The sequence below is a fragment of the Eretmochelys imbricata genome, chromosome 7, assembly GCF_965152235.1.
Source record: "Eretmochelys imbricata isolate rEreImb1 chromosome 7, rEreImb1.hap1, whole genome shotgun sequence".
NCBI lineage: Eukaryota > Metazoa > Chordata > Testudines > Cheloniidae > Eretmochelys > Eretmochelys imbricata.
The window spans coordinates 112,850,589-112,922,677 of record NC_135578.1 but is presented as its reverse complement, the minus strand read 5'-3'; the positions used below and the strand labels follow the sequence as shown (position 1 = coordinate 112,922,677).

General features: G+C 42.1%; 1 protein-coding gene across 1 annotated transcript; it reads left to right on the top strand.

The window, feature by feature from the left end:
• Positions 1 to 28,389: 28,389 nt before the first annotated feature.
• TRUB1 (TruB pseudouridine synthase family member 1) lies at positions 28,390 to 70,707 on the top strand. The gene is made up of 8 exons (XM_077821685.1): positions 28,390 to 28,751; positions 32,309 to 32,404; positions 38,661 to 38,716; positions 55,881 to 55,962; positions 64,911 to 64,983; positions 67,601 to 67,740; positions 68,833 to 68,889; positions 69,849 to 70,707. The coding sequence occupies exons 1-8, from the start codon at positions 28,598 to 28,600 to the stop codon at positions 70,061 to 70,063; spliced, it is 873 nt and encodes a 290-aa protein (XP_077677811.1). The 5' UTR covers positions 28,390 to 28,597; the 3' UTR covers positions 70,064 to 70,707.
• Positions 70,708 to 72,089: the final 1,382 nt, after the last annotated feature.

Here is a 72,089-nt window from a genome sequence, read left to right as displayed (position 1 = left end):
GCACAAATCCAGGTTTTCTCACCCTCCACCCCCCACACAAATTCACTCTCCTGCTGGTGATAGCCCATCCAAAGTGACAACTCTTTACACAATGTGCATGATAATGAAGTTAGGCCATTTCCTGCACAAATCCAGGTTCTCTCACTCCCTCACCCCCCTCCAAAAACCCACCCCCATACACACACAGACTCACTCTCCTGCTGGTAATAGCTCATCCAAACTGACCACTCTCCAAGTTTAAAACCAAGTTAAACCAGAACATCTGGGGGGGGGGGGTAGGAAAAAACAAGAGGAAATAGGCTACCTTGCATAATGACTTAGCCACTCCCAGTCTCTATTTAAGCCTAAATTAATAGTATCCAATTTGCAAATGAATTCCAATTCAGCAGTTTCTCGCTGGAGTCTGGATTTGAAGTTTCTTTGTTTTAAGATAGCGACCTTCATGTCTGTGATTGCGTGACCAGAGAGATTGAAGTGTTCTCCGACTGGTTTATGAATGTTATAATTCTTGACATCTGATTTGTGTCCATTTATTCTTTTACGTAGAGACTGTCCAGTTTGACCAATGTACATGGCAGAGGGGCATTGCTGGCACATGATGGCATAAATCACATTGGTGGATGTGCAGGTGAACGAGCCTCTGATAGTGTGGCTGATGTTATTAGGCCCTGTGATGGTGTCCCCTGAATAGATATGTGGGCACAATTGGCAACGGGCTTTGTTGCAAGGATAAGTTCCTGGGTTAGTGGTTCTGTTGTGTGGTATGTGGTTGTTGGTGAGTATTTGCTTCAGGTTGCGGGGCTGTCTGTAGGCAAGGACTGGCCTGTCTCCCAAGATTTCTGAGAGTGTTGGGTCATCCTTTAGGATAGGTTGTAGATCCTTAATAATGCGTTGGAGGGGTTTTAGTTGGGGGCTGAAGGTGACGGCTAGTGGAGTTCTGTTATTTTCTTTGTTAGGCCTGTCCTGTAGTAGGTAACTTCTGGGAACTCTTCTGGCTCTATCAATCTGTTTCTTTACTTCCGCAGGTGGGTATTGTAGTTGTAAGAAAGCTTGACAGAGATCTTGTAGGTGTTTGTCTCTGTCTGAGGGGTTGGAGCAAATGCGGTTGTATCGCAGAGCTTGGCTGTAGACGATGGATCGTGTGGTGTGGTCAGGGTGAAAGCTGGAGGCATGCAGGTAGGAATAGCAGTCAGTAGGTTTCCGGTATAGGGTGGTGTTTATGTGACCATTGTTTATTAGCACTGTAGTGTCCAGGAAGTGGATCTCTTGTGTGGACTGGACCAGGCTGAGGTTGGTGGTGGGATGGAAATTATTGAAATCATGGTGGAATTCTTCAAGGGCTTCTTTTCCATGGGTCCAGATGATGAAGATGTCATCAATGTAGCGCAAATAGAGTAGGGGCTTTAGGGGACGAGAGCTGAGGAAGCGTTGTTCTAAATCAGCCATAAAAATGTTGGCATACTGTGGGGCCATGCGGGTACCCATAGCAGTGCCGCTGATCTGAAGGTATACATTGTCCCCAAATGTGAAATAGTTATGGGTAAGGACAAAGTCACAAAGTTCAGCCACCAGGTTAGCCGTGACATTATCGGGGATAGTGTTCCTGACGGCTTGTAGTCCATCTTTGTGATGGAAAAGAAGCCCTTGAAGAATTCCACCATGATTTCAACAATTTCCATCCCACCACCAACCTCAGCCTGGTCCAGTCCACACAAGAGATCCACTTCCTGGACAATTTGTGTGGGGGGTGGAGGGTGAGAAAACCTGGATTTGTGCTGGAAATGGCCTAACCTGTTGCTCACTTTAGATAAGCTATTACCAGCAGGACAGTGGGGTGGGAGGAGGTATTGTTTCATATTCTCTGTGTATATATAAAGTCTGCTGCAGTTTCCACGGTATGCATCTGATGAAGTGAGCTGTAGCTCACGAAAGCTCATGCTCAAATAAATTGGTTAGTCTCTAAGGTGCCACAAGGACTCCTTTTCTTATTAGGGGACAGTATTTTTACTGCCCCCTGAGCAATCTTAAGTGGGAGGGGGAAAGAGTGTAATTGTACAGCCAGCCAGCTAGGAGACCCAGAGACTTGCAGCTGCACCCCATTGTTCTGGGCAATAGAACAAGCATGGGGTGGGTTCCACTGTAACTGCAGCAGGCTTTAGCCCTGTTTATTTTTAGATAGGAGACTTTTTTTTAAAAAAAAAAGCAGTCCCTGATGTCAAATTCTCTGGTTGGTCATTTTCACAAAAGCTACATGAGATTCTCTCTCCTCTTGCCTGCTTTCAATGAGGACAGCAGGCAGTCGCTCTGTTGGCAACCGCAGCAGAATCGAATCGTACTGCAGCAACAGAACAAAAGGCGCAGGACTCGGTGCAAGAAGCAGAAAGTAGGTTAACAATGAAAGGTATGAATGGGAGCAATTATTTCTTCCCATCATGGAAATGGGGTGTTACAGCATCTTTCTTTGGGAACATGTACATTCACTTCTTGTTTCTCTTAATATATCATAGAACACAATGCTTCTTTGCCTCATTTTACTGAATACTTTGACTTTTTAAAACACTTCCCTTTGGTGGCTCAGTTGGTAGCATACTAAGATTTCCAAAGTCACCGGAATTCAGAACTGACCTTGGGATTTGTCCCCTCCCACTCTGGCAGAGGCTAAGGACACAGGCAGGTGTTTGCAGCTGCTGGGTAGTGAGGGAGAAGATGAGATTTCAAAGAAAGTGGATATTTTCAGTGAAGTAAGATGGGGTTTGGAGGCTAAAATGAGCCCTCCCTTGCTTAAAATAAGGTAGGAAGAGAGGACAAAAGACCAGCAAAGTTAGGCATGGAAAATGCCAGTAAAGATCATAAGATCCATGTACCTACCAGTCACTGCCGGAGGGCTGAGTCCCTCAGTAGTTGAACTGATAATACAGGAAACATGACCGTAAACAAAATTTCCAAGAAAAGGGGTGGGGGGTTTTTTTGGTTATTTTATTTAACTAGGCCCAAAACCTGACTGCACCGAAGACAGAGCTTTGCCATTGACTTTAGTGCTACCAGGACTTGAGCTTTAAATACTTTTAATTCAAAACCAAAATAAAAATAAAAACACAATACCTTGCACTATGTTGACTCTAAATTTGGGCTCTGGCAGGTTGCGGGTATTTTTCCTTTTGGAATCTATCCTAACAGCTGGATAGCTCCTCTTCTTGAGTGAAAGGAGAATCTCAGTACCAGTATTCTATTCCAGGCCCCCACTCCTACAAGGTCTGTGTATTGCAGATATACACATGACACAAGGCTCATTTTGGTTAGCACTGGTTTTCTTCATTCTTTGTATGCACTGACTTCAGGACAAATTGTCATCAGACACCTCAGGTGCATCTCTTGTTGCCTCATTAAAATAAGCTACCATACTGAACCTATGGAAGCATGCATAAAAGCCAGTGATACTCGGTAAGAAAGCAACATCAAAACTGTCAACCATGAATCATCAATCTGTAACCTATAATAAAAAAAAAAAAAAGCTTTTCCTATTTCTTACTTTCCTTCCACTATAATTTTCAGCTGTAGCACTATCCATTAATAGCAGTTACATTGCTACACAGTTGTGACATTTCAGCAGCGCCCTCATCCATTTCCGTCATTGATCCACATGGAGGGAGAAAAAAAAAAAGAGAAAGGTCGAGCTCATTCTTTTTCTCTGTCCCCACTTCTTACCAGATGGCAGCTGCTCACTCCAAGCTGTAAATCCCTATCAGGTTTCAGAAGCTTGGTGTTAATTGCCATGGTACAAAATTTGACCCTGGAGAGCACAACACAAATTAAAGCTGCGGGACCACAAAGTGGGTGAAACGCTAGAGATGGTAATGGAGCTGGAGCTGCTTACCTCAGCAATGATTCTGCCCCACAGCCTTCAGACAACAGTGGGAACTATAAATTAGCACCTGACCTCTAAAATACATGCCACTTCTGACCCCGCTGTAATTCTTATTGGAACATAAGACTGGGGAAGAGGGAGAATCTAAAGCAATGTACAGAATATGGATCAGAAAGAGACCAACACAGAAGCCAGACACCATAGGGATGGGTTCTTAAATAATAAATGCAGATTTGAACATGGTGAAAAAAACTGGCCTTATTTTGCACACTGGCAGTTAATCCATATTGGAATCTTGTGCTTAAGTAATTTGCTGAGTTACAGAATTGTTGAACTAAAAGAAACATGTCTATAACTTGATTTTTTTTTTTTTTAAATCTGTCCAAGTAACTTGTGGACACATGCTCTCTCTCTCTCTTCTTTTGTTCTGTTCTTCCTGATCTCTACCTTCATTTTGGAGCAGAAAAAAATAATCAAAGGATAAAATAAAAATCCTGTTTGTTTTCAAAGGTCCACACAGCAGTAGCTAATTGGTTTCCAGTCAGCTCTAGATTGTCTTTGATCTCTGAAGCTCTTGCAAAGGAGTACTTTGCTAAATCTCATGCATATGCATGCCGTTGGACTTACAGGAGATGTCATTTGGAAAGTCTGTAATTACCTGTGCAGTGGCACTTATAATGAGAGACTGGTAACACTGTGTTTGTACCCCCTCTTCTATCTGAGGAAATGCAAAGCATTCTACAAACATTAATACATTAAGACTAAAACTACACCCATGTGAAGTAGATGAAGTAAATCATATTACCCCTATTTTACAGATGGGGAAATAGAGGCAAGGGTCACACAGCAAGTGTGAACCCAGATTCTTTTCATTTCAAGACAACTCTGATTTAACCACAATCATTCTTCCTATCGATCCACCTTTGCAAGCAGATCTTCCACTCAGATTCTTCTTTTATTCCTTAATGCCCCTTTTCCCCCTCTTAAAGAAACTTTTTAAATGATTTTAAACAAAGTGCTGTATGCATTCCAGGAAAGCAAGTATCTGAGATAACCAAGGTGCAATAAATATTCTCAGTTTTGTAGGAAACTCACTTACTTCCTGCAATAAAGCCAATAGTTTGGTCACAAGATAACAATTTTGTTTTTTCTTTCCTAAGGCACAGCAACTTGGGATTATCTATATATACACATTCAGAGTCTGTATCTGAAACAGTTTCTTTAAATAAATTGTATACTGTACACTCATTTTGCTTAAAATTGGTCTCCTGTCAAGCTTGTACCCTAGGGGAACCACCAGCTTCACTGTCAGAATCACTTTCTGTGGCTCTGACCAGGTTCATTAATGAAAGAGCAGCATCAGCTGTGTGGAACATTTTGTCCCTGAAGGAAATGGTGCCACAAGCAGCCCTAACATGATTTCTGGCTCAGTCATGTTTACACAGGGTAGCAAAGATAAAGGTATTAAACATGGCTTTCAGGTCTCCTACACAACACTTGAGAATTCTGATCAGTGATCCAAGAAACAGAAAAATGCCAGGCTGATAATTAGAGCCCTATCAAATTCACGGTCCCTTTTGGTTAATTTCACAGTCATAGGATTTTAAAAATCATAAATTTCATGATTTCAGCTATTTAAATCTGAAATTTCTCAGTGTTGTAATTGAGGGTCCTGACCCAAAAAGGAGGTGGGGGGGGGGGTGGTCACAAGGTTATTGTAGCGGGGGGGGGGGGGGGGGGGGTTGTGGTACTGCTACCCTTACTTCTGTGCTGCTGCTGGCAGGGAGCTGCTTTCAGAGCCGAGTGGCCGGAGAGCGGTGGCTGTTGGCCAGGCACCCAGCTCTGAAGGCAGCCCCCTGCCAGCAGCAGTGCAGAAGTGAGGGTGGCAGTACCATACCATGCCAGCCTTCCTTCTGCACTGCCTTCAGAGCTGGGTGGATGGAGAGCAGCGGTTGCCGACACACAACCCAGCTCTCCAGGCACATGCACAGAAGTAAGGGTGGCAATACCATAACCCCCCTCCTTAAAATAACCCTGTGGCCCCCTGCCACTCCCTTTTGCAACTCAGGGTCCCCAATCTGAGACATGCTGGTCTACCCCGTGAAATCTGTATAGCAGAGGGTAAAATCACACAAAAGATCAGATTTCATGGTCCCTAACTTGTTTTTCATGGCTGTGAATTTGGTAGGGACCTACTTATAACTGTAGCAATTACTCCTGTTAATCATCTCTGAAGAGAAATGAAGTTCTGTTTGGGCAGCCCATCTGTGCTGAGGATAACAGTGTAGTTAGGGACCTGTGCAGCCTGGAGATTCCCCTGTCAGAAGGGGAAAGAATGTGGGTCTCCACCCAAAAAGGCAAATTTGGGAAGCCTGAAAGTGAGTGCCCTTGCTGGACCACTGAGAGGAAATACATGTGCAGTTGCCCCAGGCTGTGATACAGTTTTCTAACCAACTACCTCATTTAAAAAGTTTCACAGCAACTAGCATTTATAGAGCCAGAAATACCCATAAAAATGGACTAGAGCATTCTATGCTAACAATCCGAAGAGCACGACTTACTCTAGTATAGCAAACCAGTCTGAGATTTTTCAAAGCTGCCAAGGAGACTTGCATAACTAAATTCCCGTTAATTTAAAAGGAAATGGGTGTCTAAGTCCATTAGGTAGGCTTGTAAAGCTCAGTTATGTGGTGGTAATATTGTAGAATATTATATTTTACAAAGGTTGGTGTACTACTACAATCTGGATAGTACATGCTCGTTGCTTGAAAAGTAGACCATTAATCCGTATGGAACTACGGGCATGCCGGCCCGGCAATAAAGCACTTGTGGCTAGCCTGTGTCAGGCTCGTGGGGCTGCAAAATTGCAGTATAGCCATTCAGGCTGGGATGGGAGGTCCTGGAGCCTAGGCTCCCACCCGAGCCTGAACATCTACACTGTGATGTTGTAGCTCGGCAGCCCAAGCCCCCAAGTCAGCGGACACAAGACAGCTGCAGTTGTTTTATTCCACTGTCCCCGTTCCCAGGGCCAGCTCAAGGCACCAGCAAAACAAGCAGGTGCTTGGGGCGGCATTCCGGCACCGGCGACGCTGCCCCTAGAAATGTGCCCCCGCCGCCCCAGCTCGCCTCCGCCTGCTCCCCTGAGCGCGCGCCACCGCTGCTTCTCCCCCCTCCCTCCCTCCCTCGCCGCGCACCAAACAGCCGCTTGGCAGGGCCAGCCTGGGAGGGAGGGAGGAGAAGCCGAGTGGCAGCACGCTCAGGGGAGGCAGGGGTTGTGGGCGGGGGGAGCCCAGGAAGCAATGGTGGGGGGATGCAGCACGCCCGGGGAAGAGGTGGGGCCGGGGATTTGGGGAAGGGGTTGGGAAGGGGCGGAGTTGGGGCACAGTCGGGGGTACGGGGGACACGAAAAAAAAAGCGAGGGCGGCCAAAATTTTTTTGCCAAAAGTGAGGTGGCAAAAATCCTAGAGCTGGCCCTCGACGTACCCTATATATTCTGTTAAAGATATAGTAGGCCAGATTCTCATTTACACAAAGAGTTCTTTATACCACTCTAATAGTGTAAAGGGGCCATACAGCGAGTGAACATTGCATTTACACTTACTTCAAGACCTCTTTGTGCTGCCAGAGAAGTGTAAAGGGACCATCACATATATGAGAATCTGGCTCATTGTCTAGACATTTAAAATTGAGTTGCCCAAGATACAAGTCGGAGGACGGCCTTGTGGTAAAGGAACTGGACTGGGATCTAGGAGATCTGGTTTCAGTTGTTGGCTTTGCGACAGGCTTCCCGTGTGGCCTCGATCAAGTCAGTTAATCTCTCTGTGCCTCAGTCCATCCATTAAATGAGGACACCAGAGCGGGGGGCCTTGTGGTGACCAGTGTCTCCAAACTGAGACTGATATTGGGTGTCCTGCCTCAGCAACCTTATATAACCACTGAATACCAGAGAAAGATCATTAGCCTGTGTTGCCCCTTGCTAAATTCTTCCTCTGATTATAGAGAATGTCTCTAAAGAGGACGTTACAAAGTCAACCAAGCAGTGTGTAATAGAAGATACCATAACGGGCTGTTAGAGGAATTCCTCTTTCTTCCTTTCTGGGGCAGTCCACCTGTGTACATATATATTCAAGATTTATAATCAAGCATAGCTCTAAACTCCTTTGTGAGTGTTAGATTCTGTATTGGTGTGTCTGGGGAGAAGATAGCAAAAATGTTTGTTTTGGGGTTTTTTTGTCAGTCTATTATTGCAGGTATTCATCTGTTTTATATATTTCATTAAACGCAGTTAGATTGACTGGAATATTTAATTAAAATTGCAATAAAGCTGAAGCGCCACATACAATAGCAGGACACAAAAAAACTTGGAGGAAGTTTATATCCTGGACTTTATGGCCCAGGCCCATGTTGAGGACAAATATTTCTACTCTTTTAGGTGGCAAAGGACGTCAGTTTCTCTGCATTCTTACAGTCTTAAAACACCCTATCTTCTTGACTCTTGGTCTGAACTCCTAGCTTCATGGAAGGCCTGCATGAAGCCCACCAGCTAAGATACAGACCTGTTGGCTGGATGACAGAAGAGGGTGACAGAAACAGAAACCCAGAGTGCAAATATGGTCAAACTTCAGCTGTCTGGAGAAATCTGGTGCTCAAGTTGAATGGACTTTTATCTATCTTTGGAGGTCAGCAATATTTCAGTGGGGGGTGAAAAATTAATACACATATTGACTGTAGTAAATGAAGGCTTGTCTGTTAGATGGCTGAATGTCAGACTCTGATGTAGGGAATTGATTTGTTTATCACTTTACTTATAAAATCCCACAATGATAAGATATTTGTGGTAAACGCCCTATCCTGTCCCAGGAACTATACTGCAGAAATCAAGCAATTTATTTGAAGGGAAAAACCTCTCTCTCTCTCTTTACCTACCCAATCCTGCAGAGTTTACGGAAGAAAATTTCTTATTGACGTCAATGTAGATACTTCCCAAACTATTGCATCTCCAGTATATTTTCTTCTAAACTGTTGAATTTTTTTTAAAAAATACCCTTTTTTCTCTTGTGCTGCAACGTATAAGACAGACTTGCACTGAACAAGTGTGAATTCCTTTGTATTTTATATAGGGATGATTTTTTTTCAAAGGGAAAAATCTCACTTTGGGTCTACATAAGTGGAAACATAGATGAAGAGCAGTGCTTACACCAAGAAAATTCCCACTGACTTCATTGCTGGGGAGTCAATCTGGTTTGATCACATTTATCCCTGGTGTGACTCCACTGACTTCAATCCTGACTTCATTGCCAATGGAGGAAGAGTATGGCCCATCTTGTTTTTGTTATAAGGGTGAAATTTGCCCCTGTTCAGAAAACCAGCTCAATGTCTGTGTAGCATTTGGTGGATGTAACTAGGTCTCAGGTGCTGCATAGCCATTATGCTGGCCCTGAGAACATGTTATTTCTCCTCTCCCCCAAAAAACTTCCAGACTAGCCGGAGCTGCAGAATTAGAATCACACAAGCTTTGGAAAACTGATGAATAATGATCTGTCTTACAAAAATTCTCCTTTAAATCAGACCTCTGTAAGACTAGATGTGCCCAGATTAAAGGATAAGTCTAAATTGGCAGGCCCCTGGTCAGGGAATGGTATATATTTTATCTGATTTGCAACTAGGTAGCTCCAAGGAGTCCTTTAAAGAGAAAGAGCATAAATCCCAGCAATCAGTTCAGAGCAGCTAGAGAAGAAGATAAAGTTCCTGTGTCTTTGTGCTGTATATACCTCCAGGCATCTTCCACCTGATGTTCTCTGCAGGCGGATTTCAGCTGTGCTTCAGAGATATTGAGGGAAGCTGTATCTGAAAGCAGAAAAATAGAGGAGATCTCCCATAAGATTTAATTTTAAAAGAACAGAGTGGGGGTGGGGTGGGAACAAAGGTTATAATTCAGCATTATGGCATAATTTTTTTTGGCCATCCATTAAGAACACACATAATACTTGGCTGATTTAACTGGCGACTGTTATTTACTGTATGCGCTTGCTCCCAAGAGTCAACATCCGAATTAGTGTCTTTCATTTACCACTCAATGCACTTCTGGGCAGGGTAACGAGTACAGGGTGAGGCTCAGATCCTCAGCTAAGGAGCACACAGCACTACTCTGGGAAGGTGGCTTTATGTCTCCTCTCTCCACCCCGAGCCTGGACAAACTATGCAATAGGCCAGTCCCCAGCATCCATTAAAAAAGTCTGGAATAGAGGCTTCCCTCTCTGGGATTTTGTTCCAAACTCCCACTCCTTGCTTTGTGGCCTTGGGGGAGATAGGAATTAATCTAGAAATCTCTCCAACACACAGCTCTATCCCAACACCTTTATCCACAGAATCACTGTGTCGATGCAAGGAATAGTTAATGCCACTATAAAAAAACTCAGTGTTTCACAATAGGACTCCTACCCCACCAGCAAACAAACAGTTCCAACTGCCCATCCAGCCTCAGTGTCATGGATCAGGGCACTTCCTTCACTTTGCGGTGCAAGTTGCTAATGGCCATTTATCCAGGCTAGTCCGTGGGCCTGCCTCCCAGCTCTGACTGCACACGCAGTCTCTTCTCAAATGCCATCTTCATGCTTCAGTGGGAAAAGAGCTGGCAGCAGGAAGCTGAGATGGGATTTCCTGCCAGCTCTTCATCCCGTCAGGGCTTTGAGGGGATGGAGAGGCCAACTTCTCTCTGCCCATCCCTTAAACAGCAAGAGTTCTGGGGACAGGGCCAACCTTACAGGATTGCTGCTAACGTGTGACGTGCGGGCTCCAAATGCCTGAACACTGCTCTAAATTACACTGTCCGCCAACTGTCCGAAAGGGCCCGGGCCTTGGCAACCCAGCCATACCCTCTATTCCAGTCACAAAGAGCCGATGGCCCAGGAGCCATTACTTTGGTTCAAAGATACTCAAGCAGCCTCAGGCAGCAGAGTGATTCTTTCTTTGTGCTGGCTGCATGGTGCAAAAGTTAATAGGGGAAAATGCTTGGTATTATACTTTGTCATATAGTTTTCAGTGAGGAATTCCACCAACAATCTTTTAAACTTCATTCAAAAGCAAAGTTCTTCAGTACAAAAAATTAAATTTTTAATTTGACCCTGAATTAACTAAATGCACCCAATACTTCTGAAAAATAAAGACAGTTGTCTGAGCTGTTAAATTGTATGAAAACAAATGGAGGGGAGAGGCTTAAATTACTTGTTTAAGTGGCAAATATAGCCTTTAAAAAAATCATAGGACACCTAAGGCACCATTTTATGGACTGTCTCAGACAGAAATTTTTAAAATTATATTAATACATATTTGTATTACAATAGTGCCAAGAGGCTCCAGCTGAAATGGAGACGTTGTCCTAGGCACTGAACAAACACATAGTAAGATGACATCATTACCTTCAAAGAGCTTACGCTATAAATAGACAAGACAGACAAAGGGTAGGAGGAGAGAAGTATTCACAGGTGGTGTACTGGGGCAGAGAGAGAGAGAGAGAGAGGAAATGACTTGTCTGAGGGAGGTCAGATAGGAAATTTGTAACAGAGTCAAGAAGTGTGCCCCAGTTCTCCTGGGTCCTAATCCCAAACCTTAAGCACAAGATCTTTCCTCCCTCTGATAACACTTACAGCATGCAAGTTTAATGTGTGAACAACAGCAAGAACTTGACAGAGGCTAAATCACAGTAAGTGTCTGTATCGTATTAGTAGTCACAGTGGATGAAATTCACCCCAAAGCAGAGGGATGAAAAAAACAATCAAATTTTATGATCAAATCATAGATTTCCCTCCCCCCCCCATCCCAATCCCTTGTTACTGTTGTGTGTGGTGTGCAGGCAACTTGGGGTTCCCACTTTAGTTGTCAGAGTCATTGTCATTTGCAGTAATATGAATTATCCCCGTTTTTTTTTCCCAATCCCATGAACCAGAATGACTATAAGCTTTTGTAACTCATTCATCTGGACTCTAAGTTTGGCAGGGTGTCAGACTGATGCCATGGCAGCCATATCCATGATGGATTTTTTTTCCCAGGACATTTAGTTCCTGCCATCTGCTAGTTGGCTCAAGTCTAGGAAATTCAGATTTTGTTGCCCCCCCAAAGTGTTTCATTATCTAGGTTGTTTTCAGAGTATCCAGGTTGTCTTTGTGAGGGTTCCAGTGATGGAACACTTGAGAAATGATAAAATGCTTCAGACTTTTTCAAACACTGCTTTGTTTATTAATAAACAATCATTGTAATAATTAATCCCTGTGCAAAACACCTGGGAACCAACAATCACAAAATGTTTCCAAATATTTAATGAAGATTCTTGGGACGTCTTCCAAGCATTTTATCATTTTCTCCATTTGGCCCGTTACACCAGCCTGGATTGTTTGGTCAAGCCTTTCTCTTTTGCTGTTCAAGGAGGCAAGTATAGCTTGTGTTTTGTCACTTTTTCTGGGTCAAGAAATCTCATTTCAGGGTAAGAAACCTGGCCATTCCACCACCGAGTGCCTGTGGTGGAAGTAAAGCATAGGTGGATGCCTTCCTGTTGGTAATGTGCAGTTAACACAATCTACTTTATCTTTCATGTTTCTTTTCCCTTTGAAAGGAGGTAACATTTTATTCAAGGTTACATAGCACTTCTCATTAAGTTTTCTCGTTTATCTGTCAGACTTCAAATCAATCTAGCATAACATTTAGATTAGAAATGGACCTCAGAGTGAGTGTTTGGTAATAGAGTGAATTAGATTTAAAGTAGGGTTTAGTTATGAGATGCAGCTAAGGTTTGAGCTCATCAGCATCAGAATCTCGCCATCTGTTTTTATGAGACTTCTGCCTCTAAAGATGGAAATCTCAATAAGATACAGCTGATAGAACTCCGATTTAAATCGGCTGTTCTCATGAGATTTCTGCCTTCTTGGTAAAAGCTCACCTGGATCCTGAAAAAAGGTCCCTCTTTGGGTTTAGATATGCAGATTTGATAGGCCTCTTCTGGTCATGGATCTGAAGATACGGCAGGCTCCTTCTGGTTTTGATGAGATTGGATTTGGAAATTTAAGATATGGGATTTTGGATTCTGCTTCAGGCCTCTATCTACTTTAAGCATGTTCAAAAATGTTACATGAATGGAGTTTCTGGATGAAACCCATACAAAAAGGGACATTCAAAGTACAGTAGGAAAACAAAGATCTAGGCATATGAGGGCACACCTGCTTAATGTTATCAATTATTCTTGTTTAACTGATAGCTATAAGAAGTGGACCCTTAACCAGAAAACACAATGATTATTTTCTGCAAAGTAGTTCTGCTGGGATGTTAGGCTCAAATTTTGTATGTCTCTGAAGTTCAGTTAAGTTACATTTTGTTTTTGTTTGTTTCTGCAATAGATTAAAGCTGGAAGTTTTCAGCCTCAACTGAAAATGAGTGTTTTTGTTTTTGAAATAGGGTGGGGAATAGCAACAACTGGGCACCAATTATACAGTATAAGATTCAGATAAATTTAGGGCTAAGACAGCTCTCTTGCCTTCAGCCATTGTAGTTAATAATTTAGAGCTGAATTTAGGGGCACTCCAGCAGCAAAGTGTAGCATTATCCAATTTCTGTTGTTGCTCAGAAATGTAGCAAGCTTATTAAAAATGAATGGGGTAATCAGACAAATTCTATGGCTCTGTATGAGTGTCTCATTAATGTTTCACTAAGGAGCATCAAGACTAAATAGACTGCACTAGATTTAGCAGTAATAAATGTACTTCAAAAGCAGTGGAACTTAATGACCTTCCTCTGAATACAAGGATTAGAAGCAGAAGGGTATCAGCAAAGCCATCGGCCGTACTCGGTAACACATGCTGTCAAGGTTCCTCCCCCACTCTGAACTCTAGGGTACAGATGTGGGGACCTGCATGAAAACCTCCTAAGCTTATCTTTACCAGCTTAGGTCAAAACTTCCCCAAGGTACAAAATATTCCACCCTTTGTCCTTGGATTGGCCTCTACCACCACCAAACAAATACTGGTTACTGGGGAAGCACTGTTTGGAAACGTCTTTCCCCCCAAATACTTACCAAAACCTTGCACCCCACTTCCTGGACAAGGTTTGGTAAAAAGCCTCACCAATTTGCATAGGTGACCACAGACCCAAACCCTTGGATCTGAGAACAATGAAAAAGCATTCAGTTTTCTTACAAGAAGACTTAATAGAAATAGGAGTAAATAGAAGTAAAGAAATCCCCTCTGTAAAATCAGGATGGTAGATACCTTACAGGGTAATTAGATTCAAAACACAGAGAATCCCTCTAGGCAAAACCTTAAGTTACAAAAAAGATACACAGACAGAAATAGTTATTCTATTCAGCACAATTCTTTTCTCAGCCATTTAAAGAAATCATAATCTAACGCATACCTAGCTAGATTACTTACTAAAAGTTCTAAGACTCCATTCCTGTTCTATCCCCGACAAAAGCAGCATATAGACAGACAGAGACCCTTTGTTTCTCTCCCTCCTTCCAGCTTTTGAAAGTATCTTGTCTCCTCATTGGTCATTTTGGTCAGGTGCCAGCGAGGTTACCTTTAGCTTCTTAACCCTTTACAGGTGAGAGGAGTTTTCCTCTGGCCAGGAAAGATTTTAAAGGGGTTTACCCTTCCCTTTATATTTATGACACATGCAGATCTCCTTTTGTACATCTCTAGTCACCTTATGTAGTTTCTCATTCACCAAAATATCAGTTTCCCAGTATGTTCCATTCAATGCCTTAGAGTAAATTTTGACACTGTTATTCAGTAGCTGTCATAACCATACAGCTAAGGGTAGTCTAGAAGTGCTCCTTACCTGTAAGGGATTAAGAAGCTCAAATAACCTAGTTGGCACCTGACCAAAAGGACCAGTGGGGAAAGAAGATACTTTCAAATCTGGGGGGAGGCGGGCTTTGTGCTCTTTCTTTTGTGTGTTCTCTGGGGAAGCAGAGAAACATCAGGTCAGAAAACTCCTCCTAAAATGAATCTCAATATTGCAAAAAGAGTAAGTAAATAAGGCAAGGCACGTTAGATTATCTTTTGTTTTTAGCTTGTGAATTTTCCCTGTGCTAAGAGGGAGGTTTATCCCTGTTTTTTGTAACTTTAAAGTTTTGCCTAGAGGGGAATCCTCTGTGTTTTGAATCTGACTACCCTGTAGTTACCTTCCATCCTGATTTTACAGAGGTGCTTCTTATACTTTTTTTCTCTATAATAAAGTTCTGTTTAGAGAATCTGGTTTACCTATTTGGTAGGTATATTATTCTCAAGCCTCCCCAGGAAAAGGGGTGAAGGGGTTTGTGGGGATATTTTAGAGAACAGGAACTCCAAGTGGTCCTTTTCCTGAATCTTTTTCTAATTCACTTGGTGGTGGCAGCAGTACCCATCCAAGGACAAGGAAGGATTTGGGCCTTGGGGAAGTTTTTAACCTAAGATGGCAGAAATAAGCTTAGGGGGTCTTTCATGCGGGTCCCCACATCTGTACCCTAGAGTTCAGAGTGGGGAGGGAACCCTGACAGTAGCAGTCCAAAGCATTGCAGCTTATCATAATACTACTATAGTATTTGGGACGACTGCTGTAGAATATTATAGTTCTATTCTTTTTTAGTAGGGTACAAAATGCATCTTTAATCATTGTCAGCAATTAGGTCCCAATATTGCCAACTAATGAGCACCCTCTATCCCCTATTGACTTCAGCACACAGTACTTGACAGGATCAAGCCCTGAAGTTGCATAATATGCAGTTCACCTTGAAGTAGTATTCAGAGATTTAAAAAAAAGCTTTTGCCTTTTGTGAGTCAGGGAGCCCCACAACACCGTACTGTAATTCATAGTCAGACCTGATACACTCATTACCCCCAACATGCACTGTTGTCATATGTATTTAAAAGGTGTCATGAAAGGTATCATATGTAAAGTGGTGACATGCTGGTCCTGAAAATCATTGCATGATTTATGTCTGGGTTGTGTATAAAGAGAGATGTATGTTTCCTGGAAATACCATCTTAAAATCGTTTGGAAGGCAGTGCCTACACACAGCCTGCCCCAGGCAAAGGAATGTGTATCTACCTGTCTGGACAGCTTGATTACTGGCAGAAGAGAGTGAAAGTACATTTACATATATGGTAAACAAAACTATCAAGGTGCCAAGAAGCAGCTTAGTGAGCCCACCGTAAGACAGAGTCTACACCCCAGGAATCTTTCCTGGTTCCTGAGGCAGAGACAATGGACTTTGGGTACTGTAAGGGGAGCAAAAAAGCATTTTAGTTATCCATCACACAGGGAACAAACGGGATAGCGTCCTCTGATTCTGTGAACCTTGAGTCCCCCAGCCTGGAGATGCTGGTAATTCGATGTGAGTAAGAAAACTATTTAAGCAAAGATTGTAACTTGCTAAAATTAGGTTTGTCACTAGAAAGCATGTGGTGTTTGTTTCTAACTATATCTGCCTCTTTTCTTTTCTCATCCTTAGCATCACTGAAATTTGTTCTTTGTGAATAAACTTATTCTTGTTCTATTACAAAACTATCCCAGGGCTGTGTATTAAAGCAAGATATGAGTCTTCAGCTAATCTAACAGCCTGGTGTATGCTCTGTTTCTGTGGAGACAACGAACCTAATACTTTCTGTGAGTATCCAGCGAGAGGGACTGGACACGGCAAGGAGACATCTCTGGGGAATTTGAGAATGGGAGCTCACTGATTGTTTCCTGCACGGCAAGGTTTAGACTGGCAGAGTCTTGAAGAGTTTGCTGGCAAGACAGACAGGCTGGTGTGTCAGGGAGCTGAGCGAAAGCTTACCAGCAGCAAAGCTCTCCCTTGCTGAGGGACGGGGGTAACACAGTGGCTCACAGTCCTGGGTGCCTTGAGCAAGGCATCAGAACTTTGCTGCTGCTTTATGGTAAGCCCCGTATCAACATTTTATTTTAAAAATGAACTTTTTTTTTATATTGAAAATAGCAGGTTGTCATGCCCCTTTCTTTGATGGATCACATGAATCATGATGTCACTGAAAGTAGCTCTTTGTCCCCTAACAGAAGCAAACGTGGTCTTAAAACTGAAATGAATCAGTTTTAAGAAAGGAAGAACTCAGACTGGCTTTCAGATTCCAGTTGGATATCATAGTGCTGTCAGTCAGAAAAAAATGTTTTTTGAACGAACTTATTTTTGTATTATCTTTTCCCCATACAAAGCATCTAAAATTCTGAAGGGAGAAAAGTAAAGAAAACATCATATCTTACAGCTGAGTAATACAACTGAAAAAAAGATACACAGAAATATATAAGAATCTGGAAGGAAAGGTTAATCAGAATATAACGGCCATACTGGGTCAGACCAAAGGTCCATCTAGCCCAGTATCCTGTCTTCCGACAGTGACCCAGAGGGAATGAACAGAACAGGTAATCATCAAGTGATCCATCCCGTCGCCCATTCCCAGCTTCTGGCAAACAGAGGCTAGGGACACCATCCTTGCCCATCCTGGCTAACAGCTATTGATGGACCTATCCTCCAAGAACTTACTTGCTTGTAGCCAAGAAACAGCAGAACTGATCAACAGTAGGTTCATATTTGGGTCACATCATGTGGAAGGAGAAGGTCTTTGATTTAATGGATGACAAGAGTACTTGTCCCACCTGGAGGGTGTTTAACATTCATTGGCAATGTGTGTAAATGAGAGAGCGAGGCCTGTCTACACCAAAAAGTTATACTGGCATAGCTGTGATGGTCAGGAGTATGACAAAACCCATAACCCGAACTGATTTAGCTATGCAGAAATAGATGCATCTACACTGGGGGTTATGTTGACAGAGGGCTTCTGTCAACATAGCTAACTTCGTGTGGGGAGGTAGTGTTCCTATACTGACAGTAAATCCCTTCTGTTGGTGTAGGCTGCATCTACACTACAGGGCAACAGGATCCTTGTGGAGATTTCTCCCCAGAATTATGTCTCTGCAAGTCAGTGTTCAGGGGATTTATTTTTTTTAAACCTCTTAAAAAAAAAAAACCCACACAACTCCTTGCAGCTAAAGAATTGAGTGAGGTAGCATGGAACATCACTGCTTTGCACTAGACGTTTGGAGAACTGTTTGCAAATTAGTGCCACCTATGAAAATCCAATGTCACAACAGGTATCATAGCAGTTCATAGACAGGCTGGGGCCTACAGGCCAGGTACATTAGGCCCAATCATACACAGGGTCATTGTGATTGTCTGAGACAAACAGATATCAGTATTGACGGGCAGATTTAAAATACTTCTGTTAATATACTAACTTCTTCCTCAGACTCTAATCCTAATGTGATCTCCTGCAATTAATCTTCTCCATAATAGTGCAGAAAAGGACTGTCGCCTGTAGGCATTTATTTTAAATTTCTATAATTATTAATAATCATTTATATAGCACTTTTCATTCATAGATCCCAAAGGTCTAAAACTATTGGACAGATTCCCATGGAAACCAAAATCCAGAATCTTCACACGTCTCCAGTGCTCTTTCTGTAGAGGAATCTCATCACTGAAATGTGACCACCTCGGGAATGAAATTCTAGAAAGAAGAATTTCAGAGGGTTTTTTCTATTGACTCCATGGGAGCAAGCAGGACCTTTGCTTTGACAGATCTAGTAAATTATAGCTCCATAGATTTGAAGACCAGAAGGGACCACTGTCATCATCTAGTCTGACCTCCTGTACAATACAGGCCACAGAACTCCCCCAAAATAATTCCTCGAGCTTATCTTTTAGAAAAACATTCAAACTTTATTTAAAAATGGCCAGTGATGGAGAATCCACCACAAATTTTTGGTGAATTGTTCCAGTGGTTAATTATCCTCCTTGTTAAAAATTTATTCCTTCTATCCAGTCTGAATTGTGTCTAGCTTCAGCTTCCAGCCGCTGGATCATGTTATACTTTTCTCTGTTAGATTGAAGAGCCCATTATCAAGTATTTGTTCCCTGTGTAGGTACTTTATAGACTGTGATCAAGTCACCCTTTACCTTCTCTTTGTTAAGCTAAATAGATTGAGTTCTTTGAGTCTATCACTACAGATACAGCTCATACTACAGGTTGCAAATCACATCACAAATCAGATGACAGTGTATAAGTACCTTCATGGAGAGAAAAAACTAGGAACTAAAGGGCTCTAATGTACCAGAGAAAAGCTTAATAAGAACCAATGGCTGGAACCTGAAGCCAGGTATTTTCAAATTAGAAATTCCATACAAATTATTTAACAGTGAGGAAAGGAGTACTTGTGGCATCTTAGAGACTAACCAATTTATTTGAGCATAAGCTTTCGTGAGCTGTAGCTCACGAAAGCTTATGCTCAAATAAATTGGCTAGTCTCTAAGGTGCCACAAGTACTCCTTTTCTTTTTGCGAATACAGACTAACACGGCTGTTACTCTGAAACTTGACAGTGAGGGTGATTAACCGCTGGAACGAACTACCAAGGTAAGTGGTGGATTCTGTATCTCTTGAGGTCTTCACACCAAGATTAGTTGCCTTTCTTGCAGATATGGTTTAGCAAAACGTAAGTTATGCTCTAGTCAAAATAAGGGCTCAATACAAGGGTAACTGGGTGAAATGTAATAGCCCGTCTTATACAGGATATCAGACTATATGATCTAATGGTCGTTTCTGACCTTAAACTCTGTAAATCTATAAGTCCACAGAGCGGCAGGCAGGGCCTCAACTGGCTAAAAATAATGCCTCATTCCTCTCTTCCTCATTCCTAAATGGAATCCAGCTTCTTGAAGAGTTAGAATTCTTCGAAAGCAATTGTAATAATAAACCTTGCAAATTCAAACAAGGGCTCAGACTTTCACTGTCACCTTTGTTAGGAACAAAATCAAAGGGCTGAAAAATGTATTTCATTTAGATTTTTCCCCCCAGGCATATCTGATTCTTCTGCTTCCAGACACTGCCTGGTCTCTTGTCATTACAGACTCAAGATTATATCAGATTAACAACCACATCCCACTCAGTATTAATTATATATCTTGCCCGATTTACTAACATTTAATATGTTTAGAAAACCCTTTAACGAAAGCTGTTAGACTATAGCCTTGTGATTTTATCATTAGCCAAGAAATCTAGCTAGTCTGTTCTCTCACTCGTTGGCTGACTCACACAGAAATTTGCTTTAAAAGAAAATAATTAATTAATTAAAAAACATAGCTCCAATTTTACAGAGTCAAATCCTGCTCTTGTTTCAACTGGCATAGATACAGATTAATTCCACTGAAGCCAGTGGGTGAAATTCTTCTCTCAACTGCTATACCACTATAAATTATAAGTAATTCTGTTCATGTCAGTGGAGCTACCCTATATTTATTTCAGACTAATGAAAGCAGAATCCGTGCCAGTAATCCAGAGCAAAATTTGTCTCTCATAGTTACACAAACATTTTTTCTAGAATTAGAAAAAACAAGTATTTTTATAAACAAGTAAAATTACAACAATTTAGATTTAATTTCTAAACTTTAAATTGGTGTTAAATATCTCCATTTCTTTTCCTCTGAAACAAAACAAAAATCTATTCATGAAATATTTTGGATTTAAAAATCATTTTTTCTATGGAGGATAATTACCCAAAAGTACTAAAACCTAATATTGGTACAAATAGAGTTAAATAGAAAGTTTATTTGCAATGATGATTTATTTTTTCAGAAATGCCCCAATGCAGCAAGGTACTTAAGCACGTGCGTACAGTGGGTAGTGCTATTAACATCAATAGGACTACTCGGGTGCTTAAAATTAAGCACGTGCTTAAGTACCTGGCTGAATCTGAACCAAAATGAACCAACAAACAGCAGTGTTTATCACTTCTTTCAATGTTTTAGCTGCTTGGATTACAAGAAAAAAGTTATTCTTCCTCCCACACTATATTCAAGAACTTACTTACTAGGTGTGATGCTGTCTGATTGAATATGACCATTGATATTACCACTGTTATACAATTGCAACAAATCTTGTTCAAAGTATGTCATGTAAGGTGTCAACAGAAAAGTTATGATTTGCTAAGTATGATAATCCTGTTTAGGTGCACGTATCCTCTTTGTATCTGAAGTTACGAATATTGGCTATGCACTTGTATCTTACACGTGAAGTATTCCTGTGTGGCACCCTGCAGGCAGAATTTACAGACAGCTATGTGTTGATGACCCACTAAGGACACTCAACTCACAATGGGCCATCGAAGATATTCATCCCGTCCAGTAAGTCTTCCTGTGGACACCTCAGAAAGAATATGGGCAGTGGTTGTCTCTGTGTGCCATCAAGCCATGTAAGGATATGTGATATGCTCATGTGACCCTGGACTCCATCTTGGGCCAGTAATTTTCCATGCACCTGGGCTGTGGGCTTCATTTGAGACAGTAAAGTTCCATGCACATGGCACCTGAGACATCTCTATTTTGTCTTTAATTTCCTGCTTCATTTCTCTGGACTGGATTTCTAACAAGGAAGCTTTGAATAAGGGCTGATGAGACCCAATCTGTTTGGGTAATTCCAGAGAGACTTTTACAAGCTAGCAGTTTATTCCATCACTGCTTCCAACTTGATATAAGGACTTTGCAATCACTTTTGTGTGTTATATATATGATCTATTAACCATTTATGACTCTTCTTTTCTTTTATTATTAAACCTTTAGTTTTTAGTTAAAGGATTAGCATCAGCATGATTATTGGGTAAGAGCTGAGTTATATAGTAACCTGGCCAAGTGGCTGTCCCTTGGGATTGGAAGGACCTTATAACTGAGTAAATTGATTTTTCAGTTACCACTCATAAAGTCTAGTGTCTGGATGGTGAGCTAAGGACTGGAATGCCTAAGGAGACTGCATTTTTGTTAACTCCTTGTTAATCAGTGTGGTGGTATAGAAGTTCATTTTGTTATTGTCTTGGTATAGTCTAATGACAGAGTAACCACCAATTTGGGGTGCGTCTACCCTATTTCTCAGCAGTCTGTCCTGAATCTGTCATCCTCAGCTGTGACGCACTGTGGCATGGTGCCTCTAGGTAATGATTAAGGCCCCAATCCTGCAAGCTGTTGCACCCAGATACAGACACAAGGGTGCATCCATGCAGAATGATTTGCAGAACTGGAGTCTACATTTTCACACATCTGGATCCTTGCTTGTATTTTTTGCAGAAAGAGCATAAATAATTTATCTCCCTGCAATTATTCATTGTACGTGGACATGGAAAACAAAGTTGGAACCATAAAATGAGTCACAGAAAGTTGATACATGGTCACAGATTTCCATTATTGTGTCTCCTATAAGACACTGAAGTCCAGTGTCATTTCTTAAATTTTTTTTTTTTTTTTTTTTAAAGAAAAGGCCACTTTCCCACAGCAAGCAGAGCAGTAACCAGCATCACTTGCAGAAGGAAATGTCACTCTCTATTCTGTTCTGTGGGCATCCTGGTGAAAGCCATGGGTTATAAATACCACCACATTACCTAATCAATAACAATTTTTTCTTCTCTGAAAAGGGCACTCCTTCAGTAGTTCAGAAAATCGAGTAATGGAACCAAATTTACCATCACTAGGAAAACATAACTGAGCCAGATCCAAAGCGAATGAATGTCAGTGTAACTCCACTGCCTTCACATGAGGATCTGGGCCACCTTTATAACTAGAGCCCTGCAAATCTGTGGATATCCACTTCATATCATAGAATATCATGGTTGGAAGGGACCCCAGAAGGTCATCTAGTCCAACCCCCAGCTCGAAGCAGGACCAATTCCCAGTTAAATCATCCCAGCCAGGGCTTTGTCAAGCCTGACCTTAAAAACCTCTAAGGAAGGAGATTCTACCACCTCCCTAGGTAACGCATTCCAGTGTTTCACCACCCTCATAGTGAAAAAGTTTTTCCTAATATCCAATCTAAACCTCCCCCACTGCAACTTGAGACCATTACTCCTCGTTCTGTCATCTGCTACCACTGAGAACAGTCTAGAGCCATCCTCTTTGGAACCCCCTTTCAGGTAGTTGAAAGCAGCTATCAAATCCCCCCTCATTCTTCTCTTCTGCAGACTAAACAATCCCAGCTCCCTCAGCCTCTCCTCATAAGTCATGTGTTCTAGACCCCTAATCATTTTTTTTGCCCTTCGCTGGACTCTCCAATTTTTCCACATCCTTCTTGTAGTGTGGGGCCCAAAACTGGACACAGTACTCCAGATGAGGCCTCACCAATGTTGAATAGAGGGGAACGATCACGTCCCTCGATCTGCTCGCTATGCCCCTACTTATACATCCCAAAATGCCATTGGCCTTCTTGGCAACAAGGGCACACTGCTGACTCATATCCAGCTTCTCATCCACTGTCACCCCTAGGTCCTTTTCCGCAGAACTGCTGCCTAGCCATTCGGTCCCTAGTCTGTAGCGGTGCATTGGATTCTTCCGTCCTAAGTGCAGGACCCTGCACTTATCCTTATTGAACCTCATCAGATTTCTTTTGGCCCAATCCTCCAATTTGTCTAGGTCCTTCTGTGTCCTATCCCTCCCCTCCAGCGTATCTACCACTCCTCCCAGTTTAGTATCATCCGCAAATTTGCTGAGAGTGCAATCTACACCATCCTCCAGATCATTTATGAAGATATTGAACAAAACCGGCCCCAGGACCGACCCCTGGGGTACTCCACTTGACACCGGCTGCCAACTAGACATGGAGCCATTGATCACGACCCGTTGAGCCCGACAATCTAGCCAGCTTTCTACCCACCTTATAGTGCATTCATCCAGCCCATGTGAACCATGTTTGAGGATCGGATGCGGATACAAATTTTGTATCTGCACGGGGCTCTATTATAATTACAAGACTTCAGCCACTTGTAAGGGCTGCCATTTCAGCCCTTGGCCTCTTTAGTGAAGTTGCCAACAAAGTTGACAGTTGGGTAGTGCTGTTTTGTGATCTGGATCCTAGTTAGCTGGAAACCAGATCGAGACCAACGCTTCATTTCAAATAGGTTACTGAGCAGATGGTAATGACGTTCAAATACCACCGATGAGACAAATTTTAACTTGTGATCTTGAGATAAGTGGTTCAAGTAACTGACTCCCAGCTCCAATTCCCTGAGTTCTAAATAGCGTTGCCTGATGAAAGGAGAAGTCTGAATCTATTTACCCACCCACCCTTTATTTGTAATACACATAGCATTTGGTAACTTTACATATTTCCTGGTTTTGGGCCCTGATCCAATCCTCAGTGAAGTCACAGCAAGCCTTCTATAGTCTTTAAAAGGTCAGGTCCTTAATGCATAACATGTTTTTTAATCATTCAGGTAGAATTAAGGGGCCTAAGATAACTACATGCTCAGCTCCCATTGCTTTTCAGTAAGAGCTGAGAGCCTAACTCCTTTGAACTCCTTCAAAATCCTAGCCTTAAAGAAAAACAAAAAATAGCAAAACAAGTTCCTCCTTATTTGCTGGAGCAATGCTGGAATTCAGATGCAAACACTATGCCCACCCATAGTGTTAAGTTACCTATATTAGCCAAATCATTTCAAAACCCTTTTCTGATTTAAACCAGCCCTTAAAAAGCAGCATCTCAAGTAATCTGTAGAGGAAGGTTATTCATAGTCCCTAGCTGCTGGTGCAATATTGAAAAGCCAAGATGTTCTTTGCATGAATACCTTTATACTGATGGTGATGTTCACATTTCTGTGCAGTCTGTTTCACTGATCCATCTAAACATCAGCCCACTAATGATAGTGCTAGGCACAAGTGGCTCACATTTCAATCCTTAGATTGGCATCTTTTTTCACAGGACTTTTAGAATGCAGTTCAAACTGTTTCTAGCTAGGACAACGTTAGAATCCCATTTTCAAATGGTTAGGTTAACATATCTAAACTACACATGCAAAAGAGACTTCTCATGCCAGGACTGTTGTAGGTAGAGGTTTCATGTCTCACGCTTTGGGATAAACCCTGTTGTGGTCAAGCGTCACCAGTGTGGTGCTCTGCTCTATCCAATGTTGATAACAGTTGGCTGCGTGCGTATGTGCTCTCCCTGTGTGCTGTCCCAGCTCTGTGCAGATAGCTGGCCCAGCAGATCTCGAGCAAACCACCCAATGACCACAGACTCCGATAAGGTACGAAGGCACCCAGCCAGGTTTATTGCCAAATGAAACAGTCTCTAGCTCCCCAGATCAGATGTCTACAGTTCTGCTAGTACATATATATGCTCCCTGACAATGGAACAGCTCAGTCAGTGGTGGGATTTACCACTGTCCCCTAGACCAGACAAAGCCAACCCCCCAGGGATGCGTTTTTATACACAGGTACAAACAAGTTACACATCACTCCTGACATATTGTGGTACAACCCCTCTATGTGTTAGGGTGCCACCGCTCACCTGGTACATGTTGGTTCGAACAGAACAACTCTATCCACCATATTACCCTTTTCCCCCTGTCTTTAGGATGGGTCAGCCTGTTCCTTGTTATCTGTGTGGAATGTGCAAGTATCGGAGTGTTCTGGTACCATCCTGGCACATCTTTATATCTCCAGTGTCCAGTGCCTTTTAGGTGTATATATATATATATATTTTTGCAACATCAGCCCTCTCCTTGCCAGACTCTGAGCAGCTCCTGCCTCTTGCTCACAGCTTAACTTTGCTTTATTTTAACAAAGTTCAGGCCTTAGGCCTCATACCGGCCTCTGATACAAGGGTTTATGTTCAAGGCCTCATCTTACTACACCTGTGTCCACTGAAATCAATGGCAAAACTCCCATCGACCTTTTCCATGAGTCCAGATTTCTCCATTTACCTTCTAGGAGAGGATCATGGCACCTCACTTTCATGCATCAGCAATGATGGCCACATGTACCACTCCTTAGGAAATTAACCCTAGGGTAGCAGCCAATATTTTTATGCTCAGAGTGTAGGTCTAAGCAAAGAATTTATATAATTAAGTCCTGGTTTACCTCCAGATGGTTTATTTTTCCTGAGACCTGTCTATAAAAGATTACTTAGCACTTTCAAAGCACTGTACACCCATTATCTTTTAAGAGGGAGAGGATCATTAGAAAAAACAAACTATTCTACAACTAACACACAGGATTTTACTAAAACAAATTACTCACCTGTGGCCTGGCCTATGTGGTACTGAAGTCAATGGAAGCTGAAACTGTAGACTGAGGCTCTTCATAGCAATACGGGAGAGAAAGAAAGTGGCTAGGCCATAGGTATAGGATTCAGAAGCTCTGTATTCAGTTCCCATCCTTGAGCAAATCAGTTAATCTACCATAGGCCATAGAAGAAGTAGATAGATAGATACAGGCCTTGATCCAGCACTGAGCTCCATGCAAGCAGAACCCTGCTTGCTGACTTAAGTGGGGTGGGCTCCAGGAAAAAGTTTGCCGCTGTGAAGCTCTGTGCTCCACACGGGATACCCATTCCTCTCTAACCATACACATATTTGTTGCTAAAAGTGGAACTTTGTTTATATCTGCTAGGTTTATAGCTCTGAGAAAATTAGGGCCCCAATACTGCATTCCTTGCTTGAGCACAAATTCCATTGGAGCCCATAGGAATTTTTTCAGAGTAATGAGTGTGCAGCAATCAGCCTTTAGAGTTAGATCTGAGTGCTACACTTCCGACAGTGACTAAACTGAATGGCTTAGAAATCTAGAAAATTCCTGTCCTAGTAATACAGTACTTTCTTGCAGGACTCTAAAAAAGCAGGAAGATTAATAGCCTTAATACGTACTCACTGGAATACAATTATTTAAAGTCCTGTAACAAAGGTACAATGACTAACAGTGTGATGGACAAGAGGGAGAGCTGTTTTCCAAACCAATTAATCAGAAAGCCATGTACCTTGCTGCAGAATGATGTAGTGTCTCTAAATAGGGTGACTAGACGTCCCGATTTTATCGGGACAGTCCCGATAGGACAGTCCCGATTTTAAGACATTTGTCCCATGTCCTGACCGCACATCGGTCAGGATGCCCTTTGTCCCGATATCAGGGACCGCTCACCATGAGTCCCCGCGTGCACCAAAATCCCGGGGCTGGCAGCGCTTCCTGGGGTAACTCCCGGCACCTGCCTGTCGGCAGGAGCCTACAGTGCAGGCAGCCCCTAGGCACAGAGGCAGAGGGGTGTCTCCGGGTGCTGCACCAGCTCCCTCCTGCCCAATCAGAGCTGCGGGGGCGGGGCTTGCAGGCACCGGCAGCAGGCAGAGAGCCCTCCGCCCCCCCAGACCCTAGGAGCCCGAGGGACCTGCCGGTAACCTCTACCTTGCCCCCCAGCAGGTCCCTCTGGCTCTTAGGGTCAGGGCGGAGGGCTCTCTGCGCACTACCGGTGCCTGCAAGCCCCGCTCTGCGGCTCCAGCAGCTCCCACTGGTGCTTTTCCCAGCCAATTGGAGCCATGAAGCTCGCGCTTGTGGCGGGCGCAGAACGTGGACAGTCTGGAGGCCCCCCCTCGCTGCTCTGACCCTAGGAGCCAGAGACCTCCCAGCAGGTGAGTGCAGCCAGGGAAGGGGGCAGGGTGTGATGGAGTGAGAGTCGTGGGTGGAGCTGTGAGGGTGTGGAGGGCGCTGGGTTGTGGGGGAGGTTTGTGAGTTTTGGGGTGCTAGGCAGTGGGGGAGATAGTGTGTATCAGGGCAGTGGGGGTCTGTGTGGGGTGTTGTTTAGTTGCGGTGGTGGGACTGCGGGGAAGGGCACTGGGAGGGAGGAGAAATCTGTGTGTATTGGGAAACTAGCGAGTGGGGGGTTCTGTGTGGGGTGCTGGGCAGCTGTGGTGGGGCTGTGGGCGGGGGGGGCGCTGGGCAGGGGTGGTGGTGTGCACAGCACTGTGCATTTGTGGTGGAAATGGAGGGGGGAGTTGGGGGGGCTCTGGCCATAGTGGGTTCAGGGGGTGCAGGGCATAGTGGATCCAGGGGGTGTTGGGCAGGGGAGCTGTGTGGCACAGCATGGGCCCACCCCCAGCAGGAAGGGGCACGCTGGTAGCACAGGGCCATTTTGGGTCAACAGCCGTAACTGTAAATTTGGGGACTCTGAAGAAAGAAAGTGAGTACGGGCCATAAAAAAACCCCACCTGCGTGCGACACGGACGAGCAGAGCAACTCGTGGAGACGAGAGCCGGCAGGAGGAGGGCGCAGTTAGTTGTCTGCCCTCTCCCATCCCCCGTCCCCCCGGTGCACAAAAGAAACCCTCCCAGGCGCCCTCAGCAAAGCTGCACGGTGCCATCCCTGTGACCCCCCCCCCGCGACCAGGTGTGTCTCTGAAAAGCGGCTCACCCTTTGCACAACCCTGTGCACGCCATGCCCAGAGCAGCAGCAGCAGCCTGTGCACCGCAGGCGGAACGGAATCCCGGGGGGGGGCACAGCATCACCCCACCCCGGTGCTCCCCGGACACCGCCCCTCCCGCAGCAGGCAGAGGCGGGGCTGGCCCAGCCGAGCCGAGCTGCAGGGTGAGGCCCCTCCAGCCGCCTCCGCGCGCGCCTGCTGTAGAGCGCGCGCGCCCGGGGCCGGGCCCGGCGAATCCTCCACCTCCCAGCGCGCGAGCCTGCGCGCGACCGGCCCGGCCCGGCGAATCCTCCACCTCCCAGCGCGCGAGCCTGCGCGCGACCGGCCCGGCCCGGCCCGGCGCGCCGCGCCGCGCTGTCCCTCGCCGCTGCTCCGCTGCAGGGCCCCGCGTGGGTAGCCAGGAAGCCGGGCCCGAGCCGCCGTCCCCTGGCCTCCTCGGTGCATCTTCAGCCTGGGCGAGCCCGGCCCGGAGCATGGCCGAGAAGGTGCACGGGAAGCTGGGGCATGTTCTGGCCAACACAGCAGCAGCTAAACTCTTCTCTCTGAGCGGGCTGTTCGCTGTGTACAAACCCAAGGGGCCCACTTCAGCTAACGTGCTCAACCAGCTGAAGGAGAAGCTGCTGGCAGGTACTGCTGGGAAGGGGCAGGATGTCACCCTCGGGCTGGGTGGGGGGAGGCCACGGCGGGAGGGTCAAGCTGGGACGGGGGGGTACCTTGGGAGGAGGCAGGTCTGGATGACACATGCTGGGAACTTCATGCACTTCCTACAGTGGTAGGAGTCCCACAGCATTAGTGCTGAGAGTATCCGCCTGCACCCAGTACTTTGCCCTCTTAACTGTATGTATGCAAAGCCAATTGCTGCACCATCAGTTCCCCTCTGCAGGTGGCTGGGGCCCTTGCCCCTGTAAGTGTCCCATTCCAGTTACCCCAGGCCCAGGTAAGGGTTTTGTGTGTGCAAATTACTGCCTGAGTGTAGCTTCCTTGCTGTGCAGTTTGCACCTTCACCTGTTCATATTCCTTAATCAGTGTAGTTTGAATCCACACTTAATTTGTCTCCCCCCCTTCTTCTGTGCATGGAGATAACCATGAGTCTACCTGACCTGCACATTTTGATGCCTGATGTGCCCCTGAAAGTTTCAAAGCAAGTTTAAAAATCCAGATTTTCCAGGGCTGCAAAGCTGGAAAAGTCTAAAGGAGGAATACTTTGGTTAGAGAGAATTGAGATTTGTAAAATGTCTGTTAAAATACATATGGACAATAATCCTTCGTCACAGGAGGGAGACACTAAAAACTGGCCTAAAATGAAATCCAAAATGAAGGTGCCACTTTCAGTCAGATGTCTGATTTAAAAAACACATTGTCCATTTGTTTCAGAGTAGCACCCGTGTTAGTCTGTATTCGCAAAAAGAAAAGGAGTACTTGTGGCACCTTAGAGACCAATACATTTATTTGAGCATAAGCTTTCGTGAGCTACAGCTCACTTCATCGGTGTTCACCTAGTTAGGCTTTTTCAAGCTTCTGGTATGTATATGGGCCTCTTCTTTGTGAATCTCCATTACAGGAGTGATTTAGTATCCCAGCAAACATAGGCAAGGTCTAAACCACAACTCCTAGGAACATATTACTTCTTCCTTTTCAAAGTTCATATCACTGTTGTCTATCATGGAAAGAGAAAGCGAGAAAAATATATTTTCTCCTTAATTTTTCAGATTGTTTACTCTGGTGGGTCCTGATCTTGCAGTATGATCTATGGTGGTGGGATTCTTATTTCTCCATCAAGTCCCACTGAAATAATTTCAGTCCCACCCAGAGGCCCATGAGTCTGTATGAGTGGAACAGAATTTAAGGATTGTGAAAAACACAGTTGGAAGGCTACAGAACCAATCCCCATGCCACTCCTTACTCCACCTCTCCATAGTGAATTGCAGGGTTGGGGTTTAAGATTGTAACCTCCTTGGGAGGCCAGGACCATGTTATCTTGTATACAGCACGTAGCATGATGGAGCTCTGATCCTGATTGGGGATTACAGAGTCTCCTGCAGTATAAGGCCCCAATCCTGCATTGAAAACTGCAGTATTTCTGTCCCATGTAGACACCTGTTGAGTGGGGCTCCATGCAGGCACAGGGGTCTGCCCATGTGAGTCCCAGTGCTGGATTAATGTCTGTGTAGTATAATTACAGTGGTAGTGCTTTGTTGACAGCTAGTTTCTAAGTTCTTCCCGTTGTTTGTATGGGTCTCTCACTGTAACACAAGAGAGAGAAACACTTGAAATAATAGGAAAGTTGTTATGAAGCTACAGAAATTGGAAATGGGTTTCAGAGTGGGAGCCGTGTTAGTCTGTATCAGCAAAAAAAAACAGGGGGGAGGGATAGCTCAGTGGTTTGAGCATTGGCCTGCTAAACCCAGGGTTGTGAGTTTAATCCTTGAGGGGGCCATTTAGGGATCTGGGGCAAAAATTGGGGATTGGTCCTGCTTTGAGCAGGGGGTTGGACTAAGATGACCTCCTGAGGTCTCTTCCAAGTCTCCTTGTGGCACCTTAGAGACTAACAAATTTATTTGGACATAAGCTTTCATGGGTTAGAACCCACTTCATCAGATGCATGTAGTGGAAAATACAGGAGCAGGTATAATAAATACATGAAAAGATGGGAGTTGCCTTACCAAGTGTGAGGTCAGTCTAATGAGACAGTTCAATTAGCAGTAGGATACCAAGGGAGGAAAAATAACTTTTGTAGTGGTAATGAGAGTGGGCCATTTCAAACAGTTGACAAGAAGGTGTGAGTAACAGTAGGGGGAAATTAGTATGTGGGAAATTAGGTTGAGGTTTTGTAATGACCCAACCACTCCTAGTCTTTATTCCGGCCTAATGTGATGATGTCCAGTTTGCAGAACTGGAATTAATTTGCAGTTTCACGTTGGAGTCTGTTTTTGAAGTTTTTTTGTTGAAGAATTGCCACTTTTAGGTATGTTATTGAGTGACCAGGGAGATTGAAGTGTTCTCCGACTGGTTTTTGAATGTTATAATTCTTGATGTCAGATTTGTGTCCATTTATTCTTTTGCGTAGAGACTGTCTGGTTTTGCCAATGTACAAAGCAGAGGGGCATTGCTGGCACATGATGGCATATATCACATTGGTAGATGTGCAGGTGAATGAGCCCCTGGTGATGTGGCTAGGTCCATTGATGGTGTCCCTTTAATAGATATATGGACAGAGTTGGCACCGGGGTTTGTTGCAAAGTTTGGTTCCTGGGTAGGTGTTTTTGTTGTGTGGTGTGTAGTTGCTGTGAGTATTTGCTTTAGGTTGGGGGGCTGGCTGTCTCCCAAGGTCTGTGAGAGGGAGGGATCATCGTTCATGATAGGTTGTCAATCCTTGATGATGCGCTGGAGAGGTTTTAGTTGGGGGCTGTAGGTGATGGCTAATGGTGTTCTGTTCCTTTCTTTGTTGGGCCTGTCTTGTAGTAGGTGACTTTTGGGTACCCTTCTGGCTCTGTCAGTCTGTTTCTTCACTTCAGGGGATTTGGGGGCATGTTTAGCTCTTTCAACTGTATATTCAGTTGACTTCCTTTCAAGTTTATAATGGCCCCGAGAATCTGCTGAATGTTTCTTTTTCAGGGAGTGATCAAGGCTGTGGAATTCCTAGGTGGGATTGTAACAGGCCAGTCACATTTCCCCATATGAGACTATTTGTTATATGCCATCACAGCAGATGGGCAACAAAGAGCAAATTCCACTCAGTTGCATGTAGGCATCCCTATTGAAGCCATTCATGTAGCTGAGTGGTATGTGGCCCATTATGTGCAATCAAATAAAGCAAGAATGCTCAGTGTACGTGATGCTTTCTGTGAGTGTGTTCAGCTGGTAATAGTGTTACATGTTGCATTAATGAAACAAATCAGGTAACCTGTCCACTCTGGTGTGTTTTGTATATTCCTTTAACACTTCTGTTTATAATGGTGCATAAGATTATTTATAATTAGCTGATAGCAGCCACTTTCGCAGACAGGAAATTATATGTGTGTGTATATATGTATATAATTCATGATTTAATCAGAGCATGAAGAACAATGATTTCCATTGAATTTGTTTTGTCTTTTTTGATATATTGCAACATAAATAAGTTTTTTGCATTTGCCATGTTCTGAGGTTGTTCTGTAATGCGTTTTGTCAATTTATTTTTGCAGAAGCTGGTATACAAAAGTGTGCAAGAAAGAGGAAAAAACAGATTTTGAAGATTGGACATGGTGGGACTCTAGATAGTGCAGCTGCAGGAGTTCTGGGTAATTAAAATATGAATATCTACAACAGTTGCCTTTGTTGTTTTTATTTAATGAATTGTACTTCTAATAGCTGGAGAAACAGATACTTTTGTTTGGCTAAGCTGGTGTTTTGTAACTGCTGTAATATTCTGCAGTGTTTATTGTTATAATAATGCTTTATATTTCTATGTCTTTATCTCAAAAGATCCCAAAGTGCTTTAGAAACTAGAGATACGTAGGATTCAGTTCAGCTATGGAGTGCAGCAACACAGTAGTTCCTGATAGGAAGTGAAAAATAACCCATTTAATAACAAAGGCATCAATGAGGTTTCTATGTTTACTATCTCGCAATGATTTCAATATCAAGTGTGTTCCATTTACTGGTAATGGAATGATAATTGCCAGCTGTGTAAACTCAGCCTTGGGTCTGAGAGTCAAGATGGATTAATCCCAGCTTGCACATCATCATCAATAATTTTGTTGAAGAACAACATAGAGCAGAATCTGCAGCTTCCATAATCTTAGCTGTGTTGCTCTGCAGGACTAAAAGAAATAAAAACAGTAACAATTCTGTTTTGTAATTGAATTCAACAGGTGTGACTGTGAATATACATAGGGAACAGATCCACTGAGTTTTGACATAGTCACTTCTCAAAGTAGAACTTTGCTTCAAGGAAACAGACTGTTGCTAATGGCTGCCAGTAGGTTGGTAATTGTCTCTCTGTGGCCTGCGTGCATTGTAAAATGTAACTCCCATAGACTAGAAGTAAACTTTAGCTCTGCTTGTTCCAATTTCCTGTTTACTCGGTTGCCATTTGTTGAAGAACATTGTTTCTGGATCTGAAACGGAAGGTTCTTTCTTTTGCACAGATGTTCCTATTGAGCACATTATTTCTTGTTGTGGGGAGCCATCAGCATTGATCCAGAAAACAAAACAAAACAAAAAAATCATTGAGGCCTTTTAATGGCTTCTCCTACTGTCTTCTGGCAGCCAGTGGGCTCCAGAGCTTGCATCTGTGGCATGACAGAATGTATTCAAGCTTGGGGTGTGTGTGTGTGTCTGGTAAAGACAGAGAAGTGCATTACCTTAATATGTTTCCGATCGATGCTTCTTCACAAGGGCAAAGGATGTTTTGTTCTAGTGACAGAGAAAAATCAATGCAAGCCAAATAGAAAAGGACAAAATTCGTAGGAGGGTGGGAGCAAATGCTTTCAAATTTCAAAAGATGTGCGAAGAAATAGTTGGGGGAGGGGAAGAAATAAAATAAAAATATTTTTTCTTTCTGTTATTTTTTCTAACAGTTCAGTTAACTGTTGTCTCCAGCGTATTGGTGGTGGTGGGGGAAGCTTTCTTCCACCTACAAAGCAGCATCACAAGGAGCTTTTGAGGCTACTAAACCTCCTCTCTTGATCTGTGCCTGTGTGGCTTCAAATTTCAAGATTTATGTTCTGATCCTTTCTCGCTGCTTGATATCAGACCTTTCTGCATATTTGTAACAGCTGGGTGAAAGCACTCTTTCCACTGATGTTCTAGCATTTGAGAGATCACTAGGCAATGCTTGAGCAAGGCCTAATACAGTTCACTTTGGGGTTTTTATTAAGGAGCAGCCTGGCTCTAATGTAAAGCCTTTGGAAAACTTTAGACCAAACATTTCTCATAGTCTTCCTCAGCGGCTGGAGTTCTGCCCCGGAATAGGAGTTGAACAGACTGTAGTTATGCGAAGTGTGATGGTTGTATGATGGAAGGTGAGAAGAGAAAGCAGAAAATTGTACAAGAACTTTGATATGAAAATCAGTTTCAATCACCTTCTTGACAAGGCAGAAGTCACCATTTATCCTCTCAGAACTGAGCACGGGCTGGGGAATGGTTGGTGCATGGAAGTCGTCTGAGATAAGGACACCCACTTGGGTAGTGGCTGATGTTCGCTAGTTAGCCATGAAATAGGTTCAAAGTGTGAGCAGCAGCCCTAAAAGCTTCCCCTACCCCCCTGCTACTCTGCCAGTGTTCTTCTACCCTGACCTGTAGTGACTCCCCTTTAGGGGTCAGAGCAGTTCAGTCTGCATGTCCGTGTGAGCTTCAGCCTCTCTTCTGAATCTGGCATACGTTCTGCAACGAGTATTTCATTTGGTATAGATCACTGACTATCAGATTATGACCACTTTCAATCACTGTTGACCTAAGCTGTATTTGAATCAGTGACCTAGAAGTTAAAGACTTCATAGGGCATGTCTACATTGCAATAAAAAACCCGTAGTACCAAGTCTTAAAGCCTGCGTCCACTCACTCCAGTGTGAGGGGCTCACACTATGGGGCTAAAATAGTAGTGTAGAAGTTTGGGCTCAGGCTAGAGCCTGGGCTCTGAAACCCAAAGAGGGAAGTGGGTCCGAGCCCATTTACACTACGATTTTTAACTAGTCAGTTGACCCAGATTCTGAGACTCACAGCTGTGGGTTTGTTTGTTCTTGTGCAGCATCAATGTCTCCATAGTATGTTATTGTACCCCATGAATTATGGTGTTAAAACAAATGGACGTGGAAAAGAGCTATCGAGTCATTGAGTCGGTCTCCCAGCCACTACAGGATGGGTCTCTATGGTGCATGCTAACCGTGTTTTGTCAAGTCTGGTTCTAAATACTCTCAGTGGTTGTGGCCCCCTCCACTTGCTCTGAAGGTATATCTACATTGGCAGTAAAAGACCTGCAGCATGCCCATAACTGACCTGGGCTTGTGGGGCTCAGGCTGTGGGCCTATACAATTGCAGGGTAGTCATTCGGCATCAGGCTGAAGCCCCAGCCCTGGGACCCCGTGAGGGGGGTGGGTCTCGCAGCTCAAACTCCAATCCAAGCTCAAACATCTACACTACTATTTTTAGTCCTGCAGCCCGAGCCCCACAAGCCCGAATCAGCTGACCCAGGCTCTGAGACTCGATGCTGCGGGTTTGTTATTGTAGTGTAGACATACTCTGAGAGACCTCTCTCCCAGACTCATTCTCCTTGTCAGGGAGTATTTCCTGTCATCCACCTTAAAATGTCCCTGTATTAGTTTCATCATCTGACTCCTTGTTTTACCATCTTGTACCCCTCTAAAGAATTTCTCTCCTCCGTGTTTGCACCCTTCTGCATACAGCTTTCCAGGTTTCTCCCTTTGAATAACTGAGCCATTTAGTTCTCCACTACTATCCAGTTCTAATAAGGTGCTTGGATACTCTGGAGCTGAGCGCATTGCAAATGTATAGACACTGTTTTTCTGAAAAGATGCATTTTTATATGACTCTTTATTTCATACCTGGCGTATGTCTCCGTCTGTGGGACTCAGGCTTGTGGACTCAGTGTTTCCAAACCCCTGCTTGAGCATTCATACTGCATTGTAAAGCTGGACCCAAGTCTCAGCTATGCCAGTGCATCTATACTGCACGACACAGACCTTCTATCCTGGTTCTATGGCTTGACCTGCGTCCACACTGCAAAATGACAGGGCTTGGACCCAAGTCTCAGTGGGACCTGTCCATTTAGCAGCTTCCTAGGACCTGGGTCCTGTCTGCTTGCTCACGTGAGTCAGACTGATTTGTGTGTGGCTGGCAGCGGGGTTTGGACTCAAACCTGAGTCAGAGCACAGGTTTAGTGTACTCTGTAGACATAGCCTTGTAGGCTTGCCCTATTGCAAATGTGGGTAAAAAGGGGTGATTTAAGGTTTTGAGCACCAAGTAATTTTATCACAAAAATGGCTAAAAATCATATAGTTCAGAGAGACAGGAAATGGTAGGTCCAGTCTTAATGCCTGTTCAGGGATGAGAGTCCCGTTATTTCAGCTACATGGGGTTCTTGCCATGCCATGGGGAGTGGGAAGGTACTATGATTTAAAGACAAGCAAAATAATTCTTCAGCTGGCTAAATTGCTTTTGTCTTTGTGTTGAGAAAACTCTAAGAACATCTTTAAATTAGAACTGTAATTTTTTCCTTTATTCAGTCAATTTTCTGAGATATCCCTTTAGTTCCATCAAGGTTTAACAGAAGTTGAAATTCTATTTCAAATGAGTCCAAACACTCCTGTTTTGCATATAAAAGTGTTTAAGCTCTTAAAAATCATTTTAAACTTAAATGATTCTTAAATAAAGTTGTTCAACTTAAATGGTTATGCGGAGAGATTGTGTCTTATTTCTTACCAATCTATAGAGAGGTTTTCCTTGCCTTCCTGAGTTTGGTAATGAGTTGGTTAAACATTGCCAGATAACTAATTAATTTCCCAATTAATATGAATGATTTTATACTCAGATGGCTTCTTATATTAGTAATCTGTTATAGCAAGGTCATTTGATTCAATTTTTTACATAAAACATCCACTATTCACATAATAGTGGTATTGAGGCAGTATTACATTTGCAAATACACATCTCAAAGCATTCAAGGGACAACAAAGGTTTTCACCTTCAAGAGGAAACATAGAGTTAGACATAACTAACATCATCCATAAAACATTGTCCAACCATAAATGTTCTTCTTACCATTTGAAGACTTTAGACCAATTATAAAATAAATCGGTTTCAATAAGGATAATTCTAGATTTTTCCCTTTTCAAAGGGGGGCGATAAAGACAGCCTCTTTTATTACTTAGTTTCTAGGTCTGATAATGCATCCTAAACATAAACCCTCTTTGGAATATCCTAAATACACATCCAGATCTCTTTCTAAAACACAAGTATTTTAAGAAGTTGTTTTCTTGAGATAAAGATCATGTCTATACCAAACTAGTGTCCTGTACAAGGGGAGGTATCCTGTTCTTTAAAGAGACGCTCTTGTTGTTTGTTTGTCTTTTGACCCAATGGTTCCTACATTTACAGCTTGTAATTAACTTTTATCAAATAGTCTATACAAGGCACAAATCACAATAATGAACACTTTTATACTATTTTGAAAGATGTGTGTAAAAGAAAATATAGACCGTTAAAGCTAAACAGAAGTTGTAAAGCTGCATTCCAGAGCATGTATAAACATTCTTGGAGGTAATATATTTGGTTTTATGGCTAATGAGGTGTTCTCCTTTTTGACACTTTTGGTGCCTGTTATTGGTTGATGGAAAGCAGAGATTTCCTATGGATTCCCTTAATTAGCTTTAACCTTTGATTTCATTAAATTAGCAACTAAAAACTTAAGCACATGAGCTATCATATTCTTCAAGTATTCTGTGTGGAAACAATTGTATCTCCTAAAACTGAGTAAAGGCAAGATTATACTACTCTAACAGTATAAAAGAGAATTATCATAATTTTATTAATAACCATTTTGCATCAATATTGAGGTATATCCACTACACAAGGTAATACTGGAGAATCCTACTGTATACTCTTCGTATGGTGATGACAGTTTTACAAATGTGTGGTTACAATGTACCTGGTTTTCTTGTTTTCCTCTTTCTATTGTATCTACTACTTCTGATCACTGTGCAGAAAACCAATGGAAAAAGTTAGTAAAGAAAAGCACATTACTATAGGTTTTAATGTGAATTCTAACACAGTAAAGTGATTTTCCTACCCATTTACTTTGAAAATCTGATTGTTAATTGCTTTGACAAGTCAAAATGTAGTTTAAAATTGGAAAAGCCAGTGGGCCACACAAACTCGAGTCTGCCTGTTTGATTTATAAATGATTCTAGCAAAAGACTCAGGGACCTCATGATTATTTTACTTTCTTGCCCTGGTCCTATCACTGCCAAACTAATTCCATTACGGTATACCTTAGCTGTGTTACTACAGGCTACTAATAACCTTTAAATGGTCCATTAGTTACAGCAATGGCTTTAGCTCACTAATAATGAACCTTGCCTAAGACTTTATCAGGCCAGACTGAGAGCCATGGTTTGTGCTATGTCTTTCTTTACTGAAGACTGAAAATAAATATAGTCCAATATTTATTGGACTATATAAATAAAATCAAAGTAAATAAAATAAATCAAGTCCAATCACAGGGTAGAATTAAACCATTTTAACAATAGGCAAAGCTTATCTGTCTTCTGCTTCTTGTCCTGTCCTCAGTCCCAGTAGATAGAGCATCAGAGGTATTTTCTCTTAGGCAATATCTTTATCTTTTGGTATCCTCCTCTTAAAAGACTCATTCAGCTGATCATGATAATTGAGGCCATGTATATGTTAGCAGTGCAGGAAATGTGTTATTTCTGACTAACGTGATGTATGGCAGTGAGTTGAGTGATAGTGAGTAGAGGGAGAATGTGAATCTAGTTAATGGAATAGAATGCTGTAATATTTCTCTTTCTGTCTTTGCAGTGGTCGGTATTGGAAAAGGAACTAAAATGCTGAGCAACATTTTGGCAGGCTCCAAGGTATGGCACACTAAGTTATTGATCTTAATATTTTTTCTGTGTCGAGGTGAATCGTGTTACAGGCAACTAAAACATCCAGCATCAAGCAAGGACTCAGAATGGCTTCATTCCTTCAGGGACCCAAAGTGTTGCTATCACAAGCATGCTTAACTGTCTGTCGGAAACCCTTGTCTCTCTGATGTTGTCTCAGAGAGCTTACTGATGATTGGGGTCTTTTGTAGGAAGGTTTTTTCAATGTTCAGTTCTCTGTAGATTTTAAATATGGGATATAGAAACACAATAATGAATGATGTCCTGTAAATATTGTAACTTCTTCTGTTTTTAAATCAAAACTTTAAAATCCCCATCCCCCCTATCCTTTCCTTCAAGTAGATATAAAAGAGTAATACTATAATTCTTCCATCACAAGCTGTTATGAAATTACATCTGTTCTTCACATCTGATTTCTCAAGAATACCATGCCGTCTTAAAAGACGAAACCCTTCAATTTTTTTTTTAATCTTTATTATTAGTATTGCTATAATGGCTAGATGCAAGTGGGGATGGGGGCTCCATTGTGCATAATCCCAGCCCCAAAACATTTGACACAAAATGTAACAAGCAAGTGTGAGCAAAACTAGGAAGGGAGGATAAAGGTGACAAAAATAATCTATCTAATCACACAAATTTATATATGTGGTTACTGATGTTTCCAAATCATCCTAGATTGTAAAAAACAAACAAACAGCAGTTTCCCATGGATGTATAACCAGGTCATTAGTTGGCTGACTTCTTTGTAGGTATCACAGCAAAAGTTGGTCAAGAGGAAGGAATTGGAGAAGGAGCGGGAACTTGTGTTCTGGGTTAATTCCATTGGGGAGTTCCATGTATCGAAGGCAGCATGACATATAATGCATAGATGGTTCTAAGAGTGGCTGTCAAACAGACCTGCAAGGCTAATAAGTAACCTTCTTTTAATGTTTTCTTATTCAAAACACACTGTGCATTTGGGACATTATGCGCTCCTAGACTCTGATTTTAAGGACTCTTTGATCAGGGGAACATATATACAAAGACTTTGTGGGACTCCAGTCTTGAATGGGGATTTTGGGAGCTATCATACAAAAGAGAAAAGTGTCATGTATTACCGGCTTAAGGACTGATCCTGCAAACATTTACCTACCTAAGTAGCATTAGTCATATGAGGAATTCCTTTATCGTCAGTTGGGCTATTCACGTGAATGAATTCTGTGCATAAGTATTTGCAGGATTGAGATTTCAAGATTAGTATGCAAAGCACAAGTGACAACAGGTGGATTTGGAGAGCTATCATTCTGCATAGTTAACAGATGGGAACTTGACTCACCTCTGGTTGTACTTTCTGGCTAGTTGCATCAAAACCTTGACTTGTGTGTTTACATTTCCAGGCAATAGATGTTGGGTAAGTGGATAGGTGGGCGTGCTCCAGTTAATCCAGTATGGTTAGTTCCAGCCCTGGGTGTTAGGGGTTTTGCATACATCTTGAAAGCTGAAAATGTAAAGTCCTGTTGTTTAGAGAATACTTTTAAAATGGGAAAATGGGCAAGAATACATGAAGAAATCAATATAATAGTCAAGTGCTCTCCAGATTTTGTTACTTTAGGAAAGTCAATAATGACTTAAAAATAATTGACTTTTTAAAGTCAATTGACAGCTCCTCTAATGCATTTCATGCTGACTATTTTTCTTCCTTTTTTCATCTCTGATCCATGACCAGTAAACTATTTATAGATGCTGTGATGATGATCTGAACTAGAGCCTGACTGATATTCACCCAGGTTTGAGAAGAGATAATAGACAGAAAAGCAGTTGTGGCAATAGGGCCTGATTTAAAGTCCCTTGCAGTCAATTGCGATGCAGTTTTAGATTTGGTTTTGGTAAGTAATGAGGTTGTCCTAGAAGAGCTAGTCATAGGAAATAACTTTGGTTCAAGTGATCTTGAGTTTATTTAGTTTAAATGAAGTAGAAGGATAATCAAAAACCAAGCAATCAGCTATGGATTTTGGTTTCAAGAGGGAAGACTTTGGGAAATTAAGGGAATTAGTTGAAGACATCAACTCGACTGAAGCACTCAAAGACTTAAATGTGGAAGAGGCTTGGGATTTATAGCTATATTAAAAAAAAAAAAAGAATAAGAAAGGATGAGGTTGGGCGCTATGCAGTGTGGATGGGAAGGAGGTTGAAGAGGAAGACCCAAAAACTAAATGAATACTTTGCCTTGGTTTTTGATAAGGATGATAATATGGAACATGGGTATGAAGGCAGGATGGCAGATGGAAATGAGTGTATAGAAATGGAAATTACGACATCTGAGGTGGGAGAAAAATGTGAAGATCTTAATGTGGTTAAATCAGGGGGACCAGATAATTTCCATCCCAGAATACTGAAAGAACTGGCACATGAGATTGGTAGCCTAGGAGCAAGGAATTTTAATAAATCTATCTATCTGGGGCTAGTGCCATATGGCTGGAGTATAGCTAACATTGTCACTATATTTAAGAAAGGGAAAAAAGTGATCCTGGCAATTGAGGACCTGTTAGTCTGCCCTCAGTAGTGTGCTATAGAACAGCTGTTCTCAAAATGTGGGTCAGGACACCAAAATGGGTTGTGACCCGATTTTAAGGGGGTTGCCAGGGCTAGCATTAGACTTTCTGGGATCCAGGGCTGAAGCTGAAGTCCTAGCTCCAGCCCCACCTGGGGTAGTGGGGGGTCAGGCTGTGGCTCCCTCTCCACCACACCTGGGGTGGTGGGGCTTGGGCTGTGGTCATGTCTCCCCTCTCCAGGTTGGTGGGCTCAGGCTCCACCCCCATCCCAGGATCATGTAGTAACTTTGTTGTCAGAAGGGGGTCGTGGTGCAATGAAGTTTGAGAACCTTTGCCTTAGAACAGATTGTGAGGGAAAGGCTAATTAAGTTAATGGAGACAAACAGCAAAGGGGATATAATTCAACAAGATTTTCCAAAGGTAGATCATGCCAGACTGTCTTGATTTCTTTCTCTGAGATATTAACTGATTTTTTTCACTAAGGGAAATACAGTAGATCTAACATGCATGGACTTAATAAAGCATTTGACACAATACTACATGGGAGATTATTACGTAAATTAGAGACTATGGGGTTAGTACAAGCATTGTAAACTGGATAAAGAACTGACTTAAGGGGAGAGGGCAATGGGTTTTGTTGAAAGGTTAACTATTGGACTGGAAGGAGGTTACTAGTGGAGTTCCTTAACTATTGGTCTTGGAATCAATCTTATTCACGATTTTTATTAATGACCTTGTCACAAAAAGTAAAGTGTGTGATAATGATCTGGATGACCTTGAAGATTGGAGTGACAGAAATAGGATGAAATTCAACAGTACCAAGTGCAAGGTCTAAGGGTCTAACAATAAGAATTTCTGGGCGCTCATCAGTTGGACATGATAGGGGAAGAGAGAGACCTGGGTGATCACAAGATGACTGAGGCACCAGTGTGATATGGCTGTGAAAAAGGCAAACGTCATCCTAGGCTATATCAAGCAAGGCATTTCCAGTAGTGATAGAAAAGTATTAATGCCATTGCAGAAGAAACTGGTAAGACTGCATCTGGAATACTGTGCACAGTTCCGGTCTCCTATGTTCAAGAAAGATGAATACAAAGTGGAACAGGTGTAGAGAAGAACTACAAGGATGATTGGGAAGAGGAGGGCCTATCTTATGAGAAGATAAGGGAAGAGCTTAGTTTGTTTAGCTGAGGAGAAAGAAGGCTGGGAGAGAATATGACTGATCTCTTTACATACATCGGGGGAATAAACACCAAACTGGGGGAAGAGCCATTTAAGCTAAAGGACAATGTTGCCACAAGAACAAACTGGCCAGGCTGGAAATTGAAAGGTTTCTCACTGTCAGAGGAGTGAGGTTCTGAAACAACCTCCCAATAACAATTGTGGGAGCAAAGAACCTCTCTCTCTTTAGAGCTGGGCAAATTTATGAGTGTGATTGTGTGATGGGGTTGCTTGTGCTAGTAGGGGACAGCAGAGCTGGGGTTACTTCCAGTTTGTCTTGCGTTCCTAGAAGCTCACGTTTCAGGGCTTCACCTGGCCACCAGGAGGGGGTCAGGAATGGATTGTGTTACTCTCTCTTCCCAGTGTATTCTAGATATTTTTAGGTCTCCTTCCTCTGATGCATCATAGAAGGCCACAGCCGGAGATGAGATATTGGAAAGGGTGAGCCAGGACGCTGAGGCAGTACCAAGCAGTCTCTCTCTCAGGTGCTTGGCTGGCTGGTTCTTGCTCACAAGCTCAGGTGTTTTCCCCTAGGTCAGATTGGCCGTGACCTTGGGGGCTTTTGCCTTCCACTGCAGTGACTGAGTGCAAGTCACTCGCAAGGATCATCCAGTCATTTCTCACAATGATTTCCCTGCCATTGCAGGGGCCTCGGCGTTGGTAGGTCTCAGTCCCTCTTATTCTCTCACTGTGGCACATAACCATCTAGTCTCCTGTGGTTTATATTAATTTGTCCTAGTTTTGGTTGTTGGGTTTAGTGTGAAAATGCTGGGTTGTATTAGTTGCTTTTGAGATACAGGAGATCAGACTAGGTCATCTGGTAGTCCTTCTGGCCTTATCCTCTGACTCTAATTGGAGTCTTTCCGTTGACCTTGGTGGGCTTTGGATTAGGACGATAGTACTCATATAACTTACTATAGTTCCTGAGGTTGAGTCCCTGTTACTTGAGACTTTAACTTTTTATAGTCTGACATCCCCTTTTTAATACCTTATCCATTACAGAAAAGCTTTGTCATATTAGCTAAATCAGCTTTCAATAGTTCTAGCTAAACTAGTACAAATCCTTAATGTAGATGCTCCTAAATCCATTTAACCCTCATTCAAATTGGTTTAGTTTAATTTGGTAATTTACTGACACAAGTTAAAATGATTTTTAAGTGAGGGTTAAACCAGTTTGCAAGTCTGTGTAGATAGACTCATAGGTTTAACTGGGTGGCTACAGAGGTCTCAGGACTCCTAGTAGTTAGCCATGACTATTCTTTATTCTAAAGTTGTTGAAAAACTTTTTGCCTTTTAGCTGTCGTGCTGTCTACTAGGATTAGAGTGTCTCTTACTTCATCATACATCACGTGTTTGAAATGATTGTTACTTTTGCTCTAATTCTCTCCTTTTTATGTTCGATTCCACTACATTCAATATGCATTTCTGCTGGGGATTTTCTTTTTAATTCCGTTAAAGCAGTCTTCAAGAGAAATCAGATCCAGTCTATCAACACTGGCAGCATAATTACACTCATGCCCCAAAACTTATGTGGTTGCTGTGAACTCTGTATGGCAGGTCTACCAAAGAGATGGATGTCAGAATTTTTCCAAACGTCCTATCAAATTTAAGCTGATTTGGCTGCCACCAGCATGATTCCCTGACCTGTAATTCATACAGCCTCTGTAAAGAATATCATGATTTATCAGTTCTGTAATCAAGTATGTGACCTCCTTAAGGACTAACTCAAAAGAAATAGGAATGTCCAGCAAAGTTTCTCAAAGCTCCAAGTTTCTTATCAAGTTCCTTAATATTTTTCCAGAAATAGACGTCTCTGTATGTTTTTTTTTTATTTCAAATGTTCCAGCAAAGTTGTGGAATAAATTACGGCATGTGAATGGGCTACTCTTATGGCTCAAAGACTAGCATGCTATTCTTCCTCTGAAAGACGTGGGGTAGTCTGATCAGAATAACTCTGTTCCTAAGACTGAGACTATGTGGAGGTGATGTTTGTGGGCAGATAATTTAGAGAGCTCTTGCTAACAGCAGAAAGTTTAAAGGAAGCTTTGGAAAAGTTTGGAAAAATCTCTCCCACGCTAAGATGTGCTGTAATAATGTAGCTATGCAGAAAGAAGTTGTGGGCTCATCAGGGAGGTAGGAGGCTTGGCAGCCTAAGCAGCTAGCAATGAGATATTGCATTATTCTAATAATTCCCAGTGGGACAGGGGGAGATTGAGCGGCAGGGATGTCTCCAGCACAGAGAGCCTTCACTGAAGTGAGATAAAACAAGATAATCAAAACTTCAGGCACCCAGGTAGCATGTTCACTCATATTTAGTTAATTGCATTATAAAGAGCCCAACTCTGGCTTCACTCACATTCTCCTCAGCAGGGTCACATGCACCAGGGTGACCCCAGAGTTTTTACTGGGGTCATACCAAGGTAAATGAGACCAGAAGTTGGGCCATCATGAGCATTCTGTGCTCTGAATCCTCAAATACTGACAGGTTGAAAACCTGCTTTTCTTTTCTGGAGGGTAGAATCTCTAGTCATTCTTCTTTTTTTATCGGAAGCCCCAGGAGCTCTAGTGACTTGTGGAGAATTAGAATTGACTTCCCTGCATTGATTGCAAATGCTTGAGTGGAGAGTAGGTGAATTGAGCATTTGATCTCAAAGGTTGCAGCCTCTCCAGAGGGGCTCACTATCAAAATGTCATCTGGATAATATAAAACCCAAACTCCAAATAGCCTCAAAGAGGCAAACAGGGATCAAGGGGAGAATGAAGATGCTGAGTTAGTAGCCTGATGTGGAACAGTGTGGATTCTATATAGTTAGAAAACTGAACTCCCAAGGATCCTGAATGGGGCATGGAAACTATTTCAGTTATCCAGCCTTTTTTAAGTGTAGCTTCACCATGTTTTGTCTCATAAATACGGAGCTTGCTGCTTAAGGATTCTCCAGGAGAAACTGGATCAACTTCCTTTGTAGTATGAGAATTTCTTACTGACTTGTAAGTTTATTGTAGGATCATTCTAGGAAATGGCTGATTGGATTCATGGTCCATCTAATCCAGTATCATTTCTGCATAGGTTAGTCCCAGACGTTGTAGAGAAAGATGCAAAAGTCTATAATGAAATAAATGCCTCATAGGGAACATTATTTCCTAATCAATAATTTACAACGAGTTGTCTTATGCCCAGAAGCATGAGAATATAGATCCCTAAGTTTTTGTATATTATCTAATGTAATTGTTGATATAATTATGCATATTAATATCTAATTCTTTTTTGACTTTGCCACCATCATGTGGCAATGAGTTCCGTGGGATAATTATGCTTTTTTTTTTTGTTTCCTTTTTTCTGCTAAATTTTTTTTTGCAGAAACATCCTAGTGCATGCAGTGAATTTTTTCAAGTGTAAGAAACTAAATGACTGACTTTCTTTTCAGAGGAATATTTATGTGGCACACATCTTTACTGTTTAGTATGAAAACACCTTTTCCCCACAGTAGCACCACACAAGCAGATCAAGGGCACCTGCTTGCCTTGTGGTATTTTATCTAGCCAGCTATCCATTCCAATAAAATAATACACTGTGCAATACAGACTCAGCAAAACATTGTGAGGGGATTTCTACATTGCAATTAGACACCTGCAACTGGTCTGTGCCAGCTGACTCAGGCTTGTGGTACTGTTTAATTGCAGTGTAGATGTTCGGTCTCGGGCTGCAGCCTAAGCTCTGGAACCCTCTTACCTGTCAGGGTTGTAGAATCCGGGCTTCAGCCCAAGACTGAACGTCTACTCTGCAATTAAACAGTCCCTCAAGCCTGAGTTAGATACCCAGCTGCGGGGATCTAATTGCAGCGTAGACATACCCAGAGTGAAATCCTGGCCCAGTTGAAGTCATTGGTAAAACTCCCATTAACTCCAATGGAGTCAGGACTTCACCCTCTTTCATGATTGTGTGATTATAAATTTGTCTGAAATGGTTTTATTGTTGCATAGTTAAAATAGCACTGTCCTAAATGAAATAAACACCTACAGGATGGAAGTAATTATTGTAAACAAATGTAAATTAGTTATGAAAGTTACCAGGAGTATATTCAAATGGTCGTGCAAAGTAGATCTTCTGTTGTACTAAAAGGCAGTGACATGCTGCTTCATTGATTGGGGAGATAAATTTGTCACTTGTCTTTCCTATTATGGCCACTATTTTGCCTATAAATCTACTCAAGTGAGGATATGGCTGGCTCTTGGGGGTGGGGTGCGGTGTGGGGGGAGTTTTTTCTTTAGGACTAGAATTTTTTGATGCCCTTACACTGAACAGCACCTTACTCCACAAATGTTCCTCAGTAGTCCCATTGACTTTAATAGGACTAAAATCATGAGTAAAGGTATCTGTATTTGGCCTTTCATCATTAGTGAGGGTTAATAATTAAAAGCATGCACTCGGGAGATAAAAAGGTAAAACGTGAAAAAGAATCCCTTGACTGTTGTGCACTGTGAAACGTGCTGAAGTAAGGGCCAGTTTCCTTGGGAAGCTTCTACTCTTGGGTGGGAATAACCACCTCCTCCCTAAATTTAAGAATCAGTAAAACAAACAAATACTTCCCCTCTCACACATCCAATATTTGCACTGTATCTTCTCCTGTTTCCTTGCTCCATTGAAAGAGAGATGATCTGACTCTTCATCTGTTAAAGAATTTTACAAGAAGAACAGAGCAGAGTCTAATAATTGAAATGATGAACAGAAAGAGCTGTGAGGCTGTGTAAAAAGCAGATGCTCCTGTAGCTGTGAAGAGTGAATTGAGCAGATATTTGCTACCTACTTCCATGAATATAACACACACACGTTGGAAAAATGATACATGCCCACACTACTTATTTTAGACCTTGACAAGTGTTTCCTTTTTTTTAACTGAACAATTTAAGATTATGGAGGGTACAGTAAGAAATGATCAGTCCTCTCTTTTACACTGTTCCACAGTGGAGGACAAGGATTCACTGATTAAATTAATAGCAGGTAAACTTATCATCAATAAGAGGAAATACTGCTTCAAAGAATATGTAATTAGGTGGTGGAATTTGCTGCTAATTATTATTTGTTGTACTGTAATGATTAGGAGCTGTAGTTCTTGTAAATGGAAGTGGCAGAAAAATAGCCTTATTAGGGCAAGAGACTGAAATTAAGAGAACTGGGTTCTAGTCATAGGTTTCCTGAGTAAACCTTGAGAAAACCACCTGAACCCAGATTTTTCAAAAATTGATTTTGAGTGCTTCAATTTTTGTGTACCCACTGTGACACACACAAAGCCTGATTGTTTTCATTCATATATATGTTGTGGATGCTAACTGTCTCAAGATGGTCACCTCACATCAGTGTCAACTTTTGAAAATGGGTCTTAAGAGTTCCTGCCTCCTCCCTTCTTCCTTGTATAATGGAGCTAATACTTACCTACTTAACAGGGATATTGTGAAGCTGAATTCATTGTTTTAAAAGTGCTTTGAGATACTTTGATGGAAGGCACTGTGGAAATGCAAAGGGGTGTTCGGTACAAAAAGAATGTGTTCAGACAATGTTATGCCTGCACAGTGAAGCATGCAGATGTCAGGAAATGCCAAAGGTAAGGCTCCACACACAACCTTGAATCTGTCAGGCTCTGATTCCAGGCAGTCGGACCTGGTGGTTGGAGTGGTGGTCAGTGCTGGATGTAGGATCAGGACGTGGCCGAGGGCAGTGGTAAAACTTGGTTCCAGGGACAGGCCATGGGTCAGAACTGAGGTCAGATACATAGACAAACCGAATCGGTATCGTAGTGAGAGTCCAGATGCAGGCCATAGGTCGAAGCAGGGTTGGAGTCAGTCCTAGGGCTTGGGAGTCAGGAGGTGGATGGAGGGCTGGATAAAAGAGAAGGACATGGACAAGGCTTGAGCAGGCTGGAACAAGGCTCCGGTAAGGTTGGGGCAGGAACAGGAACCAGATGAAGGACAGCCTGGAAGCCTAGGGAGTCTGTTTTATTATTATTATTTATTACATAATAAAATATCATACAGTTTCAATCCAATGTTTATCTATAGCACTGATCACCAGGGTATCTGAACACTGAACAGGTAAATTAGATCTGCATGCTGATGTCCATAGCACACTTCATAGAGGATTCTGCTGTTTGCCTTTTCTGGGGGGCATTCTGCAGTTGCCATTTGTATGGTAACCACACATTAAATGTTGCTGTCAGAATGTATTGTATACATTAAGTGAAAACACAGAGTAATAGTGAAATGCTGCTGGCAAATATAGGCTATTTCATTTGACAACTACGTTATATTTGAAGCTAACAGTCTCGTCCCTTGAATTGCACCTAAGCAAGGCTGCCATATATCGTGAAAAGGAAATGTGTTGTATATGGCTACTAAGTAACTGATCTTGATAAGATGACTTGTGCCAATGAGACATTTTGCAGAGCAAAGGGTGCACAGCTGCTAATCCTTGTATGTGTTTATTGAGAGAACTCAATGCAAAACATACTGTGTATACAAACTATGCAGTTTTTTCCAGCAGATCGTAACTTGGTCAAATCAAAATCAGTTTTCACTGGAACACGTAAAGGCATTCCTCCCCCATAGGAGCTACTCCTCTGGCAAATTTGATCTTTCTACCATGACTCCTTTTTGCTAGAGATACCTTTTATTAGAGGGAAGGTCAGATAGAATCGTCTTTGAATAATGGGGAAGGTGCTGCTTCCCATATCCCCACTTCTTCCCCCCACCATCCCGTCCTCATATCTTAAAAACAACTCAACCGTGTTTGCTTAAGTTAAGAAAAAAATTCACATGGCAAATTTCAGAGCAAAATGTGATAATTTTGGAAAGTTCTGTGTGTCTGAAAATGGGGTTTGAATGGAAATGCTTCTGCAACCTTAAAGTCTCTGACAGTCCACTCTAGTGATTTATATCTGCACTGGAAGATTTGTATTACCCTATATATTTTTTTAAACATAGGTACTGGAGCTACTGAATTCAAACACTCTTCTGGTTTCCCTTCCCCTCCCTCTTTTTTCTCCCACATCTTCCCCCCAAAATATAGGTTATAGAAGGGCCCCAGGTATGTAGTGCAGGTATTAATTTGCCTGCTGCCCTACCATTAGTGAGCTGGCTCTGCATGCTGTGTATTTCTCAAGTCTCTCTCTTTCATGTTAACCGCAGGGGCTAATCTATTAATATCTCTGCTTCATGCTCTATTCATATTCAGACTTTTTTAAAGTACAGTATTGAAAATTTTGAAGAGGCTACACTTACTGTGCTGTGGGAACTGTTGCCTCACAAAACGGAGAGTATTTAAAGAGCCCGCTCCAGTTAAAATTTTTCTGTTTTCTCTCTCTCTTACACCCACCCCCTCCTTCTGACCTCTGTAAATTACATATTTGTATTTGCTACATATACAATTCTTCCTTCCCACTTTAACAAAATATTAAATAACAGTGCTAACACACTGAGTCAACTTTTTTTTTTTTTTTAATTATGAAATCATGGGAGTCAGAAACAGATGACCTGTTAGCAGATCTGTCTATTCCCACGCTGAAGCAGTTCTGTTCCTTTTGGTGCCCCTTTCTAGTCACTCAAAGATTCTTGTACCGCTGCCATTTGGAGTTTACTAGATCTTAGCATGAGGAAACATCTTTGGGTTTAACCTAAATATTAATTTTCATAATTTACTTTGACATTCCTAGTTATACCCCATTGCACCATTCTAAAACCATCTCTTTTCTCCTGTGAAGAGTCTGTTCTATTTCTGGGAGAAAGAAAATCCAGAATTTCCATAATACCCGATTCCTCAAAAAGTTAGGGGTGGGGTGGGGGGTTGTGTTTCCCCTGTGTAATCCATTGAACAGGTGGTACAGTTTAGCAGTGGGAAGGAGGGAATGAGCTTGTATCAAAACAAAACTGGAAATGACCTCTATTCAAGACCAAGGATGAGATTTTTTTTTCTAGTGAGTGCAGAGAGTTTCCATGGGGAAGGTGTCTGGATGCTTTGAATTAAGAGACCTGGTACTACCAAGCAGCTGGTTTCTTGAGTGGGTCTGCATGTTGTAAGACCTTGTTTGTGCTTAGCAGTGTGACCATGTATCACTGAAATCTGGGGGATGATCTGAGTCCCTAATATTTTTACAAAACTCTAGTATTTTGTTCTAGCTTTTAGAATTCTTTGCAGTCTCTGGCTACATCTCCCGAGTTATCAAATCATTCCCTGATCTCTGGCAGAACTTTTGGCTGCAGGCTCCCCCCTGATGGGTGGTGCTAGTGTTTCACTTTGAAAATCAGGTCACCCCATGTTTTAGAGTGTTTTAAGTAAGAGGGTGATATAAGGGGTCAGACAATCCAGCTAGTCCTAGGGTAAAGATCAGATAGTTCTTCAGCAATGAGAGAATGATTACAGCATCTAGCAGTAAATAAAATTTAGTACAGCTTTAGCACGAAGTCAGCTTTTTCACGCAGGAGAAAAATGGATGCTAGAGGAGAGAAATTGTAGTTTCTCTGTAGTAAGAGGACGTTTGCTATTTGTTAATTTTGAACTTGTCATAAAATACTTTTTGTCCCCTCTGTAATCTTAATTTTGTCTTTTGGTAACATTTTCAAATTGTTTGGGGGCCTCCTGCTTTTAATATGTCTGATCATGGCTGCTGGAAGTTCTTTTGTTTTGTAAAATAATCGGGACTAAAATAATCATCCATTTTCTCCTATCCTTGGGCTGTCTTTTCTATTTAGAGCCAGGCATTGTTTCTTGCTATTTGTTTTGAACAGTGCTTAGCACAATGGAACCCTGGTCTTGCCTGAAACCTTTAGGTGCTATTGAAATAAATTTGACAAGTTACGTAAATAACTAATCTTGGTCAGGAGTTAGTGATAAATTTTATGACTCTATGGACACAAATTGAATGTACTTTTATAAATAACCATATAGGGCCAATTTCGTACATACAGAGGCCCACGTTTGCAACCAAGATGCATCTGCAGGTATGAGAACTGTAGGCGCAAAGCATGCAATTACATGGTTAGGCACCAGCTTGGTAGTTTTGATGCCCACTTACCCATTTTGTGCTCCAGCTGATTGCTACCAGTGTCCTTGCAACCTCTGTAGGCTTCCTGTGCTCACATCTTAGTCAGGCACATACATATATTGATCTTCTATTTATCTCAAATCTGATTTCTCTGATGATTCTCAGTCTATCAGATAGGGTTCTTAGCTTTTCTTTTTTTTCCTCCTACAGTCCCATGTTCAATTGCTGCTCAGATTTGAAAATAGCTTATCCTCAAATGAACTCTAAGAACCATTTGTCCTAATTCCTACAGTCCTTCCTTTCCAGGAAATTCCAGCAATGAGAGGCACCTTGCAACTTTAAAGACAGCTACTAATGACCCTATTTTACAATTGCATCCCAGAGGTTGAGTCTCTCTTCTAAAAGTTGCTGTTCCATTTTTTTTAAAAAGCTTTTAAAACAGGTTATAATTTAGGATTTCATGTCTCTGGCCCTTTTCCCAATAAAACCTTGATATATAAAATAAAACAAAACTGAGAAGTGCCGTTCCCATGGTCTCTCTGGCATTTTCACTGACAAGAGGTATGGACATGCCTGGCTGTCAGCCCAGGGTCTCTTACCATTGTGAAACTGACTAGAAAGAATGTAAAGTTCCTAGCTATGGGTGCAGAGAACCCATGTACCTTTTCTTTCCCCCCCACTCCAGTAATTCTGTATATTAAACCTGGGTATCAGGGTTTAACCAGTAAATATCAGTTGAAGTCTAAAACTGGAAGCATTTATTTAGAGTGGCTATTCTTTTACCAAAAGAAACATTGTTATGTAATCCCCCGGGGGGTTGCCATTTGTGTGTGACTCCTGCCAGTCTTACCCGGCAGAGCCAAAGGGAATGGCTCAGGTTACCAGGGTCCCACTTGCAGTGATGACTGCAGGAAAAAAAGCTGCCCCACACTTCTCATCCTGCAAATCTGCCAGTGGGTGACCCAAGCCATCGAGATGTGTCAAGAATGATCAAAGTGTGGAACACCTGGCTTTTGTTCCACATCCCACCATAATTGACAGAATGCCCCTTGCTTTGACACTAACACCTGTTTTTAGGGATATTTCCTCACTGTGTGAATGAAACAAGCCAGTTTTACAGTCTCTTACAGTGTGGAAAAGTGGTGGGGGAAAATCCCTGCACAGCTTGTTTGAGCACTGGGAGGCTTAGAGAGAGGGTTTCTGCCTGAACCTCACGTGGAATGCCTTGGGGAAGGCAATTTTAGAGAGGAAGTTGGTGGTGGGTGCTGCCCCACAATACAATCAGTTTAGTCTGGGAGCAGCTCAGTCTCCCATGGAAAAATGCAGTGGCTTAGCCTGCTTCCTCCCTCTCTACAGTTGTTAGTTCATGGGGTCACTCCCTCAGACACCTCTCTGCTTTTTGCAGGGAGGAGAGAGAAAGACCAGGCAGAAAGCACTGAGCTGCTAGAGGAGGGTCGTCTCCTCTAATCACTGGTCTCTGCTCTGTGAACCACAGCTGTAGTTTTCAGCACACGAGAACAGGGAGGCAGCACTAATGTTGTATGTATCACATAATGCAGTGCACTTGTGTCAATTCCCACAACTTTCTGATTGCCAGGCTGGCTTTGGCTCCAGTTGCTATAGAAGCAAGAGCCTCCCTCTCCAGATAGTAGCAGGGCACATGTGACCATTTCTGTCCAATACAGGCTTTGCCACAATTATCCCTCCATTGTCTCCTCCAGATTAGATAGCTGTAGGTGGGGCTGAAAGTTGAAGCTAGTGAAGAATGTGGCAGCTTGCTTGTTAAGGAGGGTTACATTGGATTGGTGCTCCATGACGTGCAGTGGCTCCCAATAAACTTCCGGCTTGAATTCAAGGTGCTGGTTTTAACCCATGAATCCCTAAATGATTTGGGACCTGGTTACCTGAGAGATCAACTCTCAACTGTATATCCCAGGGAGAGATTAGCAGAGGTGATTGGGCCAGAGCTTGCTCAGTAGAGATGAGAGGGAGCTGCTGGTGGGGTGTTCTCTGTGAGAAGTCTTCAGCATTGGAACTTGCTCCAAAAGCCCATCTTTGTTACCCTTTGGAGTGCGCTGCAGTGCCCACCCTCTTTCTCTTTCTGTTAAGGAGGGTCTGAGCTGAGGTGGAGGTGCTGAGGAGCAGCTGTTTCTCTATGGTGATGTGGTAATTTATCACTTATGAGAGAGCTGGATTGGCGCCTGTAGATGTATTTTTAAAAATTGAAGAGAGAAATGGCCAGTGGAGGTGAGAAAAGGTCACCAGAAGAATCATACCCAGTTTATGTTGCTGAGGGCAGGGAGAGCTTAACTCCAAGGGAAGACAACTCCGAATTCTAAGACAGTCAAGTGAGGTCTAAGAGGAGCATTAGGCTCAGTCTGAGCTCTTGGCCTCTCCTCTGCAACCTCCTGTGATCAGCAGGGACTGAAGGGATCCCAGACCCTGTAAATGGCCTATGAGGACTGTAATAGATAATTACAAATACCCAAGGGTGCTGTTGAGATTGATAATGAATCAAATATAACTCTCAATTTCCTAGACCTTTTGTGGCTTGATTTTTCTCCAGGTGTGGATAAGTGTACCCCTCGCTTTGTTGGTCTATAACTAGACTGGGATTTTCTCTTTGCAAGTATCCTTTGATACACGCACTTTTTGTAAATTAGAAAGGTTTATGACCTTATGCAGAACTGAAGAGATAGAAACCCAGGCTGTGGAATGTGTTCACCATTCAGTGATGGAGTTTCCGTTTATATAGATCCAGCATAAAGAATTTTTCTCCACTGCTGGAATGTTAAATTTAACAATGTGGTTGTAATGGGCAGCCTGAGGCTAGTTGCTTATAACCAGATTTTAAACAATCATCATCCATGCCAGGAAGATGCCAGGGCTTTCATTCCATTGGAACCTCTTTCAGCCTGAAATCTAATGAAAGACCTTAAAGGTTTAGTAGTAATCGAACCATTCAGACCTGTTCACGCACTCATTGTAACATCTGAAAAAGTTGTCCAATATATAGTATTTTATTTTGCATGTTATTGTTCAAAAGTCCTTTCTTGCTCTCTGGCTGTGCCCCAGTAGTTTGAAGACTGTTCTCCTTATTGCTTTATTTACAGAGAGAGAGAGTTGTAAACTAGTAACTTTTGTCGATTGTTTGTTTGGAGATTATTGTAGCCTGGCACCCAAGGACACTGATAGGCCATATGAATAAGGTGTAGGTGGCTGCAGGCCTGATACCTGTGTGACAATTAGCTTAGCATAATCAAGGCCTAGCTTTTCATAAGGAACTAACTCATAGATGACCTTATGTCACAAGGTGTGTATTACAGTGGTACACGACAGAAAATGGTGAAGTGAGGAACCGCAGATATATGCTTTTGGGATTTTAGAGAAAGTTTGGAGGATGTTGAGTTTAATCAAAACTTATATGTACTAATTGCAGGTATACTCTAGCAACTAGTTGACTTAAATGCTAATAACTATGAGGTAAATGGTTAATTAACCTATAGATGTTAGGAACCCCAATATTATTGAGGTATGGAAGCCCGTGGCTAAAACCATCACTAAATATGTATAAGGCTAGTGAGTGTTAGCATAAACCATTATAAAAGTTGGTACCCAGGCTGTGGGCAGTGGGAAACATTGGAAAACGCTGACTTGATGATTACATGTGAGCCAACTCACCTGCACTGAGGGTCCCTACGAGGGATGATGTGAATAATGCATGGAGTACTGGGCGTTCTGTATTGGCGCTATCTCCTTTGCTATACTACAGGGTGTATAATTCTGTTTGTTGTGCTAATAAATTTTATAGCATTGATAATCAGATAATTCTTCTTCCTTTCCCGTCCATACTATGGTGTGGTACTCCATTCCACTGCTGAACAGTTGTCCTGCTTTGCCTCAGAGATGGCCGCATTACCGTGGTTCATAAGTCCTTCATCTTCTCTCTGTCTCATATTGTATTAAGACTGTAAAGCACTGTGCAGTCCTTTGGGATGAAAGAGCCTACTGTATTTAAGATGATATTATGGCAAATATTTTGCTCATTCTTTTATTTCACTAAAATATTTCTATTGTTAAGCCCTTACAGCACACCAACTTTGTTTTAATGTCGCTTAGCTACCACATTACCTAACTCTTTTTGAAAATCCTAAATCAATGAAAGGATATGTCCATGTAATGCTGGATTTCATTTCTTGTGAGTTTCGTATCTTAATATTTCCATCTTTGGTTCCCCAGAGTTGTGTGGTTGGTTATTCATGATCCAGCTTTAGTAGTACCATCTGAAGTTCTCATGGGATGTTCAGTTAAAACTCTTAAAGACATTAATCTCTTCTTTTTCCTTCACAGAAGTACATGGCCATTGGGGAATTGGGAAAAGCTACTGATACATTAGATGCTACTGGAAAAGTAACTGAAGAAAAGCCTTTTGGTAACTTTAATTAAATCATAGATATAGATTAATGTAAAGTGCAATAAATGGCCTGTATCTTACCAAAGTGAGGGAGACATTTTGGACTTCACACTCTTTAGTTTTTTCAGCATTGCATTTGAGGGAAAGGAAAACAACTGACCTGCTGCAACGGTTATTATTAAAAGAAAAATACCTTCTTGGGGACAAGAGGATATAGCTCTTTGGAGCTTTGTGTCTCATACGATGCTGAGAATTAAATGTAATTTCTAAATCAAATTGCATGATTCTTTCAGCTTTAACCTCAGTGCCTAAGATCTCACAGCTGGGTCCAGCACAGTGGTTGATTTCAGTTTTTTCAAGAAACTAGCCTCAAACTAGTAAGGTGAAAAATAGAATCAGGCATAGCTGTATTGTTTTGCCTTCAGTGTACTGGCATCACCAGTAAAATTGTCATCCTTCAGTGAACAATCCCATGAGGGATGCCTTTGCCCTTCAAACCCAGAAGGAAAGAAGTACTTTAGTCTCTCCTCCAAAAAGCCCCTTTAAGTACAGGCTTTTTTATTTTAAGATGGGGCTGGCATAGACTCACTTTTTCACCTGTTCATGCTGTCTCTCTTTTGCAGGCTGGCTCTTAGCAATCTAAATAAATGAGCCTCTCCTACACAAAGACCACGGTGCATAGGTTTGACAGTTTTGAACTAATTCTATTTACTGCTTTGTCAGTTCACATGTTCTGGAGTGCATTCACAGATCGGGCAAAGAAACCACTGTGTGTCTGAGAAATAATGCAGGACTAATTGGGAACCCACCTGAAAGTGTTTTGCCATTATTTCTTTCCCAACATAAAAAGAGTGCTCTAGATAGTTGGTCTCCTAGCAACTCTTAGAAGCCCCACTCTGTTTCTGATACCTAGGAACAGGTAAATACAATAAAATTACTGTTCATTATCTTGTGATGAAGAAGGTATGCTGAATTTTTTCCCTTCCCTCTGGGTTTGTAATTTTTCTCCTTACCCTTGGTGCAGGCAAGCACCAGTTCCTGTTTCACCCTGAAATGCATTGCCGATGCTGGCTGGTAATATCTTTTTGACTGCCTGGTGCTGCTCAGAGAACTTGCTCACTCTGCCTCCATTCACTACTGAGTGGTCAGGGGCTACAATAGAATCTTATTATCCATCTATCTAGGCTTTTGTAAGGTTGCCCATCTGAGTTGCTAATCCACACAGTTTTATAATAGGTACAAATCAAAGTGGTCTCTACTTGCTTCTCAGAAAGGCAGAATGCATGATTCTGTGCTAACACGCTGTTACGCTAACAAAATACACTGCAGAACATTCACCAGGCCATGATGAAGTATTATCACAAGTAATTAAAACTCAATTCCCATTGCCAGAATGGATGAACCAGGTATATTTCATGATCCATTAGCCTTGCTTGCTTGTTGTCTTCACTGCATTCAGAAATTTACTGGGGCTTGCTGCCATTAGTGCAGACCAGCGAGATTGTATTGTGAAGTAACAGATTTTTTAGACAAAGGAAACGCAGTGGATCTAATTTACCTCGATTTCAGGAAGGCATTTGATATCGTGCTACATGGGGAATTATTAGTTAAATTGGAAAAGATGGGGATCAATAGGAAAATTGAAAGGTGGATAAGGAATTGGTTAAAGGGGAGACTACAACGGGTCCTACTGAAAGCTGAACTGTCAGGCTGGAGGGAGGTTACGAGTGGAGTTCCTCAAGGATCGGTTTTGGGACCAATCTTATTTAATCTTTTTATTACTGACCTTGGCACAAAAAGTGGGAGTGTGCTAATAAAGTTTGCGGATGATACAAAGCTGGGAGGTATTCCCAATTTAGAGAAGGATAGGGATACCCTACAGGAGGATCTGGATGACCTTGTAAACTGGAGTAATAGTAATAGGATGAAATTTAATAGTGAGAAGTGTAAGGTCATGCATTTAGGGATTAATAACAAGAATTTTAGTTATAAGCTAGGGACGCATCAATTAGAAGTAACGGAGGAGGAAAAGGACCTTGGAGTTTTGGTTGATCATAGGATGACTATGAGCCACCAATGTGATATGGCTGTGAAAAAAGCTAATGCGGTCTTGGGATGCATCAGGAGAGGTATTTCCAGTAGGGATAAAGAGGTTTTAGTACTGTTATACAAGGCACTGGTGAGACCTCACATGGAATACTGTGTGCAGTTCTGGTCTCCCATGTTTAAGAAGGATGAATTCAAACTGGAACAGGTACAGAGAAGGGCTACTAGGATGATCCGAGGAATGGAAAACTTGTCTTATGAAAGGAGACTCAGGGAGCTTGGCTTGTTTAGCCTAATAAAAGAAGGTTGAGGGGAGATATGATTGCTCTCTATAAGTATATCAGAGGGATAAATACCGGAGAGGGAGAGGAATTATTTAAGCTCAGTACCAATGTGGACACAAGAACAAATGGATATAAACTGGCCACTAGGAAATGTAGACTAGAAATTAGACAAAGGTTTTTAACCATCAGAGGAGTGAAGTTTTCGAATAGCCTTCCGAGGGAAGCAGTGGGGGCAAAAGATCTATCTGGCTTTAAGATTAAACTTGATAAGTTTATGGAGGAGATGGTATGATGGGATAACATGGTTTTGGTAATTAAATATTCATGGTAAATAGGCCCAATGGCCTGTGATGGGCTGTTAGATGGGGTGAGATCCGAGTTACCCAGGAAAGAATTTTCTGTAGTATCTGACTGAGGAATCTTGCCCATATGCTCAGGGTTTAGCTAATCGCCATATTTGGGGTCGGGAAGGAATTTTCCTCCAGGGCAGATTGGAAGAGGCCCTGGAGGTTTTTTGCCTTCCTCTGTAGCATGGGGCACGGGTCACCTGCTGGAGGATTCTCTGCTCCTTGAAGTCTTTAAACAACGATTTGAGGACTTCAATAGCACAGATATAGGTGTGAGGGTTTTTTTTGTAGGAGTGGTGGGTGAAATTCTGTGGCCTGCGTTGTGCAGGAGGTCAGACTAGATGATCATAATGGTCCCTTCTGACCTAAATATCTATGAATCTATGAATTTTGCAAAGGGGAGAGCAGAAGAACCACATGCTCTCCTCCACCCTTACTTCCCCCTGTTTGTTTCCTTCTCTTCCCATCTCTTAACAACCTCCCAAATGGCTGGTTTCAGCTTCCTTCCTGCTGATTTTTTTTCACATTATACACTGCTGAGGTTCGGAGCTGAATTTCAACTTCCCTTTGACCTTTAGGTCCTAATCTTGTGAGATGCCAAGTGCCCCCTATTCCCATGGAATCCAGGACTGAGCCCTAAGTGTGGGGGAGGGAAAGCGGCCTATGAGATGTGCAGAATTCTTCCTCAAGGATCACACTGGGTCCAGAGTGGAGAGCACTTACAGAAAACTGCCCACTGTCTGAACCAGAAGCAAGCAGTAAAATTTTATAGAAAAGTCTCTAGACAGAATTTTAGAAAACAAACCATTGTAAATATAAGTTACACATTGCAAGGATGTGTTGAAAAGGTCTGCTTGGATTTCAATCCCTCCCAATCTTTTAGTTAATAGGTTTTGGGTTTGGTTTTTGTTTTTTGGAAAAAGCACCTCGTACAGCGAGATTGATTCTTGCTTCCTCAAGTGGAAATTGTTTCACGTTATTGCCTTGCTGTTGGAAAATGAACATGGACTTTGAAAGTAACTGTGAACTTGGTTTAGAGCTCCTCTGATGCTTTTCTGAGAGAGCCGTTTACATTTTGTGGCTGCTTTGGTAATGATCCACAGTAGTATACCCACGTCCCTCCCCAGCCTCTTATTGGCTAAATCCAGGCATTGGGAACAGAACTTGCAAGGAGCAGCTCCAGATCTTTGCCAGTGAAGTGAAGGGATGTCATTAATAGAACTGGTTGAATAATTATAAAAGAGAGAGAACAGCCCTCTTTTTCCTCTTTGAAAATCATTTGCAAGCAGACTTTATCCCAGATCCTAAACTGATATATACCGGCATAGCTCCATTAAACTGACGCTATTTGGTGATCTATAACCTGTTTGTTTATCTGATGAATAGTTTATGCAAACAAACATTGAACAAATGTGACTCTTCAGCTTGTACTAGAGCGCTCTTACAATAATTTGTACCATTTTTTTGCACATATTATTTTGCTTGATCTTAATCATTGACCTGTTTTCGTTCTATAATCTTATCAGCGTCCCAATGCACTGTTGACCTGAGAACTTCTGGTCTCAGAAGACAAAGGAGTTATTTTGATTTTCACCAGTATAGATAAGACTAGAAGTTCTTGGGTCAGTAGTACATCGGGAACTTGATGGACTTGCAACAGGGGACTATTCAATCCGAATCTGGCCTGTGTAGCTGTCACTGGTCACATTATTTCTTTCAGTGCTTAAGATAGTGTGTAGAAACCATTGGCAAATTGTGTGCAGTGCCTATTCCAAGCACTAACTGGACATGACTGCTGTATTTTAAACCATTATGCAACAGGTGGCAAACTCTAAAAGCCTGCATAGAAATACAGGGCTCCTCTATTAAGTCGTCCTTTTATCTGCAGCTTGAAGCCTACATGAAGGTACTGTGTAATTTTTTTCTGAGTCCTACTAGCAATTATAGCTTTTACCTCTCCCCAGGATGTAAGACTGGGTAGAGTATATTTCTCTACAGCAGTAAAAACTAGATCTAGAAAAAGAGAGGCCTGGCAGGGAAAACCTCAGGAACAGCCAGTCTTGGGGAGAAAGTTTGGCTGGCCGTTGTGTGGTGGCTGTTGGATGAATTACCAGCAAAGCCAAACCTCAGGACTGGGGTAAATCTGCACTACGTATAGTATGCATATGTTCTAATCCGAGCAGGGTGGGTACAGAGTTTACACAATGTTTCTGCAAAGTCACGAATCTTATATAAACCCACAAAAGCAAAGACAGCTTCAAGATAGCAAAAAAATCCAAACTGACTTATCAACCTGTAATGGCATTGGGGGAGGGGCAGACAGGATTGTCATTTTTAGTACCAGCCTGTTCAAACCGTGAGAAATTGCGGAAGACAAACATTATTTATTCTAGGTCCTAACAGGCTAATTTGTAAATGTTTACTTTGATAAACCGACACAGCAAAACTTTGTTTGTTAATGACCGAACTGCAGTATGCCTCACTTTTTCTTTTTCTTTTCAAAGATTACTAAATTAGCTGTGCCACAAATTATTTTCTCCAGAGCTTAGTGGGCTCTTTCCTATTCCCCTCTCAATCTGGGGAGTATGAGTGTGACGGGTTGGATCACAGAAACCCCCTGGGGGCTGCCAACTGATGTGCCAAGACTACTTCTGCCCCTGATTTCCCTGCCCTCCCAGCTTGGGACTTCAGTGCCCTGCCTGGTTTGAGCCACACCCGCTAGTCTGCTGCAAACCCAGACCCAGGTCTGACCCACATCTCCTAACAGCTGTAGGCTTAAACTGAAAGCAGCTTAAGAAGTGTTCCTGTCTTTAACACTCAGATGCCCAACTGCCAATGGGGTCCAACCCCCAAATAAATCCATTTTACCCTGTATAAAGCTTATACAGGGTAAACTCATAAATTGTTCGCCCACTATAAAACTGATAGAGAGGTTTGCCCCCCCCCCAGGTATTAATACATACTCTGGGTTAATTAATAAGTAAAAAGTGATTTTATTAAATACAGAAAGTAGGATTTAAGTGGTTCCAAGTAATAGCAGACAGAACAAAGTGAATTACCAAGCAAAATAAAATAGAACACGCAAGTCTATATCTAATACAGTAAGAAAACTGAATGCAGATAAAAACCTCACCTTCAGAGGAATTCCAGTAAGCTTCCTTTTACAGACTAGTCTCCTTCTAGTCTGGGTCCAGCAATCACTACACCCCCCTGTAGTTACTGTCCTTTTGTTCCAGTTTCTTTCAGGTAGCCTTGGGGGTGGAGAGTCTATCTCTTTAGCCAGCTGAAGACAAAATGGAGGGATTTCCCAGGGGTTTAAATCGACTTTCACTTGTGGGTGGAGACCCCCTCCTCTCTCCTTTGCAAAGTCCAGCTCCAAGATGGAGTTTTGGAGTCACATGGGCAAGTCACATGTCTATGCATGACTCCGTTTTTACAGGCAGCAGCCACGATCCACTTGCTACCTTGAACGTCCTTATGTAGAGTTCTCATGTGGATTGGAGCCTTCCAAGATCCATTGTGCATTAAGTGCTTGTTGATTGGGCACTTAACTTGCAAATTCCTTTCTAAAGAAGCTGACCAAATGCCTTACTAAGGCTATTTAAAATCAAATAAGTATACAGCCAATATTCATAACTTCGAATACAAAAATGACACATGCATACAAATAGGATGAATATATTCAGTAGATCATAACCTTTACATATGTTACATGGCATATGTAGCATACAACATATTCCAGTTATGTCATATATACATTCATAAGCATATTTCCATAAAACCTTATGGGGTGCACCGTCACAATGAGATCAAAGCAGGAATTGAATCCACCTGTGTCATTAAGTGCCCTAATCACCGATTCAATCCAGGCTGTGAATACTGAAAAAGAAAACAAAATGACACCCCTGCTCAGTTTACATACCAAATTTCAGCTGGAGCAAACAGGTTCACAGTGGAAATGCTGACAGGCTCATAAGGATAGTATTTACTGGCATATGGGTTCTTCTATGACACCTTGCTAAACTGCAGCAAACAGCAAGACTGCAAAACAATAACATACATGAGGTTCTTTAGGGGAAGCTCTGAATTTATGGTATAAAAGATTCTGCCATTCCCCTCCCCTGTTCTAATATGCGTTGGTCTCCCCAACATCCTTGACTGATTTATGAATCACTGCTGCATTACTATTAATGACTCTTCTTTTAGACATCTGCTGGGCATAATGGCAGCATCTCCTATTGAAATTGCAGTGTTTGGTTTGCAAAAGTGAGGCATAAGTTGCTCTCCGATGCTGCAATGGAGAGGAGATTGTTTGTTTTTGGGAACTAAACCCTTATGCTTGTGTGAGATCCATCTGCTTTGAAGAACTACTTAGAGTGCAGAATAAAACCTAATAAAGGGACTGAGAGTGCCATCCATTTTATTTTGTTTTAATCAGAACTTCACTGACTTCACTGGGGTGACATGAACCAGATCTTTTTTATGAGAAATGGGGCCAGCCAATTCCTAGTCAATCGTTGATTTGCATGTGGATTACAGGTGTGAGGTTTGCTTTCTGAACAAACAAGAGGCAACTGTCATATTGAAACCCCTCTTAAGGAACCAACAAAACTGGTTACTGAAGAGATGGCCTTCTAATAAAAATAGTGCAGAACTGTACTCAGTACACCGGGGGCAATCTCTCTAGAGAGAAGAGATAGCTAATAAGGGTGTTTGCTCAATAAAATGGCAATAGTTAGAATGCATAAAGAAACATAACGATGCCTCCGTGAGCTTTACTGGGTCACATATTTAAATCTTGATAGTTAGGGAAATTTGATGCGGTGTTCCCACTCTCTTCTCTTACTGGAAAGAAAATGTGTGCTTTACATCTCAAATGTCCTCTAAGATCATTCCCCTAAAGCTATGGGATTGACTGTTAAGAGAATCTGCTTAGTTTAGCCAGGTAGTTCCCTCCTTTATCAAAATCAAAATTAAGGAGGTTTTCATAGTCTTGCAATATAGTTTTCCAGAAAAACGAATACTCAGGCCTGAATGGAAATTGGAAAGTATTAATAAAATAACATATGTTGGGGTTTTTCAGCTCCTGAGTATAACCCCTTCCGCCCCAGTTCCTGCTAGTGACTACCAGTTTCATCTTCTGGGAGGGAGCATTAACTTTCACAATGTCCATTAAGTTCTGGGATGAATGGGGAGCCTCTACCTAATTCAAGAAGATAAAGGAGAGTGGGTTGGGGGAGGACATGAAAGGAAAGGGTGAGAGAAATGGAACAAGTTAAGCCTTATCCAAGTTTAACTCAGTTATGCAGAAAGAAAAAAAGAGAGGGGAGCAGAGGATCCAGGGAAAGGAAGAAAACTCGCTTGAGGGCTTCCCTACATACATAAATTGTATCACTTTTACTGTACTGGTAATGGATGCAGTGATGGCAGTATTCTTGTACAGATAGGGGGATAAATTACACCAATATAAGGCATTTCTTTACCAGTGTAACTGGATCCAAATAGGGGTTGTATTGGTATAACTATTTCAGTAGGAAATTGCACCCCTAACTGAAATAATTAAATTTGGTACAAAAACTGTGTGTGGACCAGGCCTGAGAACTGATTTCCTAACTACAACTCCCTTCCCCCTTATGCCAGAGGCTGTGAAGTGGTGTGGCACAGAGCAGCTATGCGGGTCTACTCTACCCAGAGATCCTGTTGAAGGGAAATTCCCAGCTGGGCAGGTCTGCTGGTTTGCAGACACTTTGCATTGGCAAAGGGACAGTATCAGAACAGAGAATCAGGCCCAGTGTATTTACTTACTTTTTTTTTTTTTAAAGCTGCAGTTGAACAGGATGCTTGAGCACATGAGTAGTCCCACTGACTTCAATGGGATTTAATTATTATTTATGTTGCTGTAGCATCTAAGAGCCCTAATAGTGAACCAGAACCCCATTGTGTTCGGTGTTGTGTAAGCACAGAACAAAAAGGAGGTAACAATAATATTTGCAGTCTGGAGCATCTTTCTGTATTGGTGCCTAAAATAGGACTATTTAACTACATTTTTAAAACCACAAGAAACATGTAAATCAACCCAGACAATTTGCCCTCCTTAGCTTAAGTTTACTCTCACTCTTACCTCCTCCTCTACCCACTGTGGTCTCCCACCATTTTCTGTGAGATTCTTTTCTTAGTTTAGATTATAAGATCCAAAGGGCAGGGACCTTTTCTTTGTACCAGTTTGTAAAGTGCCGTGGGCGCTATATAAATAATCAGTGCTAACGTATATCTTGTTTCCTTTTGACAGATCAGATAACAAAAGAAGATCTTGAACGTGTGTTGCAAAAGTTCACGGGGGACATAATGCAAGTTCCTCCACTGTAAGTTCTGTAGTACTCAGGCACTGCCAGCAGCATTACTCCACTTGGAGCGTTTTTCAGCAGAATCCAGTTTTGCCATAAATGAAGAGTTCTCTTTTGACAAGAAGATATTGGCAAGGCAGGTTCAACCTTTGAGTGGGCTAGAGTTTACTTTACTGCCTTTATCCTTGTGCAGTGGTTCTCAAACTGTGGGTCAGGATCTCAAAGTGGGTTGCAAACCCATTAAAATGGGGTCACCAGGGCTGGCTTAGACTTACTGGGGCCCGGGGCTGAAACCCAAGCCCCACTGCCTGGGGTCAGGGAGGAAGCCCAAGGGCTTCAGCCTTTGGTTGCGGAGCTCATGTTACAGGCCCCCTTGCCTGGGGCTGAAGCCCTGGGGCTTCTGCTTTGGCCCCCCCTGCCTGGAGCGGTGTGGCTCAGGCTTTGGGCCTTTTCCCCACCTGGGGCAGTGAGGCTCGGTTGGACTCGGGCTTTGGTCCCCCCTCCTGGGGTCCTATAGTAATTTTTGTTGTCAGAAGGGGGTCATGAAGCAATGAAGTTTGAGAACCCCTGTCCTAGTGCCTAAAACCAACTCCCATAGAAAAGCACATGGAGACTCAGAATTCACTCCTTCAGGATTTTCAGCAAGGATTGCACAGGGTCAACCTCCCCACAATCAAGTCCAAAAAGAAAAAAAAAAAAGGAATGTTTAATTCTTAAGTACCAACTTTATAAAATGTTATGATAAAGAAACAATAATAATAACACCTTAATTTCTATAACATGACATGCTCCTTTATAACCCACATACATTATCTTCCCAGTTATACATTAACATAAGTAAAGAAAACAAATCAAATATAAACAGGTGATTCCAAACCGAAACACGGTGAGAAGTAACTCAGAGGTCCCAAAAACCTAGGTTAAGTTCACCTGAGTCTTAGATACAGTCTTTGATCACCAAAATGTGTACAGTCTGCCGAGTCAAAAGCACTGCAACATCTTCCCTCCACTTGCTTGCAAAAATCTCCGGCTGGAATCTATGCAGACTCTTCTTCCTCCTCTGCTAGTCAGCTAACTAATTAACCAACTGCTCAGTTTAAGTATATAGACTTAAAAAAACAAAACAAAACCTGTTACAAGAAAAATACAAAATTAAGAAAAGCAAAACATAAATGACACTTTCCCCATCATCATTCAAATAAGAGAAAAGTTGGGAGAATCATACAAGTTGAGACAATTTAAAACAGTTTGGCTAAAATCAAGCAACCTTCCAAGTATACAATAAAATGAAAGAAATTAGTTTCCCCTTCCAGTTTCTCCTTTCTGTAATTAACTCTTCCAGGGCTTCCCTGTTGGAGGGTTAACAGTATCACTATCCTGCTGCAAAAGGCTTCAGAGTCAGGGGGAAACAGCCTGCTTTCTGCTTTGTGTCTCCGCTTCTCCCAACCCACACACCTGTGTATGGCCTTTTGTAAAGCAGCTACCCTCGTGGAGTCTGAGTCCAGTTACTGGGAAGGTACCAACCATATCCAAAACTACCACACCCAATTCCAGAAACTTCTGAGGTGGAGTGTTAATTGTGCATCTGCCTAACAACAATGAACCAGACACAGCTCATTCCTACACACCCTTCTCTATAGATCGCTTAAAGAGAGATCCTCCTATTAAGCATGTGGGTTACACAGGCTGTAGGATTTATTAACTTGACAAATTCAGAGCTGAGGGTTATGTTGATTTGAACATCCGATACAAATGGTCACATGGTACTGTGTTTTGTGGCAAAATTTTAACTTTGAGAAGGAATCTGATTCTATTTTTGCAAGAGTTTGTCAGGACACTGCATTGTCTGCCAGTTAGTGGAGAATATTTTGAGACTTCCACTTCATTCTGTAAACAGAATGGTACTTTAACTTCTGATTTTAAGGAAAAAAAAAAAGTTTGAGATTATTTCAGTACTAGCTTCCTGAAAATTTAAGTCTATTTTCTGCAAGATACATATAAATCACTTCTGGTAAACTTGGGTAGTTTTTCTTTTTTTAACATCATCCTGAGCTGATGACTGCAGTGGTCTTTGGATAAGGCCTTTTGTCACCAATTAAATTAATCTAGTTTAATCAATAGTGGTCAGTTAGACATACTGAAACAAGGCTGGGTAGTTGGTAATTGCCTCTCATGAGAGACTCAAGACTGAAGCAATGGAGATACTCTGAGTCAGGGGGTCAAGGTGAAGGGAAGCTGTCTGTACAGCATCAGCTGCATTGCCTACCGATCGTGGGCCCAACATAACATGCGGTATGTGTGTTGGTCCCATAGGCTTCAGTGGGGCCATGTGTTTGTCAGTTACCATACCCACTATTGATTCTTCACTTTCATAAGCAATTAATTCAATTATGAACCCTTTTAAAATGCAAGTATTGAATAGGTGACTCCCAACATTTATTGCACTTAACTATTTCTCGTATAAAGAGGCTCCTGTGTACAAATGATTTCAATAGTTCTTTTTTTATGAGCACTTGGAGAGGATTAGAAGGCTAAAATGTATCCTTCTGTAGTGCAGGATTAATAGGATTTTGAGGACAGGAGGCTTGTTGTGTTACAGATGTATGACATACATTTGTACGGTCTATCCCACCAGCTATTCTGCTCTGAAAAGAGATGGACAAAGGCTGTCGTCTCTGATGAAGAAAGGAGAAGCAGTGGAAGCAAAGCCTGCTAGGCCGGTTACAGTATACAGCCTCTCTCTCCAAAACTTCCAGCCACCACTGTTCACATTGGGTAAGGGACAAAGATTTGATGTAGGCTGATGCTCCCAGCTTGTCTACACTCAAACTGGAAATGAAATAACTAAGTGGGTTTCAGTTCACATGGTTAGTTATTTCAGTGCGCGTCTGCACATGGGCGCTTCATTTTGCAACAAGAGTGCCCCGATTCGATTTGACGTAAGCTGATTTCATATTATCATTTGGTGGGGAACTTGTCCGGGCTGGGAAGGGAATTATTCACACCCACCACAATTGCATTCCTGACCCCTGGCTCACTCCCTCCTGAAAGGGGGAGGGAGGAACAATGATATGACCCCGTTTCCAATTCAGGGAGAGGAGATCCATGCTCCCTTCTTCCATCTGTAAAGAAATGTAGTTCACGCATTAGGACGTGCAGAAATGAATTGGAGGAATCTTTGGAAATCTTATCCTCCTTTAATATTGACAATGAAGGCAGAACAGTTATATGCCTTCTGGAATCACTCTGATTGCTCCCTTGGAAGCCCTTTGGTGTATTACATGTCATGTTGTTAAAAGTGGGTACGGCCACTATATTTCAGTGGTGTGTGTTATTTAAATAGTTAGTTATTTTATGGTTGGGAGATTAGCAGCTGATCACTGCGGGAGACGGGGAAGGGCAGGGACGGGGAGTTAATGAAGACAGAAATAGTAAAGCTGGGTTTTTATAATGTCACAGCTCGTGTCAGCTGTGCACTTTAAGTACAGTCAATATTTTAAAGTGTTCATTGTCGGTTTGGAGTAGCACTTAAAATGACTGTTTTTCATCATTGGAAAGATGAAACTTAAGACCTTTTGAAACCTTTCGAATGAACGAGACTGAAGTATTTATTAAAATGCCAAGGCCAACAGTTAATTTATAATGCATTTGTTCAGTCACTGTTATGTTTTCTTTCTCTCCTTTCTGGCTTTGCAATCTCACCCGCACATATGTTACAGGATGAATAATTTATACTGTATCCTATAAATATTTTATCACTTGATTGTTTGCTTAGTGCATTTTTACATTTATTTGGGAGCACGGTTTCTGTGTAAAGTAGACTTCATACTGGGCTGGCAATTTACTATGTCACTGTTAACATTCCAGATGTTGAATGTGGAGGTGGCTTTTATGTGAGAAGCCTGGTCAGTGACATCGGAAAAGGTAGGCCTGGAAAAAGCATGACTGCGTAAGGAATGTACATCTCTGCTAATTGAAGAATATTCTCCTTTTGTATATCTCTGGTCACCAGACCTGATGTGCTGGGCTGCCATGCTGTCATTCACTTTCGTGTGCTAGGGTAGTTGCCTCTGGCGCATAAAGGAAAGAAGCATAAATAATTGTGAAGGAATCACAAGGGAGAGAATAAAAATGAAGAAGGTGAAAGTGTTGGGCAGGAAAAAAAAATACAAGGCCCTGTGATTTTATTTATTTTTCCCATTACCAGTGTGTGCTTGATCCTTTAAAGGACAAATACAGAGACATGGTCCCTCCCCCAAATTTCTCCTTTTGATTGCATTTCAAAATCATTTTGAAATTCTCCCACACCTCAGGAGATTAAGAGTATATTTCAGAGACTGTTCTTTATCCTGTGTCCAAAGGCCAACTCTATCTGTGCTGTATCCTTGTGAACCTGATTCAGAATCTCTTCGGTCTCAGGGTGATTAATTATTGCATTTATCATATTTATCATAGATTGTTCCTCATTTTATACTGTTCTAGTAAGTGATATAAAGTAAAATTTTAGAAAATGCCTAGGCCTTATTTTTAAAAGGGATTGAGGCTTTTAAAAGTGGAACTTAAGCTCCAAAGTCACCTTTGAAAATTTTACCCTGGATCTGTTTTAACGTACATTACTAATTTTCTTTTTGTATTTTGACATGAATATGCAAAATCTCCTGAAGACCTTCATTCAGATTCTGATCTCCTTTACTCTGAAGTAAACCTGTTGAACTTGTTCCAGATTTACCTTGATGTAAGTGAGCTGAGAGTCTGAATAGAAGCCCCTTTTCTCCAACTAAAAAAATGAAAAAAATTAGTTCACTAGGGGTTTTGAACAACATCCATAGTGTTTAACTTGAATATTCACCTTTTCTGGCGGCTTTCTCCTGTTTATGCTGTAGAGCTCTCTTCCTGTGCCAATGTGCAAGAGCTGACCCGGACCAAACAAGGACCATTTACACTAGAGGAGCATGCACTTCATGAAGACAAATGGACAATTGATGAAATTGCACAGTCCTTGGAGCATTGCATGTCGCTTCTTGCAGTAGAGCCATCTCTTAAAAAATTAAAGACTGAGCGTTCTGAAGAATCCACTGTGAATTGTGAAGATAAGTGATGTCAGGTCAAGGCAAAAGACTGAATGACTGAGACATCTTAAGACTGGAGTGGAATTGTCTTGCCTTGCTGAGTAAATTTACAGCCTTGTGCATTGAGGATGACAAATTGCAAGGCAAAGAAAATCATCCCTTTCTATTTTTTTCTTGTGCTAAGATACATGCGTGTGCACACACAGCGTCCAGCATTTATTATTTTCTCACTTATATTCTGCACTGCACACTGTAAATTGATCTGTCACTAATGTAGACTCCTCATTGTACTCTTGAAAGACCTTGCAAGATACATTTTTGATACTACATTTGCAATACAAATTTTAAGTTTTTAAATTTTGCGAAATGTTCCTGGAAGGGGAAATATTTCATTTTCTTTCTGTAGCTGTTACTCAAATTCACATACTGGAAAATGGAAACAGAATTCCATGCCAGTTTGAAAGATGCAAAAATGTGGAATGGCACTTTTACTTTGAGTTCTTAAGAGATTTCTTGAAATAGAAATGATCCCACTGTAGTCCTTATTACATGGATTGGTCTGTCAGTGGAACAAGAGGCCCTGGTCAGCATTGCTGTGAATGAGTTGTAATATAATAAATACCATGATGAAAATTTCAGTTTAGCTGAACTGCTTATGCAAATAAACAGTAAGGAACACAATATCTCAGACTCTTTCTTTCTGCATAGAGATGCGCATATCTCCATACTGGTAAAATTTCATAATTTCTGTCTGCAAATATATTGAGATTATAGTTACCTGTTGTGCTCTTTTTGGGACAGAAGGGATTCACCTATTGTCCCAATGTATTGTCTGAGGTTCCTAATCAGCGCCAGTGGCTTGGATGGAGGCTTTAGGCCAATGTAATACTGGGTTTTGACCTGTGAGGCCCCCAATAGCAACTGTGTTGGTGACAAAGTGACCCACCATGAAGGATTTAAGTTGCTCAGCGGGGGCCTGATCTAAAGCCTGTTGAAGTCAATGGGAGCCTTTCAGTTGATTTGAGTTGTATTTAGATCAGACCCCTACTGACTTACAGCCTGAAGTTGTTGGAGACCATTGGAAAGCACTACTATCATAAGTTCTTTCCATGTGGAAAGAACTATCCCACCACACTTTCCTTCTGGAAGAAGGGGTACAGTAACAGCCTGAAGATGAGCATTATTTACCCTACTTAGAAGAAGTTAGCAGAGGGTCATCAGCCCTCTTGTTGTAGTGGGTACTGGGGATGTGCAGTTTAGTAAGGAAGTGATCACTGAGAGATCTCTTGCTTCATATTGCCTGAAGGATTAATGATTGATTGGCAGCTGTCAGCTAAGTGGGATGGATTGGCCATTGTTACAGTTACAGAAGGCCACCATTTTAAGGCCAAAGGGTACCACTATGATCTTCTGGTCTGCCCTTCTGTCATATAACGTAGGGCATAGAGTATCATCAGACTATTCCCGAAGTGCAGGAAGTTACTCTTCCTTCCTATGCAAGTGAACACTATCAAGCCCAGTATCTTTTATATACACACATTAAACCTTGATTTAAAGACTCCAAGTGATTGATGAATTCACCACTTCCCTTGGAAAATTGTCCCAGTGATGGGTCTCACAGATGAGCACCCTACCCACCAGATATAGAGTCATTCTCCCTTTCGGGACCAGTGAATATTCAAGTATTTTATACAAGTAGAAGAGCTTCACTAGGAGAGACCAAGACACCCATCCCAAGCTACCCAGTGGTTAGGGTATCTATTTGGGAGGTGAGAGACCAAGTTCAAGTCCCTGCTCCAATGACTATTGAAATATTTCTACAAACTGGAATAGCTTCAGTGGGAGAGATTGAGACCTGCTACAGAATACCCCACAGCCTAGCAGTTCATGCATTGTCCTATGCGGGGGTGGGTTCCCTGCTTCACATTAGCAGAGTAGGAAACAGTCTGGGTCTCCCACATCCCAGGTGAGTGCTAATCACTGGGCCATAGGTTTATAAGGGAGGTGGCACCACCTCTTCCTCCTTCTTCCACCCCAACCACATCTTTTTTTTTT

What these genes read in the sequence shown, in the direction of transcription:
- TRUB1 (XM_077821685.1), top strand. Translation starts at nt 28,598, where the DNA reads ATGGCCGAGAAGGTGCACGGGAAGCTGGGGCATGTTCTGGCCAACACA. An exon ending in ATAATGCAAGTTCCTCCACT is followed by an intron (nt 64,984 to 67,600) that starts GTAAGTTCTGTA and finishes CTATCCCACCAG; the next exon opens with CTATTCTGCTCTGAAAAGAG. An exon ending in GCCACCACTGTTCACATTGG is followed by an intron (nt 67,741 to 68,832) that starts GTAAGGGACAAA and finishes TTAACATTCCAG; the next exon opens with ATGTTGAATGTGGAGGTGGC.